This window comes from Homo sapiens, chromosome 1 (genome assembly GCF_000001405.40).
Source record: "Homo sapiens chromosome 1, GRCh38.p14 Primary Assembly".
In the NCBI taxonomy this organism is placed as follows: Eukaryota; Metazoa; Chordata; class Mammalia; order Primates; family Hominidae; genus Homo; species Homo sapiens.
Window position 1 is genome coordinate 223,482,243 of NC_000001.11, and position 71,155 is coordinate 223,553,397.

Here is a 71,155-nt window from a genome sequence, read left to right on the forward strand (position 1 = left end):
GTGCAAACAACCAAAGTGTCCATCAAGAGCTGAATGGATAAACAAAATGTGGTCTATCCATACAATGGAATATTACTCAGGCTTGAAAAGGAAGAAGATTCTGATACATGCTACAACATGAATGAACCTTGAGGACATTATGCTAAATGAAATAAGCCAGTTTCAAAAGGATAAAAACTATATGATTCTACTTACATGAGGTACATAGAACAGTGAAATTCACAGAGACAGAAAGTTGAATGGTGGTTTCCAGGGGCAAAAAAAAAAACAAGGGAAGATTCACACTCCCTTGCAGGTTTCTCTCCACAGACCTCACCAGGTGTCAAAAAAAGAGTTCTCCAGGGGATTCCAATGTCTGCCAAGCTGTAAAGCCATCGGCCTTTTGGGTAGTTATCTTCATTTCTTCTTTGGGGAGAAGCTTGATTTTCTGTAAGCTGCAGAAGATAGCTCAAACCAGCAGCTCAGCCAGTTAAGGGGACGGAGGCTGCTGGTCTGCATCCTTCCAATGGTCTTTCGTCTCCCTTTTTCTCCTAACTTAAAGCTTTCATGATGGAGAAGTCTTCCCTGTTGTCTGCAATTTTCCTTCTCTCAAAACAACCTTCTGAATCCTCTTTTGGGGTGGGGTTTCAGATGTTGTGAAACCATCACATGCTTATGAACTAGCAGACATACAGCACCGGAAGTTGAGAGGGTGGACTGCTATTAGACTGCCTGGGCTGAGTCCTGAGGGCACCTCTTGCTTGCTTGAATGACTTCGGGCAAGTTACTTCACCTCTCCAAGATGTCATCGGGGCTCATCAAAGTACCCGCCCCATGAGGTCTCCTTGTGAGAACAACATGAGAAAAGCCTGTGCAAAATGCTTGCCTGCCACGTAGAAAAAAAGCTTCCATAAATGTTGGTTCATATTGTGAGCTTTCAAATCAACCAAGTGTGAATAATTTCTACTTCATTCCATTGGCTATGGCAGGGGAATACAAAGATTTGTCAGAGCCATTTCCAGCCTACAGGAGTTTACAGCTATCTGACTTTACAGCTACGAGTGCCGTGAGAGAGCTACAAACCCAATGCTGCAGGTGTTCAAAGTCAGAGATTTAATAACCACGGAGCCGGGAATTAGGGAAAGCCTAATGGTGAATGGATTTAAGCTGACCCCGGTGGAATATGAAGTACAAAGCTGACTTCCCTGCAACTCTGTCTGGTGACATCCTTTTCTTTTTCCAAAGAGATACTCAAGACTCAGAGAGATTCAAAACCACCCAAGGGTCACAGGTGGTTTATCAAAACCCCCACCCCACCCCCCAAATACACACCAAAAAGCTAGGTTTAATAATCCATGACTCAGAACCTGGAAGGCTCTCTGCAGGGCTGAGGGGCCTCGCCGGCTGTCTATGACTGCTGCCCGCCTAGCAGGCACTGACCCAGGCCCCAGGCTCCAGGACAGTGTGCTGTCAGCCAGAGGCAGCTGTCAGCCAGACTGCTCCCCTCCTCTCAGCCTGGCAGGGGTACTCAGGGTAGTTCTCTCTGTTGGGGACCCTAAGCATGAAACAGTATTGGAGGAGGCTGTGCTGAGAAACCCACTGAGGGAGGAAGGCTGACGGTCTGTGTTCTTCTAGTGGTCTCTCTTCACCCTTTGTTCTCCTAGCATAAAGCTTTCACGATGGAGATGCCTTCCCCATCATCTGCAGTTTTTCTTCGCTCAAAACAAGCTTCTGAGACATCTTTCCGGGGAGCTTTGGTCATTAGAGCTTGGGAGAGGGAGGCCCTTCTCTTCCGGTGTCCTCACAGGGTCTCTGTCATTTAGATTCTTGTTGAACAACTGGGCTTTGGAGGGGGTTGGAGGAGACAGTGAGTGATGGTGCTGGGGCCCAGGGCCATTCCAAGCAGAAGAAAGGCACTAGCAGGGGCATGAGGCAGGACAGCCCAGGGCATGTGTGGACATCTGGGAAGAGTCTGTCTATATTCTGACTAGGAAGTGTACATGTGAAGGAGTGAGAGGTTAGACTTGAAAGATGAGGGTAGGTGTGGGCCAGACTGCAGAGGGTTGTCCTTACTGCAGTGGATCACGGGGAACCATGGAAGCTTCCAGAACAAGAAGTGAGCTGAGACAACAACTGTGACATATAGTTTGTTGAGTGAATGAATGAATGAATGTCTGAGGAAGACACGACAGTGGCAGGAGGGGAGAGTCCCCTACAACAAGCCCCACAGCCCTGCTGCATATGCTTAGGTAACCAGTGTGAACTGCTCTGCAAATTCAGACCTCAAGTAAAGTCATATCTATTCTATTTTTTACAAATGAAAAATAAAGCCAGCTCAGACCTACATGCCAGAGGAATGAGAAGTCCAAAATCTCTCTCCTGGTACTCCCTGTATCCCTCCCTGCTTTTTGCTGTCAGCTGCCGTTGACGCTGGTCCTCTGAGTCTAAGACAGTGCTGACTGCTGCCCAGGTACAGGCTTCCTTGATCTCCAAGGGAGGAGTGTGCCCACATAGTGCTCCGTGGCTCCCTCAGTTCTCAGGGCTCTGGTACTCACCTCCTTCAGGCCCACACCCAGGCATCCCCCTAAGGACAGCAGTCCTAGGAGCCTCCACGGAGTCTCTCAGGCCTCCACCTCTGTGCCTTCATGTCCTGCCTTCCCTAAACACCCATCACACAGGAAGTGGGGCAACTTTCCTCTTCCAGCCTTGGGACACAGAGGACAACAGCTTTCCTGGAAATGTGGTCACCCTAAGTATTGCCAGGGGTCCAACAGCCTCCGAATGCAAAGGGTCTAAAGACACCTTTTTCTCCAAAGATGAAGTCACTCTCCCTCTTCAACACAGAGATCCAGATCCTCTCCTGGGAACCCAACACCCCCATCCCTTTTCAGGTGTGAAAGAGGCTCCGTTTAGTGCCTCAAAAAGGACTTACTCCACTAAGAAAAACCAAGGAAATGCCAAGATCTCTTTTTGGGAGCAGAAAAAGAAGAAAAAGGGAGAAGGGAGGAATATTGAGGATCTCCCACTATGTTTATATTGTAACATTTTTCATCCTATATTATAATTTCTGCTATTTTACTTGGAATTTTCCTTAAAATTAGATATCCTTTATATAGTAAAATCTCTAGCATATAGCATTTGTTTATTAGTTACTGAGGAGGAAGGAGAGGAAACAAAGAAGCTAGAAGATGGAAACTGAGATTTCATCTTTTGCATGGCAGGTGCCCTAAGCCTCCAACAGCCTTATAAGGAAAGTATTGTTATTATTATGATTTCACTGATTTAAAAAATTGAAGACATAAATGAGACGAGTAAGTGAATAAATGGCAATGCCATTTCTGTCTTCCTTTCCACCATGCAAACATGGCTTACTTTCCTGAATCATAAAACATTTTTCAAGACGTCAGAGAGCCAAAAAAAGTATATTAAAAACAGATTAAAGCAGTATGGTTTCTGAACCATTCAGTAAAGGATGAAAATAGCTTTGTTATCCAGAGACTGTCTTCATAAAGTCATTATTATCATGAGTTAGAACCTGTATTAACTCAGAAATTAAAATAGTGCTGTGTGCGGCAAATTCTGAAGACACACTCCATGATTTTCAGAGCACCTATTATTATTCTCCTGAACTTTAGCTGGATCTGAATGATTTACCATAAGAGGATCCTGTTTAAATGTTCTACTTCACAAAGAAAAAGTAATAAAATTGGATGATTCTGAAAACCTTATTTTTATATTAATTAGGAATGAAGTACAAACTCTAGAATAATCAGTCCAATGCTGGCATTTAGAAAGAAAAAGAAGTCCTCACACGTACTCCCCAGGTTTCCCAGGGGACAGTTCTGGGACCTCAAGCAGACTTGGAACAGTCCCTGTGGAAGAAAGTCATTTACAGGCTTGATTCTAATTGATCCCAACAGCAGCAGCTGTAACCATATACTTTTAATCAAATCTAAAGGCAAACTTAGGACAAAATATGTGTTCTTCTACTAAAACACACAGTGCATTTTTCTGAACTATATGATTACATTTTCTGGAAAGGACTTGGGGAATTATTCTTGTTCTAACCTCCGAGAGATATTGCCCTCTGTATTTGGCAGTCTCTGTGTCTGTTTCTGATCTTCTGTTCTGGGGCACCTCACTCTGACGGGTCCCTTTAGGGCTGGAGTTTGCCACATGGTCACAATCTTCAGCCGTGGGGTGGAGACTCTTTGACAGGTGATCCCTTGTCTGCTGAGCTCTGCCCAGCCCTGTGAGGAGAAAGGCAGCTAGCCTGCACAGCCTGGTGCTCCAAAGATGGATCCTCTCAGAACAAAGGGGAGCAGGTGTAGGGACAGATGCCACCTGTAGCAACAGCTTTCATCCAGAAGGGGTCCCCAAGCTAATCCAGTGCTTGGTACATTTGCATTCTCCCATTAATATCACAGGCACAATACTTTAGGTGAGAAAGAGAAGACCACAAATGAACAGAGATCCTTCCATATTTGCTTCACGGAAGCCCTCCCCTGAGCTACCTGAGGGTAGGTATAATACCTTATCTCTCACTCACAACACCTGCAATAACAGGTACATGACAGATGATGAAAGGGGCTGTATTAGTCTATTTTCACACTGCTATAAAGAACTGCCAAAGACTGGGTAATTTATAAAGGAAAGAGGTTTAATTGACTCAGTGCCACATGGCTGGGGAGGTCTCAGGAAACTTACAATCATGGCAGAAGGCAAAGGGGAAGCAAGGCACCTTCTTCACAAGGTGGCAGGAAGAAGTGCCGAGCAGAGGGAGAAGAGCCCCTTATAAAACCATCAGATCTAGGGAGAACTCACTATCATGAGAACAGCATGGGGGAAACAACTGCCCTCGTGATTCACTTACTCCTCCTGGTCCCACCCTTCACATGTGGGTTTTATGGGGATTACAATTCAAGATGAGATTTGGGTGGGGACACAAAGCCAAACCATATCATTGATGAATAAAGGAAGGAAAGGAGGGAGGGAAGAAAGGAGAGAGGGAGGGAGAGACAGAGGGAAGGAAAGGAATCCCAAGAATGAAAAGTTCAAGTTATGAGAAAGGGCTTCTTTAAAACCAGAGATCAAATACAACCCTAGGGGAGCAATGAATGGAGCTATTTCCATTCTCAATGAACTCTCATTCAGGGAGGAGCCCACACATGCTAAAATATCATCCGCCAGGGTAAGAGTTCGCATTTTCATAAAGGATCATGTAATTAAGTTGATTCACTGGTGGTTTGTAAAAACCCTCATCCTTGCCACCCCTCACTCTCTACACACGCACCAAAAATCTAGGTTTAATAATCCATGTCTCTGGTCCTGGAAGGCTCTCTGTGGGGCTGAGGGGCCTGGCTAGCTGCCTGTGGCTCCAGCCCACCTAGCAGGCACCTTCCCAGGCCCCAGGCTCCAGGAGAGTGTGCTGTCAGCCAGAGACATCTGTCACAGTCAGACCGCTCCCTTCCTCCCAGCCTGGGGGACCACACAGGGTAGTTCTCTCTGTTGGGGACCTTAAGCATGAAACAGAATTGGAAGAGACTGTCCTGGGAAACCACAGGGCGGGGGAGGCTGATGGTCTGTGTTCTTCACCCTTTGTTCTCCCAGCATAAAGCTTTCACGATGGAGACGCCTTCCCCGTGGTCTGCAGTTTTCCTCCTCTCAAAACAAGCTTCTGAAACATCTTTTGGGGGAACTTTGGTAATAGAGCTTGGGAAAGAGAGGCTCTTCTCTTCCAGTTGTCCTCACAGTGTCTGTGTTATTTAGGTTTCTATTGAACAAATGGGCTTCAGGAGTGTTTGGAGGAGGGCACTTAGCAATTTGAAGTGGCCCAGGAATGTCAAGCATCCAGATGCACCTGGAATATTAGGAGTTTAAATCAAGTACTGGCAAATTGCAGCTTGCCGGCCAATCCAGCCCTTGGCCTGTTTTTGTATGAGCAGCAAGCTAAGATGGTTTTTATATTTTCAAAGGATTCCAAAACAAAGAAGAAGGTACAACGGAGATACACGTGGCGTGCATATCCTAAAATCGTTACTCTGGCCCTTCATAGAATAAGCTTGCAAGCCCCTGGTAAATAGAAATGCGATAGATCAAAAAATGTGCACCATGCACAAGAAAAGGTAAAGCCCCAGAAGGATCCCTGAGGGCCGACATTCATGCCCAGTTGAGAATGATGCCACCTCAGCAGGCTCTGGAGCATGTGGTTGGTTAAGGCAATGAGAGCAGAAGCCTCCCAGGACTGAAATGAATTGAGATTTTACAATGTGGAAGGTGTGATGGTTAATGTTTTGCATCACCTTGGCGGCCCTCACATAGTTGGCCGAACACATCTGCATGTTGTCAGGAAGGCATTTTTAGGTGAGATCAGTAGGCTTTGAGCAAAGCAGATTGGCCTCTGGGTGGGTCTCATTCAATCCAATGAAGCCCTTAAGAGAACAAAGATTGACCTCTCCCGGGGAAGAATAAATACCACCAGCACATTGTCTTATGGCTGCAACATCAATTCTTCCCTGGGTCTCCAGCCTGCAGACCCACGCTGCAAATTTTGGACTTACCAGCTGCCTCTACTATCACGGAAGCCATTCCTTAAAGCAAATCACCTGAGATGGGGAGTTTGAGACCAGCCTGACCAACATGGAGAAACCCCGTTTCTACTAAAAATACAAAATTAGCCAGGTGTGGTGGCACATGCCCGTAATCCCAGCTACTCGGGGGGCTGAGGCAGGAGAATCGCTTGAACCCAGGAGGCAGCGGTTGTGGTGAGCCAAGATCACACCATTCTACTCCAACCTGGTCAACAAGAGCAAAACTCCATCTCAAAAAAAAAAAAAAACAAAAAAACAAAACAAAACAGTAAATCTCCCCTCCTATCAACATCTTATTGACTCTGTTTCTCCAGAGAACTCTAACTACTACAAAGGGCTGAACAATAAACAAATCTTTGCAAAACTTGCTCTCTGGCTAGAAGTAAGGCCTACTATGGCTTGTTCCTGCAATGCCACCGGACATCTGGGTAAATAAAAAGCCAACATGTCTGCATATTAGACTAGACTCTGCTGTCTCTATTTTTTCACAAGCCGCCCATGGGGCGGAGGACACACAGCAAACAGGCTCCTGGTAACTGCAGCACTCTCTCTCCAGGGGCTTCTTCCATTTTTTGTACACATCTCCAAGGCTTTGAAAGAGTGCTCAGGGCATGGCTCAAATCTAAGTGTTCTGAGGTTGGCAGCAGGGTCCTGGCTCTGTTCACTGTCTCTCCTCCTATGTAGGAAGCATGCAGTGATGTAAAGCCCACAGGCTGGGAGCTGCCTGGCTCAGGCTCCTGGGAAGCGGGCTCTGAGATAGAGCTTAGCGGGCAGGGAGGTTATTGGGCAGTGTTGTTGGACCATCTTCGTTGGGTGAGTGAGTCTGGCTATTCCAGGAAGGGAACATGGTCTGGCTGGGACTCTCTTTGGCTGAGGGCAATTCCCAGAAAGGACTCAGCTGCGAGCCAGCAGGAGGCAACATTCCCAGTGACTGGGAGATGAGATCCTCAGTCCAGGGTGGGGCATCTGAAGGGTGCTCCCCAACATTCACTACAGTGGGCTTCGGCAAATCACTTCCCAAGCAGGGCGCCAGCTTCCTTGTCTGCAGCCCCCATTCCCCCAGGCTTCATCCGCCTATGGAGACGAACAAGGTCCCTCCAACAGAAATGGCCTGAGTTTGCAACAAATCCTTCCCAAAACGAATGTAACTCACATGTGGGCAGGCTTCACACTGGTGTCTATCAATGTCATATCTGTAGCACTGACCAATATCACTATTTGATCAGCAGAGATTCCAGTGTTTTCTCGGGAGGTGTAGAGTCGAGTCATTGCCTCTAGAAGACCCAGGCAGGGTGGGCAGGGGAGTAGAAGGGCTCACAGATAAGAAAGCTGCTGCCTCTGTCTTCTGTCCAAAACTCCTATACTCAGATGCCCATGGGAGTCTAACCAGGCCTATGTGTGCCCAGTGACCAGGCAGTTTCAGACTGCCTCCAGTCTGCCAACCTCACCACCTCCTGCCCCACCTCTGGCCTGCAGACAAGTTCTGTCCCCTTCTCATGACCAGCTCCTTCAGAAGGAGTATTGGTTAAGGAGGGACAGCTCTCACCTTGATGCCCCAGCCCTTGGCCTCCTGGCTCCAGGCACCATGGGAGGGCGCAGTAAGGATAGCCAGGCCAGCCTCCCACCGTACCTGGAATGTGGGCCACAGTTCCCTCCAGCACCACGCCTTGCTGCCTAGACTGCTCCACTCATCAGATCTTTGCCTCACTCACTGCCACCTCCCCACAGGAGTCATATGTGTTCTTTCCAAACCATCTGACTTGGGGAAACCCAGGCCATCATCTGTGCCTAAACCCCAGTTGGGAGCTGGCTTTAATTATTTCCTACTAGACTCCTGGGCTGCCATCAAACCAAAGAATAATGCGTGTGGACATCATCTCACCGCTCAGCCCCTGCCAGGAGAGTTGAGAAACTCCCCTCGCTCCATGACTATTTTGGAGGCTGCCCGCTCAGAGACGATCTAAGAGAACTATGAGAGCCTGGCTCCAATGACATCAAAGAAACTGGGGGCTTTTCATGTGAGTTTGACAAAGGGGTCAAAGAAATGCTTTTTAAAAGCACATGTTAAAGTCTCCCCACCTCCACTTGTAAATGGCCACAGTGCCACTGGTCACACCCTCAATATACCCAGGATTGAGACTGCTGCTATTTGGCTCAGAAGAGCTGGGTTCCTCCTCTGGCTCTTCCCTTTTTGCAGGATGTACTCATCCTAACGGGGCCTAAACTTTCCCATTTGCAAAATGGAGATAGGCCAGCCTTGACTATCTGAGTGTAAACTTGGACATCAAGTGAAGGGACATCTGTGAAAAGAATGGGTCAACTATAAATGACAAAAATGTGGGGTCTCCTTTTCCCACATCCTGGTCTATCAGCCAGGGCCATGCTGTGATGTCATTAGTGCAGGCTGCTTATTCTCTGTTCCTCAGCCTAGGCCTGTGCCTCTTGGCCAGAGGCAAAGATGTGTATCAGAATCACCTGGAAGCTTTTTCACAGCACACGCTCCCCCGAGTGAAGGCTCTGAGATACCCTGGTAGGGGATAGGGGGAGGATGTGGGTTTTTAAAAAGTTCCCTAAACAGTTCCATCATGAAACCTCCACCTCTATGCCCAGCTTTCTCAAGCTCAACTGCCCAAGGAACCCAACGAGAAACAACAGCCCCCAAATTTCCAACACCTTTAGCTAATTCAAAGTCTACACCCAGCAAAATTTCATCAAACCTTCCTGGAGAGTAAATGTCACCAGGCATGACATCCTTCTCTCTCTCTTTTCTGGATGTAGCATCTCTATTACACAGCACACTTGCTCCCCTTCCGAGGCTGATTGTCCCGTCTGGAGCCAGTTCCTGCTGGAGAGGCCTGTGGTGCGGCAAATGGTTTCTAAAGGTCCCTTCCAGCTCTGAATTTTTTTTTTTTTTTAGATGGAGTTTTGCTCTTGTTGCCCAGGCTGGAGTGCAATGGTGTGATCCTAACTCATTGCCACCTCTACCTCCTGGGTTCAAGCGATTCTCCTGCCTCAGCCTCCTGAGTAGCTGGGATTACAGGCATGTGCCACCACGCCCGGCTAATTTTGTATTTTTAGTAGACAGAGGGTTTCTCCATGTTGGTCAGGCTGGTCTCAAACTCCCGACCTCAGGTGATCCACCCGCCTCGGCCTCACAGAGTGCTGGGATTACAGGCGTGAGCCACTGCGACTGGCCCCAGCTCTGAAATTTAATGAAACCCATCTTTTCTAAAGCCATTCTACAAAGTGACAGTGGCTTCCTGTGGGAGGTAAAGAGACTCCCTGGAAGTCATTAACATTTCTGAATCTTATGGGGTGCTAGGAAAGCAGTTTGGAAGGGGGCCAAACCAAATTTGGAGCCCAGGGAGGCTCGCTTTGGGGCGATCCTGGCAAGCCCACATTCCGAGAAAGTGTACCTCAGCGATGAGGCCACCGCTGGCTCTCAGCCTGGAGCTCCTGGCCTGGGGCAGGGAGAGAGAAGGGGCCTAAGAGTGGCTGGCACTTACTGAGCATGTCTTATGCCCCAGGCCAAGCCTGTCCGTGATCCGGTTCATCTATTCTTCACAACAACCTATGCAGTAGGTCCTTTGTGAAACCACTTGCAGGTAAGGAAGTTACTAAAGCTCTGAGACAGTAAGTGACTGGGCTGACGGCCAGAAAGAGTCAGGACGAGGATGCACCCCTAGCTGTCAAACTCCTATCTTCTGCAACCAGACAGAGGTGGGGCAAGATTCTAGGAGAAAAACCGAGCAGAAGGAGGGGTTGTCAGGAGTTGTCGTTCAATGGGTATGAAGTTATAATTATACAAGACGAGTAAGTTCCAGGGGTCTGCTGTACAGTATAGCACCTATAGTTAACAGTAAGGTAGAGTATCTCCCCTTATTTGTGGGGAATATGTTCTGAGACACTCAGTGGGTCCCTGAAATTGCAAATAGTACTGAACCCTATATATATATTATGTTTTCTGCTATACATCTGTATGTATTACAAAGTTTAGTTTGTAAGTTAGGCACAGTAAGAGATTAACAAAAATAATAACAAAATAGAACAAGTATAACAATATGCCAGCATCACTACTCTTGCACTTTGGGGACTTTATGAAGTAAAATGAGGGTTGTTTGAACACAAGCACTGTGATACCAAGACAGGCGATCTCACAACCGAGACAGCTACTAAGTGACTAAAGGGTGGATGGTGTAGACAGCGTACAAAGCAATGATTTGTGTCCCAGGTGGGACGGAGCAGATGATAAGAGACATCATCATGCTACTCAGAAGGATGATGAAAGGGTGCACAATTTAAAATGTATGAACTGTTTATCTCTGGAATTTTCCATTTAATATTTTCAGACTACAGTTGACCGTGGGTAACTGAAACCACAGAAAGCAATATGGCAGATAAGGAGGGACTGCCGTATTTTGCACCTAAAAATGCATTACAAAAGGGGATCTCGGGCTGGGTGTGGTGGCTCACACCTATAATCCCAGCACTTTGGGAGGCCGAGGCAGGCGGATCATGAGGTCAGGAGATCGAGACCATCCTGGCTAACACGGTGAAACCCTGTCTCTACTAAAAATACAAAAAAATTAGCAGGGCGTGGTGGCGGGCGCCTGTAGTCCCAGCTACTCGGGAGGCTGAGGCAGGAGAATGGCATGAACCCAGGAGGCGGAGCTTGCAGTGAGCCAAGATTGCACCACTGCACTCCAGCCTGGGCGACAGAGCAAGACTCCATCTCAAAAAAAAAAAAAAAACAACAACAACAACAACAGAAAAGGGGATCTCATGACAAGGGCTCTTAGCACACACTGAAAAAAAAGGAACCCAGGGAAACTTCTGGAGGTAATAGCTATGTTTATTATCTTGATTGTGGCATGGGTAGCATAAGTGTGTACATATACACTCCCCAAATTGTATACATTAATTATGTGTAGTTTTTTTGTATATCCATTGTACCTCCATAAAGCTAAGGGGTGACTAAATGGCCTGCCAGACATGGAGCTCTCAGCAGGCCCTTCCTTTAGCTCAGCGCGTAGGGAGTTAGGGACGTATATGTGCATTGAGGAGGAGAGGAGTAAAGATCTCTTCCTGGAGGGCGATGCTTCACATCGTTGGATTTCCAGATAGGGTCTCATGCTGCCACCCAGGCTGGAGTGCAATGGTGCCATCATAGCTGTCTGAAGCCTCCAACTCTTGGACTCAAGCAATCCTCCTGCCTCAGCCTCCTAAGTGGGACTACAGGCGTGCACCCATTATGCCTGACTAATTCTTGTATTTTTTGTAGAGATGAGGTCTCGCCATGTTGCTCAGGTTGGTCTCGAACTCCTGGGCACAAGTGATCTTTCTGCCTCGGCCTCCCAAAGTGCTGAGCACCTGGCCAATACTTCCCATCTTACCAGACTTTGGATTGCATGGTGTAGTCTCAGGAGGCTGCCCGAGTGTGACCCTGTCTCCTTCTCCTGGACCTTCTCTCTTTATCTCTTTCTCAGCGTGTGTGCAGCCTGAAGCGCCACACCATTTAGAGCTCAGCAGAGCTGTCTTCTCTGGTCTTGGTGTTCTATCCGTCCTACTTTTCTAGGATTCCAGGCAGATAACATCCTCATTTGAACTGAAAACACCCTGGGCACTGGGGCTCTTCAAGAGCCTTGCAGGCCTGAGTCTTGGCGCTATGGCCCAAAATAAGAAGGCGTGAGAAAGCCTGAACCTCTACCCTTCTTCCACACACTGGCCTGCTCAGGGAAAGCAGAATATTTCCATTTATTTTTCCTTTTCTTGTTTTTTTAAACACTTATGTCTTATAATAGCTGGTATTCTTCAATGTTGACTCTCATCATTATAAAGCCCTTATTCCCTAAATGTTTGCTCAACATTTTTTGTAGAGCAAAGGACGGGGAGCTACAGGCCTCTGCAAACAGACGCTTCTCAAAGGCAAGGGAGGAATGTGCTCAAGGAAATCTAAATCCAGAGGGTCGTGGTCCCAGAGCCCTTGGCTGAGCCCTGCAAGTTTCTCCGGGCAGCCAGAGGGCTGCAGCTCATTGCGGAGGCTGCAACATTGCTGCCTTCAGAACCCACTAATTGACAAGCCACTGGGGCCTGCAAAGCCCATGGAGGCTATTAGAGAAAAGGTCATCCCACCTCCCACCCAGAAGTACCACATGGGACGTGCCTGCAAGCAGCAATAACAGTAGGATGGTTCCAGTGATCCATATCCCAGTGAGGCCTCTGTGCTCAGGCCTCAGCACGCCGGAAGGTTCTTTGGGGAGCTCTGAGACCAGGGCTGGCTCAGGTGTATCTCAGATGGTGCCCCAAGCCAGGGATCTCCAGCGACTTCTTGGCTGTCGGAACTGTGGCCTCTCCTGTGACCACTTCTCTTTGCATTAACTCCCTATATTCATGAACTCCTTGTGGTTTTCAAGACGCTCTCACTCACATATTTTATTTGATCCTCACATTTCCCTGGGGGAAGGCAGATATGGGTGCCATTTTGCAGGTGAGTAAACTGAGGCACTGAAAGCTTAATGGCTCACCTAAGGCCATTTGGCTTCTAAAGAGAAACCGGGGACTAGAAGCTAGGCCTTGGCGCTGCGTCCCAGTGTCTTCCCCGCTGCACTGAGTGCCTCCCTGCCACCCCAGGATTTATGGCCTTTGTCCCTTTCAGTGAATGGCCCCATTTACCAGCCCCCAAGCCAGAAAACTGGGGGTCACCACCACTCCTCCCTCCTCACCCATTCTACCCTAAATGTCTCTGCAGTCCACCCCCTGCACTCTGTCCCTACAGCCACTGCCTAAATTCAGGTCCTTATTTCTCACGTAAAGTAATGCAGCACCCTCCTCACCATCCTCCACCTGACAGTCAGAACACAGACTTGGGTAGGTTTCTTCCTGAGCAATCCTTCAGTGATTCCCCACAGCCCTCAGGAGAAAGCCTACATCCAGAATAGCCTTCGAGGCCTCCCATGAGCGGCCTGCTTCTTTCTCCTCCATCACCCAGCCATGCAACTGTTGATCCTATCCATTCCCTGTGCTCAACAGGCACCCACCCACTACCCACCCTGCCCTCAAAATCTCACTGGACAGCTCCTGGTCAGCCTTCAATATGGGCCTTGGCCTCACCTCCTCTGGGAAGCCATCCCAGACTCCTCCAGCCTCAGGTAGGGGCTCCCACTGCCCCAGGGGTCTCCTCCCGTGATGAGGCTGCTTGTGCTGTGATATCACTGTGGATGGTCATTCCTGTCTCTCCTACTGGACCGTGAGTTCCACTGTGGGGGCTCTAACCTCTGTATCACCTGGGCCTGGCTTAGGACATGCGTTTAGAGGCACTAAGTAGGTCCAAGGACTTCCATTGGATTACTGAGATGCGGACTCTGTTTAGTGTTAGGATGTTAGAATCCTTCCCCAAATCTTCATTCTGTCTGGGTCTGACTTGGCTTCCTCGAAAAAGTGCTGATGCTGGCCGGGCGCGGTGGCTCACGCCTGTAATCCCAGCACTTTGGGAGGCCGAGGCAGGCGGATCACGAGGTCAGGAGATCGAGACCATCCTGGCTAACACGGTGAAACCCCGTCTCTACTAAAAATACAAAAAATTAGCCGGGCGTGGTAGCGGGCGCCTGTAGTCCCAGCTACTCGGGAGGCTGAGGCAGGAGAATGACGTGAACCTGGGAGGCGGAGCTTGCAGTGAGCCGAGATCGCGCCACTGCACTCCAGCCTGGGCGACAGAGCGAGACTCGGTCTCAAAAAAAAAAAAAAAAAAAAAAAGTGCTGATGCTGAAGTCAGCCAGGCTTCCCGGCCCCCAGCAGCCTCGCCCTCACCCACACCCCACCCACCTACCAGGAATGGACAAAAACAATGCTCCAGGGACCAGGTGCCACCCTGAGAACAGCCCTGAAGATACACCCCAGGCAATGGCTAGTAAAAGAACACTCAGCTGCTTGGGGACGGGGCTAGAGATAAGGAATGACAATGTCAGCCCAAGCTGACCACCCAGGACCAAGGAAGTGATAAAGGAGTTACAAAGAAATTATTGAGGCAGGTAGTGAGGGTAAGGAAGTCCTCAGTAAGGTTTTTCTTTTAATGAAAAGCAGCCCCCAAATCATTTTCTTTTCTAACAAAGAGCAGCCAGTATAATCGAGCTGCAGACACAGACAAGCAAGTTAGAAGCTTGCACCCATGAATGCCGGCAGTTGTGCCAGTAGGAAAGGGGCTACCTGAGGCTAGCTCCATCGTCCCTTCTCTTTGCCAGCCACATGTACAATGAGGAGCAGACAACATGGCGCCAGCCAAGTGGAAAGACCATTTGCATAATAAGATTAGGGTGGGGTGGCCAGCTTCACCACAGGATATGTAAAGTCACACCTGGTCCAACCAATCTGTGGGCCCCATGTAAATCAGACACTGCTTCCTCAAGCCTGTCTATAAAATCCGGTGCACTCTTCTGCCAGCCAGAAGTCCCATTCCTGCGCCCCTCTCTCTTGCAAGAGACGACGTCTCTTGGCATGAGAAGACAAACCTCAGATATTGCCCCAGACAATGATGCTGCTTCAGAAGTGGGGCCAAGTTGGGAGGCCAAAATGAAGCCAAGTTGAGAGCTATGGACCATCTGTTTGAGGATCTCCCTCCACTCTGCAGGGTTGAGGCTGCCTGGCTGGGGTCCACATTTCCAAGTCCCCTTTGCGTCTCAGAGAAAGCAGTGACCGGGTTCTGAACTATGGAATGAAGGTAGAAGTGGTGTTCCTCACTTCCTTGTTTGGCCCTTAGAGCTTCCTGCACAGTCCTCCACGCTCTAATTTGCCTCACCTGCCAGCTGGATATTAATACCCAGGGCTTCCATGGGGGTGTGCTGGGAGGAGGGCAGACCCCTGACTGTAGGACACCACCTCCTCCCCTACCGCTAATTGGACTTTCATGTGAACAAAAAAGAAACTCGTATTGTGTTAGGCCCTGGGGATTTGCGGGTTTATCCGCTACTAATGCAGTGCAAAAAGCTGGAGCCAGGCAAGACAGAAGGACTCCCAGAATCAGCCACAGCTCCTTGAATGAAGCCTCCTGTCTCTAGCAGTGTAGGAGCTGGTGACTGGGGTGAGCCTGGGGTAAGACTGGGGTAAGCTGGTGACTGGGGTGAGACAGGGAGGGTCAGGATCCCGCCTCTAACATTTACAGAAAGTATGTCCTAGGGCCAGGTACTTGCCCTCCCTGGGCCTCAGTCTTCCTCTATAATGCGGAGATAGTATTAGATCATATCTCAGAAGAATGTTCTAAAAGATGCCAGTGAAGGCCCACCAAGACACCCTTTCTCAGTCTGGGCTGCTAACAGCCCTCAGCTGCACCCTTCTCTGGAAAATTGCCTTTGCCCCCTTAAGCCGACTCACCTAGGGATTCCTAAGAAGCTAAACCCCCAGCCCTACACCCTGCCCACCCACCCCACCCTCCCACCCACTGACTGATAAGAGGAACCAAAGCCCTTGCCTCAAGGCAGGGCAACCCCGAGGTATCACCCAGGCTGCAGGTTGCCCGGTCGGGTGGGGCTGAGGCGAGACTCCAGACGGGGCTCCTCTGTGCCTGGCCTCCTCACGAGTTCTTTCTGGCTTCCCTCACTTTCATGTCAATTTCTCCTGTTAGCATTCACTCACTCACTCACTCACTCACTCACTCACTCACTCACTCACTCACTCACTCACTCAGCAGGCCACCTGCATGAGAATCTTCATCTCAAATCTGCTTCTAAAAAAGCCAACCTAAGACAATTGTGAAGATTAGATGCAATTACATGGGTCAACCAGTGCCTGGCATATGGAAGGTGCTTAGTAAAAGTGAGCTAGTACGGTTATCATTCCTCCAAGAGGCAAGGCTGAATGGAGACCCTAGTGGCCTCAGGCTGTAACGGTATTAACTACACCACCCCTGGGAGAGTTCACTCTCAACATTCATTTGTAATGAATGAATGTAAACCCTCAGCAAGGAGGAAAGAAAAATGTGAAACCTGGGTGTCCATGGACACAACTGGTCTCATGAATAAGCCATCAAGTATGAGTGGTTTAAGGGACTCCAAAGCTCACAACTTTCTAAAGTCACAGCTTGCCCCAAGCCCCCTGCTCTCTTCTGACAAGGTTCCTGAAATGCCTTTAGTGTTGTTAAGACTGGGGTAAGCCGGTAACTGGGATGAGACAGGCAGGGTCAGGATCCTGCCTCTACCACTTACAGAAAGTATGTCCGAGGGCCAGCCACTTGTTCTCCCTGGGCCTCATGTTGAAATGATAGAGGTGGGGCCTCATGGGAGGTGCTTGGACTCTTCGTTCTATGTCTTGGTGCCCTCTTCTCAATAATGAGTGAGTTATCACTCTATTAGTTTAGGCAAGAGCTAGTTGTTTAAAGAGCCTGGCACCTCCTCCCTGCTCTTGCTCCCTCTCTCACCATATGCCACACCTGCTCCCCCTTTGTCTTCACCATGAGTAAAAGCTTTCTGAGGCTTCACCAGAAGCCAAGCAGATGCTGAAGCCATGCCTGTGCAGCCTGCAGAACTGTGAGCCAAATAAAACTATCTTGTTTAAAAATTACCCAGCCTTAGGTATTCCTTTATAGCAACACAAACAGACTAATACAACCCCTACTCAAGATTGGTTCTTTGGAGTTTTGGACATGGCTTTAGAATGAAATGAACCTGGGTTCCACTCTGGGCTCTGCCATCCACAAGAGAAGTGTCAAAATCAAGCTCACATCTTAAGCAGAACAGGGCTTGGTACCAAGGAGTCTCCAGGTAGTACGGGTGGTCTGTACCCTGACCCAGGCTCACACTGTGCTTAAGTACTTTTGCACCATTAAAAGAAGTAGCCACAAATTCATAGTGACAGAAAGTACCACAGTGGTTGCCAGGGGCTGGAGGGAGGGGAAACAGGGAATTGGGGTTTAATGGGTTTCACTTTAGTAAAAATGAAAAAGTTCTGGAAATGAAGGGAGGTCATGATTGGACAACAATGTGAATATAATCAGTACAAGTGAACTGTACGCTTAAAAATGGTTAAGATGGTCAATTTTGTGTTATGTGTATTTTACTATGATTAAAGAGAGGGAAAAAAAAAAAAGAACATAATCTGCCAAAGACAAGGTGGCTGTGATGTGTGACTGTACAGTGGCCCAAAAGGGCATGGCTCAAGGAGCCCTCAAGAGTAGCATCTGAAGCAGCCACTGGGACCAGGCTTGCCACCCTTTCAGAGGGGTGTGAGGTGCAGGGCAAAGGGTCTGTAAAGGCTGGCAGGGAAGTGGGAAGCAGTGGAGAGCCAGGACCAGCCCTGGGCACCCAGAGGGGTTAGGGACCCTGCCACCCCTCCCAGGTTTCCAAACAAGGCCTGTGCCTGCCTGGGCTCTGACAGTCAGCCAACAAACAGGCATTTCCAGGTCTGCACCAGGCCCCGGGGATACAAAGAGGAGTGAGAGTTCCTGCCCTCCCTGGATCCTGCGGGGAAGGCTGACAGATACACCAATCCTGTGTCACGGGAACTGGGGATTGGGGGGAATGATGGGCAGGGGGCATCAGGGTTATCTGAGAAAGCTTCCCAGAGGAGGCGGTCCCTGGCTGAATTGAAGAAATTGCTGGGAGCTTCTCAACAAGAGCATTAGAAGGGAGTTGGGGGCACGAAGTGGGTGCTCATGTCAGGAGAAAAATCCACAAAGGCCTCTCATATGCACTCTGCGCCCTCCTCTCATTTTTCCAGGGTCCTGCTCCCAGCTGTGCAAGCTGCAAGGAAGAACGAGCCCCCTCCTCCAAGGCCTCGACGGTCCACTCAGTCACCCACTTAAGAATTCACCAAATAAGTAATGACTAAGTCTGACTGGGAGAAAATGAAAGCTCTCTTGGAGGGGAAAACAAGTTACTCATGCAACCAAGAGCATATCCTTGGCACCCTCCATGAGTGGAGCCACGGCAGGAGGGGCAGACAGGAACAAACGGTGGCCATGAATCATGCTGTGTGCGAGCTCCTTTGTTTCTAAGGCATGTGGTTTCCAGAGAAACCAGGGAACACTGCCTTCAGGTAAACACGCCCACCACCCATGCTTCTTGGAACAGGCTCTGTCCTCCAGGAGCCCCATTAAAGAGGCCTAGCTGCTTACATTTGTCAGTTGTACTTCCACAGGGGGGATTTCAAGTGCTAGCTGGCCAAGTCATCCAACGGGTGGCAATGGACCTTCTGTTGGCCGGGAGCATCCTACCCCGTGCCAGGTCCCTGGTCCCACTCTGCCCACCACCCTCTCACCCCCAGAAGAAGACTCCTCTGGTTGATGAGTTTGGCAGAAGAGTCTTGGTTTGGTCAGTTCAGCCCTTCTGCTCATGCTGACTCTCCCTCCTCCTCCTCTCCCTCCTCCGCTTCCTCCTCCCCCTTCTCCTCCTTCCCCTCCTCCCCCTCCTCCTTTTCCTTTCCCTCCTCCCTCTCCTCCTCCTCCTTTCCCTCCTACTCCTCCTTCTCCTCCTCCTCTTCCTTCATCTTGCCCTTTCCGATTCACTGTCATCAAGCTTGACTTCCCCAGTAGAGAGTTTTACAGCCATGATAACACAGTCCATCTTCTGGAGCTTAAGGCACTTTTACATATTATCTCATTTGTCTTGGCAGCATCTCTGTAAGGTGAAGACTTGATGCAAATAGTAAAATGGTGAGGGCAGGCTGAGGGGCAAGAGCTATAAAGAGACTTTAGTGGGGTTCAGTGCCAAAGTAGGGAAGGACTGGGGGGTCATGGGACTGATGCTCCCAGAGGACCTACTTAGCCGGGACACGGAGCTCCATGACCCCTTCCAATGAGCCTAGAAATGGGCTGCTTTAAAAACAGGAAACGTGGCCAGACGCGGTGGCTCACGCCTGTAATCCCAGCATTTTGGGAGGCCGAGGCGGGTGGATGACCAGAGATCAGAAGTCCAAGACAAGTCTGGCCAACATGGCGAAACCCCGTCTCTGCTAAAAATACAAAAATTAGCTAGGCATGGTGGTGCGTGCCTATAATCCCAGCTACTAGTGGGGGCTGAGACAGGAGGATGGCTTGAACCTGGGAGATGGAGGTTGCAGTGAGCCAAGATCGTGCCACTGTACTCCAGCCTGGGCAACAGACTGAGACTCCATCTCAAAAAAAAAAAAAAAAAAAAAAACCAAAAATGTGCTGTGGAATCAATGTGAAGGAGGGAATTAACTCTGCCTGGGGCATGCGCTCTGAAATGACAATGTGACATTTTTGCTTCACCTCAAAAGATTAGTAGTATGTTTCTAGAAAGACAGGAATGTGCTGGACAGAGAGGCGCCAATGTGCCTGCTTTTTTGGGCACCTGGTGCTTGATGGGGGCCGTGGCCAGTGAGAGGCCTGGCAGTCAGAAGACGTGCTTGAATGTCAGTCTGCAGGAGAGAGGAGCTGAGGGAGGATTTGAAAAGCAGGGAGGTGGGACCGCAGGTGTGCTTTCTGCTAAGTGATGTGCCAGGAGCCAGCGCTGCCCTGGCCCAGGGAAGAGACAAAGAGGGCCTGCATTAGGTCAGGCTCCTGGGAATGAAGATGAGATTCTTCACAGTTCGATGCTGTGAGCATATCACAGGGTTTAGGACATGGCCCTGCCCACAAGGAGCTTGTAACCTGGGGAAATATGAGCTGTAGACCGTGACCCGTTCAAAGGCAATCAACTTAGAGGGGGTATCCCTGAGTCCAACTGAAATAAAATTTCAGAGAAAGGAAAGATCAAGTATGGGTAAGATAAGTCTAAGAAGTCACATGAGGGAGAGAGGTGAGTGTTAACCAAGGGGGGAAGGAAGGCATTTCTTTCTTTCTTTATTTTATTGAAGGATGCCAAGTTGAAAGGAAAGCATTTAGGCGGACGAAAAGGAGGAAGGGCTTTCAGGGGAATGGGGAAGGGGCTGGAGTGAAGGCCCAGAGTTGGGATCAAGTGAGATCTCTTCTGTCAGCATCACATGTGTCCACAGATGGCCCCTTTTTCCTATCAGCCTGCCCTCTATCACCCCATCTTAACCCACACACCTCCCTCTGTTGATATTTGGTAGAAAATAATGAAAGCCATTTTGTGTGTATGTGTGTGTAATATATACATATTTTAGAGACAGGATCTTGCTCTGTCACCCAGGCTATAGTGTAGTGGCACTATCAAGGCTCGCTGCAGCCTTAACCTCCCAGGCTCAAGCAATCATCCTGATTCAGCCTCCCAAGTAACTGAGACTACAGGCATATGCCACCATGCCCAGCTAATTTTGTTCTTTTTTTTTTTCCTTAGAAACAAAGTCTCACTTTGCCACCCGGGCTAGTCTTGAACTCCTGGTCTCAAGTGATCCTCCTGCCTCCACCTCTGAAAGTGCTGGGATTGCAGGTGTAATTAAGCACTGTGCCTGGCCTGAAAGTCATTATACCACTCATTTTTATTAAAAAAAGTCTACTGTGGTTCCTTTCTCGGTGAAGGAATATGTGACTCATTGGGCATAGAGGGGGCCCAGGTCCCTCAGGAGGAAGATGGAAATTTTGAAAGCCCCCAAACACAAACTTCTACCTGCCTAGTTCTTTCTATCAGCAAATTTAAGCCCCAGCCTTATTTCTCATGCCTGGAACTGCTTGAGAGACACCAGCTGGCCCAGGGCACCTCAGAGAGCTTGCAACATATTAGTCCTCAACAATTAGTTGTTGAAAGAATGAATGAATGAATGAATGAATGAATGAATGAATGAATCAGAGCCCTTTCTCTCCCTTCCCCTGCCCATCACAGGCAACTCGCGGTGGTTCTGCCTCCCAGCTGGAGGGTGGGGTAGGGTGCATAATATTTTTATAGATAACAAAATGGGCTGGGTGTGGTGGCTCACGCCTGTAATCCCAGCACTTCGGAAAGCCAAGGTGGACAGATTCCTTGAGCTCAGGAGTTTGACACCAGCCTGGGCAACATGACAAAAACCCATCTCTACAAAAAATACAAACATTAGCCTCGTGTGGTGGTGCACGCCTATAGTCCCAGCTACTCAGGAGGCTAAGGTGGGAGGATCGCTTGAGCCCTGGAGGCAGAGGTTGCAGTGAGCTGAGATTGTGCCACTGCACGCCAGCCTGGGTGACAGAGCAAGACCTTGTCCCAAAAAAACAAAAACAAACCAAAAAACCCCCCACAAAGTGATGCTGGTAATAGCCACCCTCAACTCAGACTAAATGGAAATGACTCTGTGTCTCGGGCCATGGTTTCCTTATTGATAAAGTGGAGGTAATTATGTCTACATACTACTTGGGTTAATGTAAAAGTCAAATGTGAAAATAGATAAGAAAATGACTTATAAATTAAAGGGCACACCCCACATTAGAGGGATTTCCATCTTGGTCTATGCCTGGTACAAGGCCCTATTCATCTGCAGAATTAAAAAGTATCTGCGGATGCAGTATAAACCATCCTTTGCTTCACAGAACATGCTTCAGGTGATAGATACAGTTACTGCCCTGTCTCCAGAGACCTTGTCTTACTTCTGTGTCCCCAAGATTTTAAACAAGCAGTTAATGAATGCACCTGAACGAATGAAAATAATGAAAGCCATTCTATCTACTCAGCTTTGGCCAAATGCTCTTCTAGGTGCCTTACTTACATCATATCTCACTTCCTCAACAGCCCTGTGCGTAGGGGTGTCCATGTTTTACAGCTGAGGAAATGGAAGTTCTGAGAGGTTGTTAATAATATTGACAATAATAATATCCATGATTGCTAACTTTCACTGACCATTGATTATGTGCCAGGCACTGTCTAAACAGTGCAACACATCATCCCATTTAACCACCACAACAACCCTCTGAGGTCGTGCTAACAGAATTCCCATTTTAAAGATGAGGAAACTAAGACACAGTCAAGTAATGCATCAAGTTCACACAGCAAGTAAGTGACTGAAGGAGAGGATGAATGGGCACTAAGAAAGCATGTGTGATCAGCAGAAATAGGAAGTCCTTTCAATCCCCATCTTGCACAGTCCGATCCCTGAAGCAGAGGTCTGTGGCCCTGAGTGGGCCTGGGCCCCAGTGCCTTCTCCAACTCATCTGGAGGAGGAAATCACTGTGATTGCTCATGCGTCATGTCCTCCCACTGTGGGCACAACCCCCAATGCAGAGCTGTAGCCCTTTAGATGACGAAGGGCTCTGGGAACGGCTCCAGGGGAGGAGAGTTAATTAGTTCACAGCAAATAGAGCAGGAGCCTGATTACTCCCACTGCAGGAAGTTGATGACTAGTGATAAAGGCTGAGCAAGCCCCAGAAAGTTCTGTCCTTCTGCACCTGCACAGGTAGGAGGCTAGGGTCTCTCATTCCCCCAGGGGCCAGAACCACCACCCAGACAGGGCTTAAAGGAGCCTCCCTTGAAGTTGCTCCTGAACCACCCCACCCACCATTCACTGGATTACATGGCGACCATCAGCCATCTTCATATGGGTTCCTACCTCACCCTCAGGAGTCGGTAGAGGACAGAAGGCTGAGTTGGCCCTCAAGGCCCTGGGCTTCTTGTCTTCAATCCTTTTTTTTTTTTTTTTCTCTAAATAGAGACAGGGTCTCACTCTTTTGCCCAGGCTGGAGTGCCATGGCGCAATAACAGCTCACTGCAGCCTCGAACTCCTGGGCTCAAGGGACCCCCTGCCCCCGCCACCCTGCCTCAGCCTCCCAAGTAGCTAGGACTACAGGTATGCAGTATCATGCCAGGCTATTTTTTGTTTGTTTGTTTTTAATTTTTGTAGAGACAGGGTCTCGCTGTTTTGCACAGGTTGGTCTCAAATTCCTGGCCTCAAGTGATCTTCCCACCTCAGCCTCCCAAAGCACTGGGGTTATAGGTGTGAGCCACCACACCCACTCTCCATGATTCATTGACTTGATACTATGAGAGACCTATTTGCCCTTTCTAAGGTCTCAGGACACCCCATCTATGGAAGGCACCAGGGAGGGCCTAGGTTTGGAGGAAGACAGTCTAGGCTCAAATCTTGGCTTTTCATTTACTAGCTGTGTGAGGTTGGCCAGATTTCTTAACCTCTGAGCACAGGTTAAGTTTTCTTATTTAAAAAAAAAAAAAAAAAGGGCCAGGCGCAGTGGCTCACACCTGTAATCCCAGCACTTTCAAAGGCCAAGGCAGGTGGATCATGAGGTTAGGAAGTAGAGACCATCCTGGCCAACATGGTGAAACCTCGTCACTAATAAAAATACAAAAAATTAGCTGGGTGTGGTGGTGCGTGCCTGTAATCCCAGCTACTCAGGAGGCTGAGGCGCAAGAATCGCTTGAACTCAGGAGGTTGAGTTAGCAGTAAGCCGAGACCACGCCACTGCACTCCAGCCTGTCGTTGCAGTAAGCCGAGACTGCACCACTGCACTCCAGCCTGTCGACAGAGCAAGACTCCGTCTCAAAAAAAAAAAAAAATAGAAGAGTAAAACTAATGTTGAAAGAACTCAGTAAGACAGTATATATAAAACAACTATCCAACACAATATTACTCAAAAAAATTTTTCCCTTCTCTATTTATAAAATAGGATTAATCTTGCCTGCCTCTTCCTACCTCCCAGGGCCTGGGTGCCAGTGAACAGAGGTATGTATCCAGTATGAAAGTGCTCTGTGACCCATTATTTATAGGGAGTACAGCTTCCCTGCCATGCTTCAGGGAAGGTACAAGGTGGACCTCTCAGCGCTGGCTGGCCTCTCGCGTGTGTGAATGACTGAGGGCCCTGTGTGATGATTTCACTAGTCAGCTCCAAAGCAGGGAAGACAGTGAGATCTCCAGCCTTACACTCCCGTCTCTCCCTGACTGTCAGGGAGGCACCTCCAGCTCTTGGCAAACCTCAAGAGAGGTGAGAGTCCTGCCCCTGTGCCGTTGCAGGGAAGAACCTGGCCCCGGGAAGGCAGCCCAGAAGACCAGGATGTCAGCCCCTAGAGATGATAAGCTAGGCTGGAGCAGAGAGGGGAAGCCTCTCTGAAGACCAGTCACGTAAGCCAGAGATGGTCAGAGACTGGGAGGCTCTGGGCCTGTGGGAAGAGGCTGCAAGCCAGCCCAGGACTCTTGGCAGGTTTCCTGGCAGGTAAGAGACCATGCAGGGGCCAGCTCACCTGGGCTCCTGGGATCCCCACCTGCTGCAGTACCAGGGGACCTGGGGGGCAGGGACAAGTCCCTGGGAGGCTGGGGAACACAAGGCAGGCTCCAGGCTCAGCGGTGGTGGTACAGTCCGAGACGGCACCGTCCCAAGACAGGGTCCCAAGTGTGAAGACAGAGCTGTGCTGGGAAGAAGATGGAGGATGGGGATCGATGGGTTGGAAGGAGGCTTGTCATGGAGTTCCAAGCAGGCACCAAAAACCAGAGGGCTCGAGGCCAGAGCAGGACCAAGGTCAGACAACTGCCTGTGTCCTGCTCCTCTCTCTTTCTGACAAGCCGGACTACAACCTTGGGCAAAGGCACTCACCCTTCCCTCTCAGCACCATTTCCTCATTACAGGGCCCGAGAAAATAGTAATTATCTGCTTCAGTTTCAGAAAGTCTTTAAATAATTAACATTTGTGGAACGGCTTTGAACTCCTCGGATATGAGCTGCTGTGAAAATATTATTATTGTTTAAAAAAATAATACGTCTCAAATCATGAGCCGTTGCTAAAGGGTCTGTTATCCTTGGGGGTAGCTGTTTGCAAACTGATTAATTAGAACTCAATTTTTCAGACTTTTTAATTTAGATGTTAATAAATTCAATAATTTTATCCATTTATTGTACTAGATAAGATCCTTTGGGAATAACTTCTCATTTACAATAGTGACCTGGGCGAGAAGACTCAGAAACTGTTATATAAATGCCTGAGATAGGAAATGATGGAGATTGCACTATGAATAAGCAATCTTGCAGGGCTCCAAATTATCAGACCCACTACCCGACCCAAATACCACCACTAACTTGAATTAATATTCCTACAAGAAACATAATGCTTGCATAGTCTGATTTTCTGTTTAATTTCTCGACCCAACCATACTGACTTTTGCATTTCATTGACTTTGCCTCAATCTTTATCCAAAGGAAGAAATGTACAGAAGCAGAGGGAAAATGATTTCAGTTGTGTCTGTCTCCCCTTCCCCTTTGTCTCTGTCTCCTGCTCCCAGGCTGAGAAGCACGCCATCTGGAAGGAGAGACAGCCCCCAGCCACCAGGGGCCTTGGGTACCGGCACAGGAGGCAGGGAAGAGACCAGCCTACTGCCATGTGAAGGAGGGCACCCTTTCTCTGCATGGAGATGTCTGGAGATGGTGCCTGGGAGCTAGGGATGGTCAGAGATTTGGGGAAAGAGAGGGCTTCTGCCACATCCAGGAGGGTTAGCTCACAGCCCACTTTAAACTCCAGCCCAGAAACTCTCTGGAGTTGTCTCCGTCTTAGGCCCAGCCAGCAACACAGATCTGCATGGGGGATTTTATCATGGGGTGTCATCTTTCTCAAAGAGCTCAACTCCAGGGCCTTCTGGGTTTCTAGGACTATTTAGAGAGGACCCCTTCCCTCCTCTGAACGTGTTTGTCCAGCCTCAAAACCTCCGCATGGAGCTAAAGGCTGGGGCTTCCATTCAGGGTTCCCCACCCCTCTCCTCTGCTCCAGCCCTCTCCTCCCTCCTGTCACCTGGCCTCTGCTTTCATTCCCTTCCTCAGCCCATTCTAATCTGCAGGCTCTCCTAAGCCAAGTTTGGTTTCTCATTCCAAGTATACCCTAACTCCCTAAGCAACAGTAAAGATATGCCCATCTGCTCTCAGTTACCTGTGCCGAGATGGGAGGCAGTAGTCAGGACTCACACCAAAACCATAGGCCTTGCTCTCTGGAATGTGTTGGCAATGGTTTTATAATCTCCATTCACAGCTGCCTTTGTTAGGTCACTATTAAAATGAACTTCATTCTGCGAGCACGGCCCTGGTATGAGGTAGGTGTTTTGTGGGGATACATGGGGGCCAAGTGGCACACCCTCGAACTGAGTACCCTGTCACACGTGGGTCATGGAGCCAGCTCTACCCAGCTGTGTTCTTCCTCAGGTCTAGTTTTCCTGGGGAGGAACAAATAGCACCAACAGACCCAGGATCCAGTTGGATGCAGAAATTGTCTCTTGAAAGTGAGCAGTATACTCAGACCATCTGCTGAGAAGAGAGGTGAGAAAATAAATCCCCTTGGACTTAGACACAAGAAAGAGCAGCGAACATGTTTGGAGCAGACGGCTCGGGATCTCAGTCACATGGCAGCTTCCCTCAGCTGAGTGCACAGAGCCTGCTAACTCGTGTCATAGAATGAACCCAGTAGTATCTGCACCCTGGGTCACCCCCTACCTCGGGCCCCCACCTGTCACATCTGGGTCTCCGCCCCAGCCTCTCTGCTCCCTGTCTCACCTTCAATTCAGTCTCTGTTCCACTCTCACGGTGAGCATTCCAAAAGGCAGATCCCACCTTTCCAGGGTACCTTTCTAAGGCTCTAGTTTCTTCCAGATAAGATATAAACTCTCCAGTCATCTGGTGCCAGGGCCCCTCAGGCATTCCCTCCAGCCATTCTGAAGAAAGTTCATCCCCCCAAACACTCATCCCTGTCCACACTGCTCCTTCCCTGCCCCCTGCCTGGCTAATTCCTTCTCACCCTTTCAGATTCCCCAGGCAACCTTCCCTCCCCGCTCTTGAGTTTAGGCTCACTTCCACCCCTCAGGACTCACTGAAAGCCCCACGAGGGCCACTTCATAGCTCTCACACTCTCTTCATCTGCCTCTCCCTCTGCAGGGTGAGCTCCATGAGGGCAGGGGCTGTGTCCTGTTCTCAGCTGATCTCCAGAATCCGAGTCCCCAGAATCCAGTGTAGGAACTCCTGGGAAAAGCTCAATAGTTCATTTGCTTTCTTATCCTCATCACCAAAGCACGCAGAAGACTCACTGGGCCAAAGTAACCATAGCAGCCCATGGGAGAGTTGGTACAGCAAGTGCTTAAGCTGTGGGGCTCTAGACCCTGGGCTTGAAGCCTGACCCTGCTGCCCTTCAGCCACGTGACTGTGGCCAAGTTACTTAAGCCAATATTAGTACCTACTACAATGGGTTGGTAATGCATGGATTAAGTGAATTAATGTATGTAAATTGCTGAGAACAGGGTCTGACACACAGGAAGTGCCATGCACGTGTTTGCTAATATTGTTAGCAGGATGCTAACCCTTTGAGGGCAGGGACTGTGCTCTTCATTCCCAGATGTACACACAGTTCCTAGCATATAGTAGCAAAATTGTCTACTGGAAAGCTTGGGAGGGAAACAAAATTGGATTCATATCCTGGCTGTGTGCTATTGGGTAGGCTACGTGTTAACAGTGAAGCTGTCTCATTATCTGAAAAGCGTGCAGGTTGATGTGAGGTTGATATGGTTTAAATATTTGTCCCCTCCAAATTTCATGTTGAAATGTAATCCTTAATGTTAGATGGGGCCTGGGGGGAGGTATCATGGCCTTTGGGTCATGGGGGCAGATCCCCCATGAGTGGCTCCATGCTGTCCCCATGATAATGAGTGAGTTCTTGGTCTGAGTTCACATGAGATCTAGTTGTATTAGTCCGTTTTCACACTGCTCTAAAGATACTACCTGAGACTGGATAATTTATAAGGAAAAGAGGTTTAATTGACTCACAGTTCCACATGGCTGGGAAGGCCTCAGGAAACTTACAATCATGGCAGAAGGGGAAGGAGAAACAAGCACCTTCTTCACAAGGCGGCGGGGGGTGGAATGCCAAACACTTTAAAACGATCAGATCTCCTGAGAACTCACTCACTATCACAAGAACGGCATGGGGGAAATTGCCCCCATGATCCAATCACCTCCCGTCAGGTCCCTCCCTCAACACATGGGGGTAACAATTCAGATTACAGTTCGAGATGAGATTTGGGTGGGGACACAGCCAAACCATGTCACTGGTTGTTTAAAAGTGTGTGTGTGGCATGTTGCCCCCACTTCTTGCACCCTCTCTCACCATGTGATGTGCCTTCTCCCACTTCCTCTTCTGCTATGAGTAAAAGCTCCCTGAGGCCTCACCAGAAGCTGAGCAGATGCTGGCACCATGCTCCCTGTACAGCCTGCAGAACCATGAGCCAATTAAATTTCTTTTCTTTATAAATTACTCAGCCTCAGGTATTCCTTTATAGCGACACAAAATGGACTAATGTAGAGGTTTAGAATGCTGTTTGTAAAGCCCTAATTAGCACAGTGCCTGGCCCCTAGTGAACACTGGATAAATGGTGGCTGTAATCTTCATTAGTATTGCAGAATGAATGAGGTGACAGTGAGCAGCAGACCTCTGGGGCTGGATTTACTGATTACATGAGTAAATCTTCAGGAAAACTGCACTCCCATGGGCAGGTCCAACTACATAAAATTTGGAGACTGGTACAAAATGAAAATGTGGGACCCTGTTGTCTAAAAACTATTCAGAATCCCAAGTCAGCAACACCAGAGCATTAAACCAAGCCCAGAGCTTCCTCTGTTCACAGGTCATGAACTCATGAGGTCAGCCTGCCCGTGGGACCTTCCCAGCAATAGTTTCAGTGGGATAGGCTGAGGCCCTCTCATTTTGCAGGCCAGAGTCCCAGCCCAGAGCATTCAGGTGTCTCACATCACTTTTCTTCTGGCTCACTCAGCAGGGTGAGGCTAGGAACTCTTGGTGCCAAGTCTAGTGTCCCAGTGTCCCCAGTGACTATCAGTCCCCAGTGGCAGCCCCAGCACTCCCTCCTGCTTGGCTGAGAACCCAGATCACAGAAAGGGGATGATTTATCTTTAAGTTTGGATTTAAAATTTTAAATGGTACTGAAGTCAATCGAATGACTGGCCCCAAATCTGTACTCCCCTCTTACAGTATTAGCCATCCATGCTTGGCATGGCTTTAGGGTGAGCAGGGTGCACCTTACCACATCTTGCCTCTTGGCTTGCCTGTGTTACTTACTTAGGCCAATGGGAGTGGTTGGGCTTGCCATCTTGTATGCCTGTCTTTCACCATGGAAAGAACATGCCCTGGGTGTCCACCACCACAAAGAGGATGAGAGATGCATGGACTTGTACCCAACCCACAGTCTACACTCAAGCCCAGCTAAACTGGAGCAGCCGAACCCAGCCAACCTGCAGACAGAGGAGTCAGAAATAAATGCTTTATTGTTTTAGGTTGCTAAGTTTTCAGTAGTTTGTTAAGCAAAATTACTATGGCAATAGCTGGCTGATAAGTGTCTTATAACCCAAAGGATCTATGACTCACTGGGTGCAGTGGCTCACACCTGTAATCTCAGCACTTTGGGAGGCTGAGGCAGGAGGATCGCGTGAACTCAGAAGTTCGCGACCAGCCTGGGCAACATGGTGAGATCCCATCTCTACAAAAAATAAAAAAGCCAAGTGTGATGATGCGCACTGGTATCCCAGGTACTCAGGTGGCTGAGGCAGGAGGATTGCTTGAGCCCAGGAGGTCAAGGCCGTGGTGAGCCATGATTGCACCACTGCTCTCTAGCCTGGGGGAAAGAGAAAGGCCCTGTCTCAAAAACCAACAACAACAAACTATGACTCAATTGACTCCCTCTGAAGCTAAGGAGACTTTTTGTCTCATATGCATTTTCATGGCTTTTCTGGAGACACCCTAAAGCTGGAGGTCTCATGCCATCAGATCCCTTGATGTAAATGAAAGCATATCCATTGGATTTATTCTTCACTCTTTCCCCAGCCTCTTAGGCATCAGCAATTACTCCAGCTCCCTGCAGCTGAGATCTGTTTGCCCCTCCAGGGGACCCCCTTGGACAGGACCTAAGATGAAACCACACTGACCTTCTCTCACACAGAGCCCAAGGTTCCACATCATTTGACCTGGCGGACCCCTGGAGTACAGGCCGATCCCGGTGCAGCAAAAACTTGTGCTTCAAGGAGACTCAGACCCTGGTCAAATGTGTCCCCCAAACTGCAGGGAAACCATATTGAACTTTCCGGATGATCTGTTTCAAATTTTTCCATCTTGACTTGAGGAGAAGAAGGATGTACTTCCCATGCCTTATCATATAGGAAAATAGAACCCACTTGTTTTGTTTAATTTTTAGACACAGAGTCTATCTCTGTCACCCAGGCTGAAGTGCAGTGGCACAATCATGGCTCACTACAGCCTCGAATTCCTGGGCTCATCTCTGCCTCCCTAGTAGCTGGGACTACAGGCACACACCCAGCTTGTCACTTTAATTTATAAAGATGAAACAGTAGAACTTTCTCAGGTTGGCAATACTCCATGGATATTGTCATGCATCGATGCCAGAAGACTAATGCATCCTGACCTTGGGAAGAGGAGAACAGAAGCTCTGCATTTGGAATATTTCTGGATTCTTCTGTTGATCAATTTTAATCTGTATCCTTTTCCTGTAATAAATCATAACTGGGTGTCTAACAGCTTTCCATGAGTTCTGTGGGGACTTCTAGAAAATAATTTCAGGAGTTTTTGGAACCTCCTGAATTTGCGATTGGTGTCAGAGTGAGGGCAGTCAGGCAGGCTGTCCCCTCTAACTTTGCAATTGGGAGTCAAAAAACTTCAGAAACTGCTGCTGATGTTTACAGCTGCTCAGCAGCCCTGAGGCAAAAGAGTGGCTGGGAAAAAAATACACTGGAAGAACTCATGCTGGCCAGAGTTAATACACCTGCCACTATGCTGGAAGAGGAAGAATGGCTCAGCCTCCACTCCGGCTTCCTAATCTAGCTTCAAGGCACTTGTTGGCAGAATTAAACCATACTCAACACTCTGCAAACAAGGGAATCCGGGAACAGGCTTCTGAACAGGAGAGAGGCGGAGGAGGTGAACCAATCCCCCACGGGGCTCACCAGGACTCTCTCTGAAAATCCACTTCCTAATTTTCAACTCCAAAGCCTTTGAGGTCCTCACTAAGGATGAGGGGTTTGAGATGTATGTGATGGGATTGTGGAGAGCTCCATGGTAAATTCTGCAAAAAATCTCCCTCTTCCTTTGAATGATGTATTATCCAGGAGTTTCAGCCACAAGCACCATTTTATCATCTCATTACACCAATCACAGCTAAGGCTACAATAAACACTTGGAATAATAAGGTGCAGACACAATTACATGCTTTACCCTTCTCTGGTCTTTGAGAATAATAAACATGGTCACAGAGCCTGGTATTCAGATGAGGCTTTCCTGAGGACCCTTATTTCCAAAATCTGAAATTACCAGAAGGGTAAATTAAAGAATGAATACTCATTTGGTAAAAAGGATACCTTGTTTACAAAATAATTTTACTTTAATGGTAGGGATTTCCAGCTATTTACCACTTGTCAAACCAGAAGAAAGAAACTCCAAAGTGTTAGGAGCTATTGTTAAAGATCAATTAAGACTGTAGAAACCACATCTCAGAAACATTTATGAAATTAATTGAGAATTATAATTTGTATCACACACTGTTTCTATGAATGCATCTCTTTTCTAAAATAAGACCCAGCTGTAAATTATGGGGACAACATGGGTTGGTAAATGCTCTTCAGATGCCTGATGGGTGCATTTCCTGTCTCCCCTGGGTGTTAATCTCCTGCGTGGGAAGACTCTGTTTTCTGTGTGTATCACCTAGGATGCTTTTGGCTGCGAGTACAGAATATTTCAACTGAAATGGCTTAAACAATAAGGACATTTATTATCTCACAGGTCGAGCTGTCTGGAAACAGGAAGTTCTAGGCTTGGTTAATTCTGTGTGATGAAGTTGTCAGGCACCTGCTGCCTCCCCTCTTTGCACTCTGCCATCCTCAGTGTCATCTGGTCCCCTCAAGGTAGCTGGATGGCCGCTGACCACTGGTTCTCACACAAGCCCATCAGAAGGAAGGGAGGACAGCCTCTCTTTTACATTTCTTTTGTTGCCAGAGAGAAAATCCTCCCTAGTAGTTCTCTAGAAGGCTTCCCTTGCTGGTTCCTTAGTCAACGTTGGGTTTGACATGCACTCCACAGCTTTGAGAAAGCCTGGAAAGTGAAATGGCATTTGCAGCTGCTTCTATCTTGAGAGTGACGTTCTCAGCCACAAAGGAAGAAGGAGATTTAGAAACACTGTTGGTTCAGAAACCAAACATATCTGCCACAACACCCAGACCCTGCCCTCTTCTAAAGCCATAGGCCAAGGCTCTGGCACAGCAGGTGCTCAGCAAACACAAGCTAAGAAATAAAACATCCAAGAGCCAGTGCAAACCAGTGCTCACTCAATCAATCTCAATTTCCTAATGGGTATTTCCAATTTTGATATAGAAGCCTCCTACACAGGCACCAAGAGCCAGTCCCCCTTTGCCCACCTCTTGTCCAGGAGGTGGCTGGTCAGGCAAACCCATACCACAAGTAAGGGAGCCTTTTCCAGGTTTTGTTGTTATCTTGTTCTCAAGTCATTCAAGAGACTGACTTTCCTGGCAGTGGAAACCTGAAGACCCTTGCAGGAGAAGAGCCACTGCCAGGAGCAAAGCTGTCCCCACACAGATGAGAGCCTTTGCTAGTCTTGACCTCGGATCTGGAAATAGAAGGGTCTTGTTCATGTTCCCAAGGAAATTGAGGAGAACACTCTTGAGTTAAAACAGGTGCTTCACACAGGGCCCTTTAGAGGAGCTAAAACCAAATGGCTTTCAAGAGAAGAGAACAGTAGTTCAGAGACAAACTTTATCAGACGTTTGGATAGCCCCATCCCCAGCAGGGACCTGTGGGCCAGGACACTCCCTTTTCCTCAAGATGTAGCTGGGGACTCACTGAAATGTCACAGCCTCTTCAACTTGCAGTTGTGACAAAAACTCACTGATCTCAGTGGCCCCGTGGCCTCTTACCAGCATTCTGTCTGTACACTCAGCTTCTTCCAGGAAACCAGAGAAAAGGTAAAGGCTTCACTAGAGATCACATCAAGCACGGAAATCAGAAAGGGGCTTTGCCACAGATAATTTTGAGGTGAATGCCGGGTGCCTCCCAGGAAGCCACATGCCACTGGAGCCGGAAGAAATACAAAAGATACTCATTTAATACCTGAGGAAACTGAAGCCCCAGAGGGAGACACACAGGTATTTTGGCTCATTGGAGAAGCTAATGAGCCCACTCTCCACTCCTAATTAGTTGTATCATATTGGACAAGTTGATAACCACTTTGAATATTGGTTTCTTCATCTGTAAAATGGAGTTAATAACGTTGGCTGCACAGGGCTGCTGTGAGCATCAGACAAGATGAGGCGTGCAGGGGTGGTGCATCTTGGAACGGGAAGTCTCTGCCCAGCTTCCCTCCCCCGCCACCTCCCCACACTGCCTCGGGGCTCCTGGGGGCTGCAGCTGGCTGGGCATCCTCACTGTGTGGACACTATCCTCTCTCTCCACCCAACTCAGAGGCTGTCAGCTCAGGCAGACCAGGCAGGCAGGGGACCCCCTCCCGGGATTCCCCACACGGGAGTGTGGCCACCCTGGCCAGTGGGGCTGAGCCCTCTGAGGATGCACAGCTCCTCCCTCTCCTGCTTGCTCAGAGCCATCTGTTCTTTGTCCCCATAGAGAGGCCAAGTCCCAGAGCCACGGGGAAGATGGCAACTGCTGCTGTAAGGGCTGGGGCTCATGCCTCCTACCACTTCCTTCCAATCCCACCCTGGCCTGCCCTCATGGGGGCCCCTGGGCCTGTTCCCAGGCTCAACCACGTGTCAGGAGCAAAGCTGGCCCTCAAGGACCAGGGACACCCTCCCTACCTCCCTCATGCCTACTCCTGGGAGGGGCTGGACAGGACCCATTGTTGTCTGGGTTCTGGGTAGTCAGTGAGTATCTAAATGAGAACAATAGCCCCATAGACCATTCTGGAAGAATGTCTTCAGGAAAATCATTGTTCATAGGGACCAGCCGTTCTGCCCCACAGCTCTCCTGGACTCTGGGCACAGGTGGGGAGGGCCTTGGGGTGTCCTAAGCACTATGCCCTGACCAAACACCAGCTACCTGACTTCTGGGCCCTTCCATTCCCTGCAAATCCCTCATTTGAATTGGAAATGACTCCTGCAGAGAAAGCTTCCAGCACAAATAGAGATACCCAGAGCCTGTGGGCAGCCCTGGGGTGGCAACCCACATTCCTACTTGCAACTTCTGGTGGGACGTAAGCACGAAGCATTATGCCTCAGGATGCTCTAAAGCTTGATGTGGAGACATGGCCTGCCTGACAAGGGATTGGTAAGGAATAACTGAATAGCAATTGTATTTTTAAAGCACTTTGCAAAGTGCCACATAAATAACTCCTCGTGTAAGTGATTGTCACATATATAAAATGCTATCGATGGCAGAAAAAATTATCTCTGGCGGCAGAGACACACATATCTATGCCAGGAAAGCAGGTCTCTGGTAGGGAGGCACCTGTGGTGTACTGAGAAATAAATGTCAGCAGAGACCTGTCCCTGTTCTTGATCTCCCCATTGCCACATGCAGACCACAGGAGATGTGTTTATGTGTGTGTGTTTTTTTTTTTTTTTTTTGAGACGGAGTTTTGCTCAGTCACCTAGGCTGGAGTGCAGTGGCGTGATCTCTGCTCACTGAAAGCTCCGCCTCCCGGGTTCACGCCATTCTCCTTCCTCAGCCTCCCAAGTAGCTGGGACTACAGGCACCCGCCACCATGCCCAGCTAATTTTTTGTATTTTTAGTAGAGATGGAGTTTCACTGTGTTAGCCAGGGTGGTCTCGATCTCCTGAGCTCGTGATCTGCCCGCCTCGGCCTCCCAAAGTGCTGGGATTACAGGCATGAGCCACCACGCCCGGCCATTTATGTGTTTTTTAAATCACCAGCAATGAAATCCACTTAAAATATTGCAACAGCCCTGATGTGGGGAACTTATGGTGACATAGATCGCACTGATTACTGCCTTTGATTCTTTGAAGAGTGTGAGAGACTAAAGCAGAACTATTATTTTTCAATCTTATCTGTGTTTGCTAGTTTTCTTACTCACTCCACATCTATAGAGGCTTCTAAAGGGGAGTAATCCTTCCACTAATAGCATGGCATTTGTATTCATTAGACAATTTATTTAACACAAGGCAGCTTTTAAAGGCCAAACAAGGCCAAGCACCTTGGCTCACACCTGTAATCCCAGCACTTTGGGAGGCCAAAGCAGGTGGATCACTGGAGCTCAGGAGTTTGAGACCTAAAGACTCCTCCAGAAAGCTCCTAGAACTGATAAAAGAATTCAGCAAAGTTTCTGGATGCAAGATTAATGTACACAAATCAGTAGCTCTTCTACACACCAACGGCGACCAAGCGGAGAATCAAATCAAGAATTCAATCCTTTACAATAGCTGTGAAAATAAAATAAAATAAAATACTTAGGAATATACCTAACCAAGGAGTCAAAAGACCTCTACAAGAAAAACTACAAAACACTGCTGAAAGAAATCATAGATGACACAAACAAATGGAAATATATCCCGTGCTCATGGATGGGTAGAATCAATATTGTGAAAATGACCATACTGCCAAAAGCAATCTACAAATTCAATGCAATTCCCATCAAAATACCACCATTGTTCTTCACAGAATTAGAAAATACAATTCTAAAATTCACATAGAACCAAAAAAGATCCTGCTTAGCCAAAGCAAGACTAAGCAAAAAGAACAAATCTGGAGGTATCACACTACCTGTTTTCAAACTATCTTATAAGGCCATAGTCACCAAAACAGCATGGTACTGGTATAAAAATAGGTGCGTAGACCAATGGAACAGAATAGAGAATCCAGAAATAAACCCAAATACTTATAGCCAACTGATCTTTGACAAAGCAAACAAAAACACAAAGTGGGGAAAGGACACCCTTTTCAACAAATGGGGCTGGCATAATTGGCTAGCCACGTGTAGGAGACTGAAACTGGATCCTCATATCTCACCTTACACAAAAATCAACTCAAAATGGATTAAGGACTTAAGCCCAAGACCTGAAACTATAAAAATTCTAGAAGATAACATTGGAAAACCCTTCCAGACATTGACTTAGGCAAGGATTTCATGACCAAGAACTCAAAAGCAAATGCAATAAAAACAAAGATAAACAGCTGGGACCTAATTAAACTAAAGAGCTTTTGCAAGGCAAAAGGAACAGTCAGCAGAGTAAATAGACAACCCACAGAGTGGGAGAAAATCTTTATAATCTATACATCTGACAAAGGAATAATATCCAGAATCTACAACGAACTCAAATAAATCAGTAAGAAAAAAACAAACAATCCCATCAAAAAGTGGGCTAAGGACATGAATAGACAATTATCAAAAGAAGATATACAAATGGCCAACAAACATATGAAAAATGCTCAACATCACTAATGATCGGGGAAATGCAAATCAAAACCACCATGAAATACCACCTTACTCCTGCAAGAATGGCCATAAAAAAAAATCAAAAAACAGTAGATGTTGGCATGGAATTCGAGTCCTGCCTGGGCAACATGGTGAAACCCCATCTCTACAAAAAACAAACCAAAAAAATTAGCTGGGCATGGTGGTGCATGCCCAAGTAGTTCCAGCTACTTGGGAGGCTGAGGTGGGAGGACCAACTGAGCCCAGGGAGGTTGAGGTTGCAGTGAACCATGATTGCACCACTGCACCCTAACCTGGGTGACAGAGTGAGTCACCGTCTCAAAAAAAAAAAAAGGTAGTGGATTGAACACATGGATCTAATATTCTTCCTTCACTAAACCCAACTAAAACTACAGTAGAGGATTTTTTCCAAATTAAAAAAAAAAAAAAAAAGGAAGCTGGAAAAAAGATGGACAGGTGGTAACTACCTTCTAAGCAGTCGTAAGGAAAACGAATCTGGCCATCCTCAGGCCATATCTCATAGGGACCCAAAAACAGTTATTTCCCATCCTGCTACCCTAGACACTGTCCCTTTGGATGACCACTGCCCAAGAGTCACTTGAGGGCAGCTTCTCCCTGTGGATGTGGCTCACTCTGTCCGGTGTCTCCCATGAGAAAGCCGGGAGACCCTTTACTCTACTCTTTCCAGGTGCTCCCAAAGCCATGACAACTCAAGAGGTCAACAACTCAAGACGACACCCCGTTCCTTTCCATCCTCATTGAGCCATCTCTGGGAGAGAGAAGGCCCTCCACTTCTTGGCATCACACTCCCAGTGCCTTTGCCACACTGTCCCTCCTAAGGGCAACTCTCTGTTTCCACCACTGGGCCAAGGAAGGGGACAAGTGCGAGGCCAGCACCTTCTTTCCCAGAACCAACATCCAGCCTGACACCCTGAAGTCCCCTTCCTCCATGTGTACCTTTAGAAGAAGGAACTTGTGCAAAAGCCTGCTGTGAAGCACCCCCACCTCCCAGAAGACCAGAGCTCAGGCCCAGGCTCCCCTTCACTGAGCACTATTGGCCCCAATATGAGCCCCTACTCCTTATGCAAGCTGTATTTTTTTTTTCTTTTTGGAGATAGGGCCTCACTCTGTCACAAGGTTGACTGTAGTGGTGCTATCATAGCTCACTGTAGCCTCAACCTCCTGGAACCAAGCAATTCTCTTACCCCAGCCTCCCAAGAAGCTGGGACTACAGACATGTGCCACCACACCCAGCTACGTTTTAAATTTTTATGGAGATGGGATCTTACTATGTTGCCCAGCCTGGTCTCAAATTCCTAGCCTCAAGCGATCTTCCTGCCTCAGCCTCCCGAGTCTCTAGGATTACAGACACGAGTCACCATGCCCATCATAAGTCATATTTTTAAAATCTTCTACAGGTGTTAGGGAATTGAGGAATAGATTGTGTCTAGCTTGTTTGCATTTACAATGATTATATTTGGTGAATTAGATGTAAAAGAGCCCCTCCTTACACAATATTTTTTAAATGTAATAGAATTCACTTTAAGATGTTTTAAATTTTCATTTCTAGTGGAGCTCTAGGCAATTGAATTCTTCAGCAGTCTACCATCTCTTAGTTTTTATCAGGTTCTGAGAAAAATGAAAAAAAAAATCAGAGTAGAAGATGTCATCAACATTACCATGACAAAGAAAGTTTTATTTTTCTGGACTAAGTGCCTTCTAATGTCAAAAAGAGAAAGAAAATGTTATTTTTAAAGAACAAAAACATTTCTAGGCTGAGCGCAGTGGCTCATGCCTGTAATCCCAACACTTTGGGAGGCTGAGGGGGGCGGATCACGAGGTCAAGAGACTGAGACCTTCCTGGCCAAAATGGTGAAACCCCATCTCTACTAAAAATACAAAAATTAGCTGGGCGTGGTGGCACATGCCTGTAGTCCCAGCTACTCGGGAGGCTGAGGGAGGAGAATCACTTGAACCCGGGAGGCAGAGGTTGCAGTGAGCTGAGATTGTGCCACTGCACTCCAGCCTGGTGACAGAGCCAGACTCCGTCTCAAAAAAAAAAAAAAAAAAAGAAAAAGAAATCTAAATTTTTTGTATGTGATGTTTGCTTTTAATACTAAAACCAAGAAGAACTGATGCTTATGGAGTGTGTGCCCAGTGCTTGTCCCTGAACTCAGTGCTGGATGTGCATTAATTCATTCAAATCTCACAGTAACTTAGGCCAGCAGGAGCCACTACTAACTACCCCATTTTACAGATGAAGAAACTGAGGGTTGATGAGATTAAGTAACTCATCCAAGGTCCCATGGCTAGTAAATGGGTATCCAAAATTTGTCTGACTCATAGCCTGAGTTTTAGCCACTACACATCCTGACCTCTTTCTTTTTCATTTTTGTTCGAGACAAGGTCTGGCTCTGTTGCTCAGGCTGGAGTGCAGTGGCGCTATCTCAGCTCACTGCAAGCTCTGCCTCCTGGGCTCAAGTAATCCTCCCATTTCAGCCTCCCGAGTAGCTGGGACTACATGCACATACCACCACATCCAGTTCATTTTTGTGGGGTTTTTTGGTTGTTGTTGTTTTGTTTTGTTTTGTTTTTTTGTAGAGACGGGGTTTCACCATGTTGCCCAGGATAGTCTCGAACTCCTGTGCTCAAGAGATCCACCCACCTTGGCCTCCCAAAGTTCCTGGATTACAGGCATGAGCCACCATGCTCAGTCGTATCCTGACTTTTCTGGAATTTTGTCTACAATTTCTCTATTTATGCTGCCTCTAATACTTCATTTTTTCCAGGCTTAAGGAAACTGAACTTCCGCCCAGACAAAGAAAGACTTTTCTGTCCTTTCAGATACTCCTTTATTTCTTGAGTCAAAGTGCAAACTTCCAGAAATCGGTTTCTCTGCCAAGGTATGTCAGAGTCCTAAGCACCCGAGCCTTGTTGCTGAATGGCATCAGGATCAAAGGCCTGTGACAGTCTAACTATCCTTGTTGTGCTTTCTCGAGAGGCCTATTCTAACACCTTTTTGTTTGTCCAACAGTGAGACTGAGAAGCACTTTCTAAACTTTAATTAGGCTGCTCTCCTGGGATTCTGTGCTCAGAGAGTCCTTCCCTGGCCTACAGCAGACAGGCTGCCCCTCTGGGCTTAGTTGGTGCCCTGGGTCCCCCAGAACACCCTTTTCTCATCCTTTCTGGGCACACAGAAACCTCCCAGATCATCCATGCCCAGTAGTTACCAAATGGGGCCCTAGCGGACCCCCCTACTTTGAGCCCCCCACCCTTTTAAGTACTCCACGTACCGCAGATGAAGCTGCCACAGTTGCCAGCACGTCAGCACAGGAACCGCCGCAGTCTGTCCCCCTTCCCCACACATCCCACTTTGACTCTCCATGTCGCCAGCTCCCGTTAAACTGGGCTCTTCACATCACTCCTGGGTTCTGCCTTTTCCATCTGACTACGTGGTGACCATCTATTCAGCTCAGGCCCTGGCCCCCTCAGACTCCGTTTCCACTGTTTGCTCATTGTCTCCCCTGCACCCCGGCCTCACAGGGTACCCCCACAGCTGTGCAGCCATCCACAGGCCCTTCCCATCTAGAGAGGGAAGCCGACAATGGAATCCCATTGGGGAGAGCCAGAAGGAGCATCCATAAAGTGCTAGACACTTGGCAATTGTCACTTAATCCTCACAACAACTTGTAATTTATTTATCCTCCACTTTATTCCAGAAATGGGTTAAGAAGCCTTATGAGACTACATAAAAGACCAACTTAGCATGAATTAAAAGCAGAAGCAAAAGAAGAAAGAGAAATAACAGGGCACATAAACCAAAATTAAAGAGCAAAATGTGCTACATAAATTCTTCGCTGTGTGTGGCTGTAACTTTGTCTCTGATATCCCCTTGCAGCCAAGAAGGGAAGGGGAGCCTGAGCGGTGCCGGAAGGCAGGTATTACCATTTCTGCTTTACAGGTGAAGAAGTAGGCCAGAGGTTGAGGGGTTTGCCCAGGGTCGCACAGCTGAGAGGTGGCAGATGAGACTTAAATCTAGGCCTACCCAGACAGAAGGCACTGTTTTTTGGGTTTTGTTTGTTTGTTTTGGTAGAGGCAGATCTTGCTATGTTGTCCAGGCTGGTCTCGAGCTCCTGGCTTCAAGCAATCCTCCCTCCTCAGCCTCCTAAAGTGCTAGGATTCCAGGCATGCACCACTGCACCCAGTCTCCAAAGGCACCTTCTAAGTCTTGTATTCATATTTAGGCTCTCCTGAGATCTGTCCCAGGGGCGCATCTCCAGTGTTCTTCTAGGACCAGAACTTTCTCCTGAATGAGAGGTATCCATCAGCTGCCATGGCTCTTCTCCAGCCACTGTGGCATCACCTGGACAATGCAATGGGCTTGTCTCTCCTGGGATTGTGGACAGTGGCAGTGGCTGTGAGGGAAGTGGGCTGTTATGGCGGCTCTGTCCTAGTCAGAGCAGAAACCAATCAACCTTTGGTTAAGGCAGGGCCAAGGGAGGGAGAGATAAAGGGGAGGTCCTTCAAGACATCCACACTTCTGTGTAACGGCCCTGCTCCCTGCTCCATCCAAAGGCAGCATACAACTAATAGACTTGTCATCTCGGGCGATAACATTAGCCTCATCATTACCATTTTACTAAATAAGTCATTTCAAATTAATTACCTTGCACTCTTTCAAATTAGCTCTGGTTGACTCCTCCATTCCTACTGATTATCACATTGGCAGAATTCATTAGTCCTGTAGATAAACTGAAGTGGTTGTGTGTGCACTGGGTATATAGATGAGCTCTTCCTCCCTGACACATGTGCCAGGGAGCCCAAGTGCATCCAGGAGGCTCCAGTCTGCAGTTGGGCAGCATGGCCGTGGGCCCATTGGTGACATCTCCCAAGTCTGGGACCCGTCAACTCTAGTCATTACCCTCGAAGGTTGCAGCATCCTATGAACAGCCTTGTCACTAGTTGGCTTTGTCCTTTGCCTCCCTCTTGGGTTCCATGAGAAAATCATGTGAATGAACATATCAATTGCTTTCTTCTCTATTTGAGGGTCTCAAAGAAGAGCCGGAGATCTGAGGGAAGGGGATAAGGGGAGGCACGCATCTTGAGCACCTCACTTTAACCTCTCTAAGCCTCAACTTCCTCAGCGGTCAGTGGGAATGATGGTATCTACCTCATAGGATTATTGTGAGGACTACCATTTGCAGTGTTGATAGCTAATTAAAAGAAAAAAAAAAAAAAACAGAGATAGGGTCTCACTATGTTGCCCAGACTTGTCTTAACTCCTGGGCTCACACTTGAGTTGAGCCCAGCGACCTGCTCATTTTAGCCTCCCAAAGTGCTGGGATTACAGGCATGATCCACCATGCCTGACCAGTAGCTACATTTTAATGGCATATTTACCATATTCTGGACACTGTTCTGAACACATAGACCAATTTACTTAATCTTGACTATAACTCTGTGAGGTAGGTACAATAATTATTCCCATCTTCATATGAGAAAACTTAGGGACAGGAAGGTCAAAAATAGCCAGTTGGCCCATGGCCACACAGCCAGTGAGTGGCAGAGATAGACTCTGAAGCTAGAAGGTCACCTTTACAACCCTGCTCCTAGCAGTTAAGCTTTGTGGATTAAATGAGATAATGCATAAAACATTTAGTAGACATTCTGGCACTTAGGAAAACTCAATAATCGTTAGCTATTATTGTGGTTAATTATGCATAATAAAAATAGTAGGATGGAGACAAAGGCCAAACAGGGGTAAAAACACAAAAGTTTTTGATTGGAAGAGACCTTGATGATGCAGGGCAGGTGAGCCTCATTTTTGGGCTTAGCCCAGGAGGGCTCTTGGCTTCTCTCAGGAAAGCATTCAAGAGCAAGCCGGCAGTAGAAGACAGCAGGTTGACTGGAGAAGCAGCAGTGTATAGTGGCTGCTCCCTGTGGAGTGGGGTTAACCCATAGGGAGTGCACTTAGAGTAGCAGCACATGGACTGTTGGCTGGCAATGTTTAAAGTTACTTCTTGATTACATGCTAAATATGTGGTGAACTATTCATGAGTTTTCCAGGAAAGGGGTGGAAAGTTTTCCAGAGTCCTCCCCCTTTTAGACCATGTGCAATAACTTCCAGAAGTTGCCATGGCATTTGTAAACGGTCCTAGTGCTGGTGGGAGTTTCCTCCAGCATGCTAATGCATTATAATTAGCATATAATGAGCAGTGAGGAGAACCAGAGGTCGCTTTCATCACCGTCTTGATTCTGGATAGTCTCAGCTGCCTTCTTCACTGCATTCTGTTTTATCAGCAGGGGTCTTTGTGACCTGAGCCTTGAGAAACAAGTTCTGCCAAATCCCTATCTCATTACACCCTAGGCTCCTAGCTTTACGGGCTTCCCACTTTTGCCCAAGACATCCCTGTTGAAAGAGGTCATAGTCTTGAATCCCATTTCAGAAGGTGCTCCCTTCATAGACACTAGTAATTTTCCCAAACACAGATTATTAGTTTTGGAGAGCTAGAAAGGATGCTGAATGACCATCTAACCCAACTCCCCTCACATTACAGATGAGGAAACTGAGGCCTGGAAAAGTCACTGAGCAAGTGAGAAGAGAGCCCGGCAGGGAGCCTGAGTTCCCTGACAGTTCAGAGTTTTTTCTCCACAGCATGCTAGAAATCCTACACTCTTATTTGCATGTTGCTTTCCATAAATTTGCATGTTGGTCTCCAAAGACTCAGTATGTGAAACAAAATAAAAGAATGTGGGCACTGAATTTAAACTTAATAATCAACACTCTTGAAATGCAGAACAGAGCCCCGGGCTTCAAGGAAGGGAAGACAGGAGTTGGGATGCAGCCTCTCTCGGTGCACAGGTAGGCAGGTCTTTATGATGGAGGGAGCCAATCACCTCGGTGGCCAGCATGACCCAGGAGCTGCTACAGGAGCCACCAGAGGAAGCCCTCCACAAAGCCCACCCAGAACTAGAACACAGGTCCATGACACAAGTTCTCTGAGAGCAGCCTTCATGGGCACTGAGGCCCAGAGAGGTGAAGGGACTTCCCTAAGTTGAACAGTCAACTTAGGGAACTTAGAGGTGAAGGGACTTCCCTAAGTTGAACAGTCAACAACAGAGCCTGGACCACGATCCACACCTCCTAACTCCCAGCTCTACAAATTGTTGCCATCTTCAGGTTGAAGCTACCTCAAGGCTCTACTGAAGCACACTCTCCTCCCTAGCTGGACAGGAGGAGCCTCAGGATAGCCACTAAGCCTCCCGTATTGGCTCAAATCTGTTTCTCCTTGGAAAACCCAGAGGCCAGGAGCAGACAATCTCAAGGACAGTAGGTGCTGGGGCTGTAAGGACACATCCTGGGTGGTCCCCGGGAGCATGTCGCTGGGGCACATAGGCCCTAATCCTGGTCTGCTTGGTCTGGCGTGATAGGAAGTGAGGCAGGGGGAGGGAGAGAAGTAAAAATACCCACTGAAGCACAAATGGGGAAAAAAGCCAATGAAGCAGCCACAGCCCTGGCTGGGGGAAGAACAGCCAGGACTGGGGCTCTGGGAGTAGGCAGCTCTCTCCTCTGGGGCCCCAGTAGGAGCAGAGATGACAGAGGAACACAAGGCTGGGCTGTGCCCTTCCCCAGCTGGCAAAAGAGATCCAGGGAAGCTGACCTCAGAGATGTGCTAAAGAGAGGCTGGACTGGGGACGTGGGGACACCAAGAACTCAGTAGAGGCTCTTCTCCTTCTTGAAAACAAAAACTGAGGTCACAGTCAGCCTGGAAGATGCACCCTTCAGTCTGCAGTGGCTTGGCTTTGCAGATACTTGGCTGAATACAAGGAACTTACTGATTAATTCCATGCAAAGCCTTGCCCGTTGCAGACTTCAGGGAAATGGTTCCTTCTCCAGAGAGGGTAAGAGACAGGATAGAAAAACCATCTTTCCAGAAGGGACTGAAGTTGTGCCTGGGGTGGGCAGATGGGACTTCACTGGCTCAAGTCCAGGGCCCTGCAGGCCCTTCCTCTCTGGTCCAGGGCCCTGGTCTTCTCTCTCTTCCAGACTGGGAGGCTCAGACTGCACAGGACATAATTGGGGTTTTAGCATGTTGGAAAGAAGTAAAGAAACTCTTCCTTTTCCCTTCTGTAGTGGGTGTGGGAGGTATAAGGAGGAAATAATTTTTTCTCTACCCTTAAAACTCTGTAACAAAAGACAGATTAACAGGAAAAAAACAAACACAAGTTTATTAACATGTGTACCTGGTAGATAACCAGGGAAAACAGGAAATCTCCAAGAGGTGGCTTTGAATTCAGATTTAAATATCATCTTCAGCTGACACAAAGAAAGAAGGATATGGAGGGGGCAGTGATGGGGGGGAGGTAACCAGGAAATCAGGGTAAACAAGGCTGAAGTATGTTATGCAGATTTAATGTGGTACCTTCTCCATTGATAAGAGTCTCTAGTGATTTAATAGAATGTTTTTCTTTCTGCAACAGAGAGGGAGACACCCTTACAAATGGAGATTTTCTTTATAGATATAAATTTTTCTTACAAAAGAATAACTTTTACTCTGTTTTCAGGGCTTTTCCTGTGGCTGCTGAATCTTAAAATAATCCTCGTGCCAGAGGCATATTTTGGGATGGCATATTCTGCTCTGCTACAAAGGGGATGTTGGCAGTGTGGGTAGATAATTTTTAGAGGATGAAGAAGGAGGAAAGGAGGGCACAGGTTGAAGAAGTAGCCCCAGCAAAGGTGTGGGCACATGTCTTAGTCCATTTTGTGCTGCTATAACAAAATACTGGGTAATTTGTGAAGAAGAGAGATGTATTTCTTATGGTTCTGGAGGCTGAGAAGTCCAAGATCAAGCATCTGCATCTGGTTAGAACCTTCTTGCCATGTTGTGTCATAACATGGCAGAAGACATCACATGGTGAGAGAGTGTGCCAGAAAGGGCAAGAGGAGACTTACCTCATTTTTGTAACAAACTCACTCCCAAGATAATGACAATCTGTAAGCAGATAGGGAGGGTCTTCAGGGACCATAGAAATCCATCTAGTTTGAGCAATCCACCTGCTTTACAGCTTCCTATCTTATAGTCTGATGTTTTCAAGCCCTGTGTGGAATGTGGTCTCCTAGTCAGCTGAAACCAGCTCCTGACAGAGACCAGCAACTTCCAGATGGATCAGAGTAAACTTTCTTCATTGCCATACTAAATTCTACACCTCAGGAGGATGTATAGCTTCATTATCATAACATATGGCCTAGTGCCAGCGTGATGACTCACTGCACCTACGCCAGTGAGACCCTCCTCTACATACGATGATGCATCTTCTCCCCTGTCCATTGCCCCATTAAACCCTCCTGTCACTTTCCCTTGGGAGCACTGCTTTGGAGAATCCTCTTCCTACCTGTGACAAACAATTAAATTCCTATTGATCAAAACCTGCATTCTCGTGGAGAGTCATTTGGTACTTGCCAGGCAAATGGACCCCAGTTTTTTGAGTAACAAATCCATTCATGAGGGCTCTGCCATTAACACCTCCCATTAGGATCCACCTCCCAACACTGTTGCATTGGGGATTAAGTTTCCAACACATGAATTTGGGGGGACACATTCAAACCATAGCAGCACATTGGTGACTTTTGTTAATACCAAGTTTTAATGCTGGGAGATTAAAACATAGCAATGAAGCTGAAGAACAGTCTGGAAAAATGGCTTGGGACCCATTCAAGAGGGGTCTTGAGCACTCTCCTAAGGAGTCTGATGTTCATTCTGTTGGCAACAGGACACCACTGAAGGTTTTGAGAAGAGAAGAAATGATGCACCTTGAAATGAAGCTGTAGGCAGTAACTTCTAACATGGGAGACAGAGAAGCAAGAGTTTGAAAAGAGAAGGATTTGTTAGGAGGCCTCTGCACATGAGCAGGTCAGGAGAGACAGAGCAACAGCCTGAATTCCAGTCGTGGGGAGGATAGAGGAAACCAGAACAAAATAAAAAGAGAACTGACAAGAATCAGCGACGGATTAGCCATGAAGATGAGGAAGAGGAAGAATTAAAAAAAGAATGAGTTTTGTAGCCCAGATAGCTGTGTGATAACATTAAGTGGCATCAAGGACCTGGAGAGAAAAAAGAGGTATAAAGGAAGAAGAGTGAGTTCAGTTGGGAACATGGAGAACTCAGATATCCTGAAGACAACCTCGTGGAAATCCCCAGAAGACAGATGGAAACTCAAGACCAAGTCAGAGATATTTGGGCTCAAGAAGAGGTGGGGATTTGCGAGTTAACAGTATCAGGGAGCCTGAGAAGGAGACTGAGACGGAAACCCAAGGGAATGCAGAGCTGATGACAGAGAGCACAGACAAGTCCTTGATAGCTAAAGATGATGAAGCCACCCATAGGTAATCAGAGTCAAAAAGAAGAAATCTAGGAGGGATGGGACAATGAGAAAGTGGAGCCCCAGAGTATACAAAGTTGCTTCAACTCCCAGGGCCTTGTGGGAAATAAGAATTTCTATTTTTGTGAGAGCCATAGGAGTGTTGAGAAAAACAACATGTGAATATTCTGAGTTATTCAGGAAAGATCAGATGCTCATGCCTGTAATCCCAGCACTTTGGGAGGCCAAGGCAGGTGGATCACTTGAGGTCAGGAGTTCGAGACCAGCTTGGCCAACATGGTGAAAGCCCATCGCTACTTTTAAAAAAATGCAAAAAATTAGCCGGGTGAGGTGTCACGCACCTGTAATCCCAGCTACTCGGGAGGCTGAGGCACAAGAATTTCTTGAAACTGGGAGACAGAGTTTCCAGTGCAGAGAGAGATTGCTCCTCTGCACTCCAGCCTGGGTGACAGAGTGAAACCCTGTCTCAAAAAAAAAAAAAAAAAGATGCATTCAATGTGATATGACTATAGACTCTTCTGAGTTATTCAGAAAGATTTATATATCTCAGATTATTATGACTTTGCTCTCTTCAGATTAATCCTCTCTTAATGAAATAAAACAAAATCTTTTTTCATCACTTTATAATCATAGATATGTGAAAGGAAAATAAATCTTGGGACCCCAAAATCACTAAGCCAAAGGGAAAAGTCAAGCTGGGAAGGGCAAACCTGCCTCTCATTCTCTTCTTTAAAAAGATAGCTACTAAGATAAAAAAGCTATATACCTACCTCACAAGGAATTTCCTTGTGGACAAAGGAAAGACGGAACTCAAAATCATCCCTCTGCTCACTGAGGTAAGTGCATATCTGATTGCCTCCTTTTGAAAAGCTAATCAGAAACTCAAAAGAATGCAACTGTTCATCTTTTATCTACCTATATGACCTGGAAGCTCCTCTACTCACTTCAAGTTGTTCTGCCTTTCTGGACCAAACCAATGTTCATCTTACATATATTGATTGATGCCTCATGTCTCCCTAAAATGTATGAAACCAAGCTGTGCCCCGACCACCTTGGGCACATGTCATCAGGATCTCCTGAGGCTGTACCATGGGCATCCATCCTTAACTTTGGCAAAATAAACTTTCTAAATTGACTTAGACCTGTATCACATATTTGGGGTTCACAGATGGTTGAAATATTATAAAGAAATAAAAACTTCCATTAATGTCACTTCCATCCTTCATTGGCTCCAGCCAAAAACATTGTCATCATTGTCAACTCCTCCCTCTGTTTCTACTGCATATTTAACAGAAGCACAGAGCTTATAAACTCTCTTTGCAAAATGTGTCCAGAATCCGATTCTTCCTCATGACCTCTGCTGCAGCCAGACTGGCCCATGCCTCTGTCCCCTCTTACCTGTGTGTGGCCACAGCCTCCTGGCAGTTTCACTGCTGCTCCTAAAATCACCTCTCCACTCAACAGCCAGAAAGGTCCTGATAAAATGCAGGCAGGGCCCTGTCACTCTTTAGTTCAAACTGTCAGTGACTTTTGTCTTAGTCTGTTTGTTCTGCTATAACAAAATACCTGAGATGCTATTTTATAAATAATGGAAATTTACTTCTCACAGTTCTGGAGGCTGGGAAATCCAAGATTAAGGCCCTGGACAGGTTTGTTGTCTTGTCAGGGCCCTCTTGCTGTGTCCTCACATAGAAGGGCAGAAAGGACACCTAAGCTAGTTCCTTCCAGTCATCTTATAGGCACTAATCCATTCGTGAAGGCAGAGCCCTCATCACTTAATTACTTTCCAAAAAGGCCCTATCTCTTAATACTATCACAATGGGGAGTAAGTTTCAACATGAATTTTAGAGGGGACACCATCATTCAAACCACAGCAACTTCCCATCTCACTAAAGTAAAATCCAAAGTTGTTCCAATGGCCTAAAGGCCGGACATAACCCAGCTTCTGCTCTCTCCCTCCATCTCTCTCCCAGCTATTTCTAAACTTTTCATGTCTGTGTTCCTGTGCTTCCTTTCCCTACCTGCTCTCCTCCTGAATATCCACCCAGCCCATTCCTCCACGTTTTTCAGGTCTTTACTCAAAGGCCATATCCTCAGAGAGGTCTTTTCAGACCTTTCAATTTACAATTGAATGCTTACCCCTTCTATACACACACACCTCCTTTCCTTATCCTCTCCCCACCCTCTGCTTTATTTCTCTTCTAATAAGATGCTGTCGATACTACATAATTTACCCATTTATTTGATTATTTTCTGTTTCCCTAAACTAGGATGTTACCTAAAGACAAGGATAGTTGTGTTTTGTTCACCGGTGTGTTCCAAGGACTAGAAAAGTGCCTGACACCTTGTGGGTGCTCAAACATCTATGTGGAATGACTGACTGCAGCCTACGGGATGATGCCACCTTCTATGTGGGCTGTGATGAGTTGCCCCTCATTCCATGCCAGGGTCTGCCAGTAGATGGCGCGAGCAGCAGTTGAATCCACTTTGCAGTTTCTCCTGTGTTTGTAGAATCAGCCTTCTCCTCATGGCATAGCTTCGTCCTCCCCAAGACACCAACTCATCAGAGGTCTGAGTTTCAGCTCGACAGGGTCTCTTTTTAAAGTCTTAATAATTCCAACCTCATCCCTTTGTTCACTCAGCCCCACAGACAGTGGCTTCCTCCTGCAGTTGCTAACGCCATGACACCGTGAAGTGCTTTTTTTTTTTGAGACAGAGTTTTGTTCTGTCACCCAGGCTGGAGTGTAGTGGTGCGACCTTGGCTCACTACAACCTCTACCTCCCGGGTTTAAGTGATCCTCCTGCCTCAGCCTCCTGAGACAGGCGCATGCCACCACATCTGACTAATTTTTGTATTTTTAGTAGAGATGGGGTTCACCATGTTGGCCAGGCTGGTCTCGAGCTCCTGGCCTCAAGTGATCTGCTTGCCTTGGCTTTCCAAAGTGCTGGGATTACAAGCATGTGCCATTGCACCCAGCCTGCGGTACTCTTTTTATCCATTCAGTTACTAGTTATAATGTTATACTTTCTTGACAATTTGTTGCATTAAATTCTTTCTGTCCAAATAACTGGTGCAGTTTTAGTCTCCCAATGTATGGACACGGCAGATACAAGACACCACTCAGGATAACCACCTGTGCCTACAGCCTTCCCGCCTGGCCTCATACCTGTAACCCAGGTGCAGAGGGTGGGCAAGGGCTCCCTGGCCCTCCCAATCCAGCTTCCATTGAAGGCAACTCCTGTTTCACACTCTCCTCTGTTCCACAGACCCTCTTCTGAACCCTGACATGAAGCTCGTGCTTCTCTGTACCCTCACCACTCCCTACAACTGTCCCCACCATTGCTCCTATCATCTCATTTTGAAGCTGCTTGTTTTTACACTTGTCCCCCTCTACAGACTGGTGACACACCCAAAGGCACGGCCATATATTATTCATATCTGTAACCCTACTGCCTTGCATACTTCACCCTTGCCCCACTCATAGTAGCTGCTCAGTAATATTTAATGAGCCTAATAAACATTTGACAACCCAGATATTTCTTTTTTTTATTTTATTATTATTATACTTTAAGTTTTAGGGTACATGTGCACAATGTGCAGGTTAGTTACATATGTATACATGTACCATGCTGGTGTGCTGCACCCATTAACTCATCATTTAGCATTAGGTATATCTAATGCTATCCCTCCCCCCTCCCCCCAACCCACAACAGTCCCCAGAGTGTGATGTTCCCATTCCTGTGTCCATGTGTTCTCATTGTTCAATTCCCACCTATGAGTGAGAACATGCGGTGTTTGGTTTTTTGTCCTTGCGATAGTTTACTGAGAATGATGATTTCCAATTTCATCCATGTCCCTACAAAGGACATGAACTCATCATTTTTTATGGCTGCATAGTATTCTGTGGTGTATATGTGCCACATTTTCTTAATCCAGTCTATCATTGTTGGAGATTTGGGACAACCCACATATTTCAACAGGATGTGAAAGCCACTCATTTTAATGAACAGTCCAACCTGATATAAATACAAAAAAAAATCCATGTGTCAGTAAAAAAAAAAAGAAAGAAAGAAAAAAAGAAAAAGAGAGAGACAGAAAGAAACTAGAGTCTTTGCTTTAATCACTCCCATGTAAAACCAAACCTTCAGATAAAAAGAAATATGGCCAGTCTCCAGTGAGTCTCTTTCCTCATAATGTTGGGCTTTAATTATATTTTCATGAAGTCTGCATGTTATTATTTATATTTCTATGTCGATATTTGCACAGTTGTCGGAGTTTTTGAGGAAGCCTTTTCTCTCTGAGCCCAGAGATGGCTGCACATCTCTTGGAAGGGATGCTGAGGTCCCAAGACAGCCAACCTCCCTCCTGAGACTAGAAAGCATTATCAGCCAGGCTTTTCTTCACAATCTCAATCTGTTCACCTCTCTCTCTCTCTCTCTCTCTTTCTCTCTCTTTCTGTCTCTCTTCTTCCCTCTCTTCCTTTCCCCTCTCTTCCTCCCTCCTCTCCTTTCTGGTAGAGCATCTAATAGAATCATTTGTGCAATAGATAACAATCCTGTTATAGCTGCTGGTGCTTCCCCTGTGTAATTAGGAAGTGCATTGTTGTGTAATTCAGAAATTAATTAGTAGTAAATGTTTCAAGAATGCAGGTGGAAGTGGGAGCCGACTGTGCTCCATCAGCCGTGCATCTGGATTGCTTTCCAACTCCAGGGAAACATCTCCGGGCTCACCCAGGGACATCCACCATAGAGGACACCACCTGGCCTTTGTGGTTCTGAGGGTTGGCACTCCCTTCTTCACCCTCAGCGGTGAGGATATAGCTACAAAGGCCACAAGCCGGCTGCATATCAAGGTGCTCTGACCCACTGCTAGGCAGCAGCCATAGAAGGTGTCTCTTGCTGCCCAAAGAGCTCTCAGGGCCTTTCCAGCCCAGGGAATGGATGGGGTAGATGTTACCATGCAACCTGAATCTTGGGGAGTCCAGAGATTTTTCTCTATCTGGGGAGTAGCCTGAAATTATTTCTCTCTGATATAGAAAGGAAAATTACACATTGGTAACATAGACAGGATCATGGAACAGAAGACAGGACTAAGCAAGGAAGACGACTGCTTCCTGGCCCAGGCTATCCTTTTGGGGCTGCAGTGATGGCCTCAAAGACAAGGTGAAGCTCAACCTCCTCCAGAAGATTGTGGGCTTCCCCATGCAGGCTCCAGTTTATCCTATCCTCTTGCCTTCTCTCATGCTGTTCCCTCTGTCTGGAATACCTTTCCCTCTCCTTTACCAGGGCCTCGCACAGTACCTAGACTATAGCTGATGCTTAATAAATATTTACTGGATGAATGAGTGAAATTCTACCTGTCAAATTTCTACTCATCTTGCATGAAGCCTGCCTTGTTTCCTGAGTCAGCATTAACCTCTCTCTCCTCTTGGCTGGCTTGATTTTTCTGTACATCTCCTACAGCACTTACGTTATGCTGTTTCAAATTACTACTACCTGTATATGGGCCTGTCTCCTCCATTCAATGGCAAGCTTACTGGTGGCAAGGACTTGTTCATCTTTGCATCTCTTCTCAGCAACTCCCCGTGCAAACACTGAGCCTGACATGTAGTTGGTGCTTAAGAAATGTTTATTGACTGAATTACTGAGTAGAATTAAAGACAGTGACTCCATCCCCTGAAAGACTGCCCGCTCCCCTTGGGATGGTGGGGGTTCCCATTTCAGGTAGCCAGGAGAAGCTGAAGGGCCAAACAGGAGCAGTCCATGCCTGCTGGGTAAATCCACTGTGCAAATCCACTCATTAGTATCCATGAAGTTCTGGAACAGACTCCCCGGCAATCCCTTCCAGAGCATACACAGGATAATTTTGACTGCGGGATGATTTTTGGCTTGAATTTCATCACCAGATCATGCCTCTCATCTCCTAATCCTCTCTTCCTTGTTGAACTGAATTCAATTCAACACGCCTAAATTGAAGGCTTATAATACACACAGAACCGCAGAACCTTCTAAAATCCCGGCGAGTTTCCATCTGCTTTCCTCTGTTTTTACTAACAGAGCTATTCCCTTCCATGGAAACTGAGAAGCTGATTCTCTTTGGCAATGCCCTTCCCCTGAGCCTGGCATCCTCAGAGGCTCAGATAGGCCAGGATTAGCACAGCCCTGCCCCCACTGGCCAACAGGAACACTTGATAATACAACTCTGAGAATATCTCTGAACCTCAGGATCCTCTATCTTATATTGAAAATTGATCAGGACCAAAGGGAAGCCCAGCAGACAAGGCTCAATAGATGCTAACAAGACCTGAACTCTGCTTCTAACAATAACTAGAAAAGCAATAATAATCACCGATATTTATGGCGAGTCTCCTGGGGAATGGGCACTTTCTGCATGCCTTTGTACAGTGTCTCACTGATTCTGACAACAATCCTATAAGGTATATATCTATTACTATCTCATTTTACCAATAAGGAAACTGAGACACAGGGAAAGTAAGATGACAGTTGAGGAAATCCGTAGACATCTTTTTGAAGGGGGGCGGAAGCAGCAATCAAATGTTTTAATAGTGAATGAATGAATGAAATGAAATTTCAGCCCAGGGGAGCCCTTTCAGGGAGTGTAAACTTTCTCTTTTCTTCTCTTCTCTCCACCAGTGAGCTGCTTCTTTAATGGGCAGGATAATTCACTAAGGACTCCAGCTTCCTTCCCTCTGCGGTCAGGTGAGCGGGTGGTCAAGCTGTGTGCTCTCTGGCCTCAGGGGACAACTGTGACCAAGAGAGGCAGCCTGAGGAGAATGCCTTTGGGATTTTTCTTCTCTCAAAGCTGAAGCTCTGGGAGGGAGTCAAGAGTGATCGGGGAGGAAAGATTCAGAGGAAGGGGGGATTCCTAAAGGCCAGGAAAAAGAGGCCCACAGCAGAGACTCGTTCCCACACCCAGGCAGCGGCTCCCAGCCCAGTTAGTGTTGGAGTCCACGGGGCTGGAGCAGGAGATGTCACCTCCAAGGACAGGCAGGCTTCGACAGCAACCAGGGTGGAGTGAAAATTAGACATCCTTTTCCCATTTTGCTGTCCCTGTAAATCATTCTGTGTAGCCCTGGGGAGAGGGAGGAAGCTGGGTAGAATGGGAATTCCGTGTGAGATTTAATTAGACTGAGAAACAAGTAAAGCACATTTCATATTGCCAGAGCCCTTTTTTAAAAGTACAATTATTTGTTAATCACTCAATGGCATGGAGAAAGTGGAAGACTGCTCTAGATTAAAAGGTGCAAGCTAGGGGTCTTCTTTGAGTCCTCATCCAAATAAACCAACTGTAAGAGTATATTTTGAAGCCAATCAAGGAAATTTGAATATAGATTGGTTATTAGATATGATTAAAGAATTCTTGTGAATTCTGTTTGGTTGGAGAATGGTGCTGTGGTTGTGTCATAAAATGTCCTTTCCTAGACATCCATAATGGAGGGTAAAATGTCATGGTATCTGTGATTTACTTCAGCAAAAAATGACAAAATAGGTATGATAAAATATTAAAATCTTTTTTTTTGAGATGGAGTCTCACTCTGTCCTAATTCATAATGATGGGGCTTCAATATACTGTTCTTTTACTTTTACTTATATTAGATTTATGTAATATAAGTAATATCTGGGCCAGATGCAGTGGCTCACACCTGTAATCCTAGCACTTTGAGAAGCCAAGGAAGGAGGATCACTTGAGGCCAAGAGTTGGAAACTAGCCTGGGTAACATAGCAAGACCGTGTCTTTACAAACAATTTCTTAAATAGTCGGGTGTGATGGCACATGCCTGTAGTCAGTCCCAGCTACTTGGGAGGCTGAGATGGGAGGATCACTTGAGCCCAGAAGGTCTAAGCTGCAGTGAGCTGAGATCGCATCACTGCACTCCAGCTCTGGGCAACAGAGCAAGACCTTGTCTCAAATAAATAAATAATATCTAAATACATAAATAAATATATAAATTTGTATATAATTTGATAAGTACATAATAAACAAAAAAATTTATATAGAAATAAACATGTTAAATATAAAGACATAAATATAATAGAAATGTTTTCACAAAGAAAAATGTCAACAGATGGTGGTTAATGAAAGGATCTTCCCTCATTCCTCCAGCCCCTGGCTCTGCTCCAGAGCATAACGAGGGAGTGAGAGACGCATCGGCAGCCTTCAGCAGACCTTAAGGAACTCAGTGGCCAGAACTATGCCTCTGCCTTATTTCCATCCCCCATAAGGTCCTACACTTAACTAGTGAACCCTTCCAAAATTGTGAAGAGCCAACATCTGTCTTCACAGCTTGCAAACTCCAAATGATCACCCTGTCCCCCATTAGTGAGCCCTCTTCTCCATGCAACTGCCACTAGTAAGTGACTAACGTTGTCTTTTCCAAAGACCAAAACCAAATGGATAAGCTCGGACATGAAGTGCCGCACATCAGACCGGATTACAGGCAGAGGATATCCAGGATGCTTCACTTCATCCTTGTTGTCTTAGTCCGTTCTGGCTGCTGCAACAAAATACTGTAAACTGGGTGCCTTATAAACAACAGAAATTTATTTCTCATAGTTTCGAAGGCTGAGAAGTCCAAGATCAAAGCACTGGCAGATCTGGTGTCTGTGAGGGCCCCCTTCCTGGTTCATAGAGGGCCATCTTCTCACTGTGTCCTGGAAGGGTAGAAGGGACTAGGAAGCTCTCCTGTGCCTTCTAGAAGGGCACTAATCCCATTCATGAGGACTCCACTCTCATGACTTAATCACCTCCCAAAGACCCCCCCTCCAGACATCCTCACAGTGGGGGTTAGAATTTAATGTATGAATTCAGGACTGGGGGCACAAATCTTCAGGCCATAGCACTTATTGTAACACACAGATGGCCTCCATAGTCACACCACTTATAACCAACGCCAGGCATGGTAGCTCATACCTGTAATCTCAGCACTTTGGGAGGCTGAGGTGGGCAGATTGCTTGAGTCCCAGAGTTCAAGACCAGCCTGGGTAATGTGGTGAAACCCCATCTCTACCAAAAATACAAAAAATTAGCTGGATGTGGTGGTGCATGGCTGTAGTCCCAGCTACTCAGGAGGCTGAGGCAGGAGAATCGCTTGAGCCCAGGAGGTAGAGACTGCAGTGAGCTGAGATCACACCACTGCACTACAGCCTGGGTGACAAAGCGAGAGCCTGTCTCAAAAAAAAAAAAAAGAGAGAGAGAAAGTGAAAAGGTGGCAGAGGGTTCCACCTCTAAGTGGATTCTTTCTGATGCTATCTTTTCTGAAGTGGAGAGGTCAGTGGGCATCTTGGTTATTTACCATCAATGATGTCAACTCTCAAGGTCAGCCAACCTCATACATAAATTGAAGGAAAGGGTTAACATATGGATGGAAGACATGGTTGGGAGACTGAGAGGAGAGCAGAGAAGAGGTAGCCTAGCTTATGGTGGAACTGCCACATCCCAGAGCCAGAGCTAGAAGCAATGACAGGGGTTGGGGCTCAGAGGGAATGAGAACACCCAAGGCTGCAGAGATGCTGGACATCGAAGAAGCTGGCAGGCTGAGCCTGCCCCAACTCAGAATAACAGCTGGTATGAGAGAGAAGCCAGCCAATGAGCCAGACAGAGACCACCCAGGTGGGCCGGGAGCCTGTCTGCCAGTTGTGATGGGCCCTTGTGCATAACCCCGCAGAGCCGGGCTGCTGAGACACGGCTGTTGCCAGGACCTTGGCCAGGAAGAGCCTCCTGTTGCCTGCGGATGGGCTGTCTGCCTGGCTCTCCCAGCCCTGCTCCAAGCTGCTTCTGTGATTGTGCATAATTACAAAAAGCCCTGCCTGGGCAGGTGGATGTGAGGAGAAAGCTAATCCATGACTCTCGGCAGGAAACTGGAGCTCACTGAAGATGGTCTTGTTGTGGTGGAATTACCTAGAATATTTAGGACGCCCCAAACACCTCTCACCAAAATGTCAGCTTCCGTGTTCCAGAAGGTCTCAGATGAGTCTGGGACTTGCATGGTGTCTTGTGTTTCTTCCTATTTACTAGTAAGGAAACAAACTGTGCCTTTAAGAGGTGACACGAATTGATTCTGAAGGCTAGGGAGGGTGGGAGGGCAACAGAGGAAGAGGAAGACCCCCGTGACTCCAGGCTGACTTCACCACACCCCTACTCCCACTGGGGGAATCAGAGATCCATGGGGTTCTCTGCACAAATCAAAGACCCCATGACATGGGAGGCACCACGGCTTTCTCTGCTCCTGGCGTTGTCAGGGTGGGGAGAAGACTGGGGAGGGACCGGCTCAGCAGGAGACCCTGCAGGGGCCACATCTCCTCCTAGAGCTCCACAGCCTTTCAACCCCCAGCACCTCCCTGCCAACAGAGACCCAGCTTTGATGAATCTGCACCTCAATGGCAGTCCCCACTGGGGCTTCTGCTGCCAGGGGCTACTGTGTCATCTGTGAGGGACCAGTGCAAACACATCCTCTCTGCTGGGAAAGCACAGAGAGGCGCCTGCTCTACAGTCTACAGAGCCTCCTCTTCTGCAAAGGGAAAGACAGAGTTCACATTCATTAAGCATCTACTTTGCACCAGGCATTGTTCTAGGCTTTGAGGGAACAAAGAAAACTCCATCTCTGCATCCACAGACTATCCATCTGGAGCGGGGAAGACAAGCAAGTCAACATGTTAATGCAATAAAGTGTGGTGCCGGCTCCCAGAGGGGAAGTGCAGGGCGCTGTGGGAGCAGTGGATTCCAGGAGACACTGAGCTCTCCTGAGATGCAGCCACATCTAGGGGGAAGGACAAGGCCATGACTAAAAGCATCATCTCCCACTGCCTTCATCTTGGGGGAGAAGGAAGCAAAGGGCACACTCTCAGGTGTTTGAGAGGGAAAATGTAGTGCTAGGATCTTTAACCTGCTTCTTGGGCTGTATTGGTAAGGAGTCCTCAGAACAGTCCTTACCTCGGACCCAGGACCCTGAAAGCAAAGGATGTTTTGTAATGAGATAGTATTTTATTTATTACCAGACTATTCCCTCAAGTAGTTGAACCCTGCGGGGCTTCAAAATGAAACTACCTGTTTCAAGTTGATTATAACATAGCACTTTCTATTTAGGGAGAATTGGTTTTGGTCCTCTACAGTGAATAGAGTGAAGACTTGTACCTGGTCGGCATGTCAATGAGCATGAGAATCACACCAGCTGGGCACAGGAGCAGGCTGCATGGCCTCTCCAGGCAGCCGGAGTGTGGCCGTGCACACACCTGCTGAGTCCTGCTGACAAAGCTTCTCCCTCTTATCCCTGACTGGACGAGGAAGGACCCCTTTTCTTCTGGGACCCGCAGGCTGCTAAAACAACTATACCTCTTTCTCTCCCATCAGATTAACAGAGCCCTCCCTGCAGTGGTGCGATGGCAGAGCCCCTCCCTGAGCAGTGAGAGCCCAGAGCTTTTACGTCCTGTCTTCAGTTAAGGGCCTGCCCCTTCCTCCCGACTGGGTCTTGGGAGACTGAAAGGCAGCATTGAAGCCAACTGGTGCTTGCCGTACTTAAGAGTCATATTCCTATAAGGAACATTCATCTAGATCTACTTCCGGAAAGAGAAAATTAATCCATAATCAATCAGACTGATCCAGGGCCAAAGCATGTGTGTGTGTGTGTGTGTGTGTGTGTGTTCTCCTTGATATTTCATGTCTGCATAGAACAACCAGCTATGCAGACATAGAGTTTGCTTTGAACAACCAGCCCTGTCCCCATTCCTCCCTTAGGGACACCATGGCTGTGCCATCTATTTTCTTACTAACAACAGAGATGCCAGCATTCAGCTGTGAGCAAAACTAACCTGAACTGCCTTTCCCCTCTAGCTATTTGCCAGGTAAGAATTCTCCTCAGTACAGTCCAGCAGTCTCCCATGTCTGCAAATAAGGAAGAAAGCCCTGTTCTCCCAGCATCCCATCCCTGCCCCCTTCCTGGGCTCCTTTCCTGAAGGTGGCCTCCGGATGCATCTCGGTCCACAGAAGACTTCTCCTCTGAGAAATTAACCTACACTTTGTATCTTTCAGCAGTTTTGAGTTGTGCCATTTCCCGAGAACATCTTCTTTCCCAAAGCATAAAAAGCCCAGGATACAGCCCAGATAGCATATCACGAGAGAAAGGTGGAAACCATTCTGGCTCACAACTTTAATTGATTGCTTTCCCTCCACTGGGCCCACCGGGTCGGCTTACATAGCTCATAGCTCAGTGCTGCTGAAATAGACCCAGGGCAAGAAAGGTATGAACAACCAGTGAATGCCACTGGAGCATAAATGTTCACAAAATTGTAGAGAAGGGGTGACAAGAAGCAAGCAGTGGGGCAGGGAGTGTCACTGATGTCCGAAACCCCGGGTCAGACCAACACGCAGCACAGCCACTGCAAAGGAAAGGGACAAGATTGAGTCTTGGCTTCTCAGGGGCTGGTGTGCTTTCACCATTGATGCTCTCCTGCCTCACATGGGTGCGATCTTTTTATCTCCATTCTCCAGTAAGTGCCTTGCTCAAACATGGGAAGCAAGGAAGGCTTTCACTATATCACTAACTCCTGAACCAGGGTACTACAGAAATGTGACTCAGAAAAAGCTCTAGACCCAAAGGGAGCTCCAAAAATAGGTATGTGCATGTATATTCATACACACACACACACATACATATATACACAATAGTGTATACTATTATATACACACATATATATACACTATATATGTGTGTGTATATATATATCCCTATAGATTCCTATATATGTGTACATATCTTTTCCTATATATGTATTTGTTTCTATATGTGTATATATATATATTCCTATATGTGCATATTTGTGTGTGTATATATGTATATTTTATGCACCCACACAACCACACTCCATTTTAGGTTCCACACTATTGTCCAGGTATCTGTGGGAATCCACAGGTCTATTTCTAGGAAGGCCTTTCCTGGGCTACAGGAAAGAGGTCAATAGCATTCCCACTTTAGAGAAGAAAAGAAAGTGGGTAAGCACAGACAATGGGGCACAGCCAGTAATAACCTGGCCCTCTAGTTCCACCGCCTCAGAATCAAGTCAAAGGCCAATGCCTCCCCCTGCCTGGACCCTTGGAGACATCTCCACACTTCCTGCTGTCCCCTCTGGCCAGTAAAGGCCTCTGTCGTACAGGGGTGCAGTGTCCACGGGGGAAGTACTCTGATTTTTTCTGCAAAAACATTATGTGACTTGTACACAGTAAAAACACTTGTTCATTTTGCATCTTCATTCTACCCACTGCAATTTCATTTTTGTTTCCTACATCCTTCCATAGGTCCATATAAGACAGCTGGTCCTAGAAGCCAGACACTTTATATTGTGCCCACTACCCACAACTCCATCCAAATTAACAAGGGCTTGCATCTCCGAAATTATCTGAAATGTAGCTGTAGCTTTATCTTTACGATCATAATAATAATAAACAAAAATGTTTGGAAAACTGTATAACAGTTGCCTTCCTCCCTGCTGGGTGCCTGCCACAGAACATGCATGGTATTCACATGGAACTAAGACAGCCAACAGGAATAAGCATCACTTGGCAGCTACATGGTCCAAGAATTTCAGAGTACCATCAGCCAGCAATTCATCAAACCTCAGGACATTCACCTCGGCCAGAGAGAGCTGAACCATGCCATCCTTGTCTTCGTCCAGAAGGCTGAATAGTTCTAAAACACCAGAGAAGGAAATGAAATTAGATAAGGCTGTTCCTGGACTTTGGAACAATCAGAGAGCTGCCTCTGTCTACCCCATCCCCACCTGCGGAACTCTCCTTTCCCCTACCACCCCCTCCCCTCCAGCCCCCACCTAGGCCCAGGGGCCTCAAAAAGCTAGATCCAGGGCACACAATGAGCTTTTGGGGGATCAGATGCCCCCCTGCCGAAACAGACAAACCCCGTTGCCAGCAGAGATGGTCCCTTTGGTATCTCCATCCTCAGAAGCTTTATATCAGAAACGTGCAATTACTTTATCAAGGTCAAACAGATTGTGGTTGTCTTGCTTGTGGGTAATCCAGTCCCTTAGCTTTGTCTCTGGCTAACTGACCTTGACCCACTAGAACGTAACACCTACCAAACCTCAGTGGAAGGAAAAATCCCTTCCTAATAAGATATCTAATCTCAAGGCCCAAGATGGCAGAAAAACGCCTATTGCCTTCAGAGGGCACCCCCCATCCCTTCATTGGAAGGTGGCACATGTTCTCAATATGATCCCTATTGAAAAACAAATATAAATAGACACTAAACACCATCTAAGAACAGTTACTGTGACTCATTCATCTTGGCCTAGTGACTGCACACTGTAGATGCGCAATAGTCTGGATGGCAGCTTTGTTAAGTCTCCAAAAAAGGCATCCTCCGTCCTGGATCTGGCCAGCCTGGACTTCCTCAGCCCCTTCAGGTCCAGCTGCCCCTCGCCCCCAAGGTGCCAGCATTCCAGAAGCCCTGTCTATCATTTTCTGGGTCCCTGGCCTCCTAAAGGCAATGTCTGGTTCTGCCCCTTGGCCCTGCCCCTGCCCCACCTTGCACCTTGGGATTAATAGGATGGGGCTGGAGGACAGAGTGACTCACTGAAGAGGGTCTCCAGGCGGATCATACAAGCCACGAAGCTGTCAAAGTTGATGCCAAGCTTGCTGCACGCATACCGCAGGGCAATGGTCTGCTGCACCTGGCTGTTGAGGGTGAAACCTGAGGGCAGAGGGAGCCTGGGTCACAGGTAGAGTGGAGGACTCAGCACTGTCTCCCATAAACACTCAAGGAGCTGACATCCCAGGGGCCCCTCTGTGGTTCTGTATCAATCTGCAAACCAGGCCTGACTCTGCCTTCTCCAGGGGATCCCAGAAGGTGTCCTGCCATCCATCCCTCTCCTTGTAGCTACTCCTCACCAAGATCAGCCTAATTCCAGGTCCAGCGCTAGTACCAGCACCAACTCAGCCATGGGTCACATCAGCAAGCAAAAGCAGAGAAGGTGAGGGGGCTGCCTGTCTGGCCAGTTCCTGTCTGTCTCCTTCATAGCCCCTTCCTCTGTAATTGCTGTCACCTTCCCAGTAACAGGCAGAGATCTTGGAAAAATTCTAAAATATTATGCTATATGGAATCGAGCAATATTCTCCCCTTCCTGGACAGGGAAGGTACTCAACAAAGCTCTGTTGTTGCCTTGATATCCCATATAAGAAAGCTACAAATGATGATCATTAGCAATCATCATCATGAGAATAAATATTTACAATGTGCACACCTGGATCCCAAGACCCTGTCTACAGGATGTGTCCTCACCTGCCTTCCTGAGGGCTGTCCTCATCTCGTGGGCATCGATGGTGCCCGAGTGGTTATAATCAGTTTCCCAATAGATCTCCTAAAGCAGGAAAGAAATCCCAAGTAGAAAACAACCATTCACGGCCCCTGCCAGAACCATCTCCCTCCACCACACTGCTTTCTCAAAAGGCCAGGGACACTTTCAAAAGGAGACCCTATTGACTCCTCCCAAGAAGGTTTCAGAGCAAGCATAAGAGCTTGGCCAGTGCTGGCCCCTTTGCTGTCTGAACAGCAGGGCTTTCAGGGCAGTGGTTGGCATGAGAGTCTCTCATTGCCTTCTTGTTCCTTCATGACCAATGTGCCCAGGACTCAATAGTTTTGACCATGATTAAGGATGTGGTCAGAATACAATGGACCAGGAATGAGTGTAAGGGAGGATTAGAACAGAGGAGAGGATGCCCAGAAGGAAAAGAGAGTTACCAGATACTTCTGAATCTTCAGCCAGAGCGTCTTGAATTCCACCGCCCCCAAAGTGCCCGTTCCATTGCTCTAGGCACATTAAAGACCAACATGATTGAGTCCAAATTCTACATGCCTTATAGATTTCTTTCTCTTGTGAGCTTGCATGAGTGCCTTAAGGCCTTAGTGAACCTTCCATGTCTGTGGCAAGCAGAGCAGTGGGGGTGACGGTGTGTAACAGGTTCAAATAAAGATTAAAAAGTCAAACGTGCACCAAGGCTCTCCTCTGAGGCCAGGCACAGAGCTAGGAACAAAGGGCAAGTCATGAGCTGGCCAATCTGCAATATCGTGAATACCCTAATCATCCTGGTTTATTTACAGGGTGGAGCTGTATGATCTGTAAATTCGCTTCTACATTTACATTTCTGTGATTGATCATTCAGCTAATTAGAGTTTGTTGGAATGTCAAAATGTTATGGGAAAAGACATCAGGAGCCAGGAACCATGGGACTGGGAGTCTAAGCCACAGAATCTGCTCATAGGCCACTATACAACCAAACAGGAGGATATTATGAGGGATTTTCTGTGTCCAACTTACATTCACTCCACAACTTTTTTTTTTTTTTTTTTTTTTGAGACGGAGTCTCTCTGTCGCCCAGGCTGGAGTACAGTGGTGTGATCTCAGCTCACTACAACCACTGCCTCCAGGGTTCAAGCAATTCTCCATGTCAGTCTCCCAAGTAGCAGGGATTACAGGCACCCGCCACCATACTCCACTAATTTTTTTTTTTTTTTTTTTTTTTTAGTAGAGATGGTTTCACCATGTTGGCCAGTCTGGTCTTGAACTCCTGACCTCAAATGATCTGCCTGCCTCAGCCTCCCAAAGTGCCACGACTATTTTTTTTTAACGCTGTGCTAGTCAATAGGGATTTAGTTTTGAATGCACTTATGCTCCTAAAGTTAAGTTTTTTAGAGACTCTACAATTTTCTCACCAGTCACAACTAATCAATAAACAGTGCGTATGTTACAGCACCAATGTTAAAATTTTGAAACAGCCCCAGCTACTCAGGAGGCTGAGGCAGGGGGATTGCTTGAGCCCAGGAGTTTGAGGCTGCAGTGAGCTCAGATTATGCCTGTGAATAGCCACTGCACTCCAGCCTGGGCAACATAATAAGACCCCATCTCTGAATAAATAATTAGAATTCTAAAACAGACTATCACTTTAATTAGCCAAACAAAAAGTCCTGTAAGCCTCATACTTTAAGAAAGTCTGTGTTCTTGGATCTATAATCCGCACTGAGTGTTGAATGCATCATAGCCTTCAAATCCTTACTAATAATTCAACCAACACATCTCAGAACAGTAGTATGCAAAGGAAGCTAACACTCGGGGCTAGGTACTCTACATACTTGTATCTCATTTCATCCTAACAATAGCCACACAAGCTAGACATAATTATCCCATTTTCCAGGAGAAACTGAAGTTCAGAGCATTTAGTAACTTCCTCAAATTTATACACCTCAATAAGTGGTAGAGCCAGAATTTGGACCCCTGTCTGTTTCAAAACCTTTGTCCCAGAACACCAGTGGTCTTCAATTCCAGATAAAATTGCTTGCAGAGACCACACCTATGGAATCAGGATCTCCAGGAATCAGGGGTTTTTGTTTGTTTTGTGGTTGTTGTTGTTGTTGTTGTTGTTGTTGTTGTTGTTGTTGTTGTTTGAGACAGAGTCTCACTCTCTCACCCAGGCTGGAGTGTAGCAGTGTGATCTTCACTCACCGCAACCTCTATCTCCCAGGCTCAAGCGATTCTCGTGCTTCAGCCTCCCCAGTAGCTGGGATTACAGACATGTGCCATCACGCCTGGCTAATTTTTGTATTTTTAGTAGAGACAGGATTTCACTGTGTTCCAGACTGGTCTCGAACTCCTGGCCTTAAGTGATCTGCCCACCAGTGCCACCCAAAGTGCTGGGATGACAGGCATCAGCCCCTGCGCCCCGTCAATTTTTAAAATTTTTTTTCTAGCACTTTGTAGGACATGTGAAAGACTGTATTTTTAAACTGTATTTTTAACACCCCATGGGTGATAAAGTACTGATACATGCTATAGTAATTGAAACATCATGTTCAGTAAAAAAAGTCAATTACAAAGGACCACATATTGTATAATTTCATTATATGAAATGTCCACAATAGACAAATTTGTAGAGACAGAAAGTAAATTAGTGGTTGCCTAGGGATGGTCGTGGAGGTTGGGGGAAATGGAGAGCGACTGGTAATAGGAGTACAGGGTTTCTTTTTAGGGTGATGACAATGTTCTAAATTATGTGATGATGGTTGCTTAACTCTGAATACACAAAAGCCATTGCCTGATATACTTTAAATGAGTACGCTGTATGGTGTGTAAATGATATCTCAATAGAGTTGTTATTTTTTTAAGGATTCCATGGGTATTTCTGCTGATTCAGAACCACTGCCCCACACTACCTAAACTGTGGAACAGAAACTCCTGAAGAGTGGCAGAGAGTCACACTCCTCTTTGAACCGTGAGAGACACAAATACCATTGGGAATAAAGAGTGGGTAGATTACAAGGCAACTCTCAAATCTAAACTGAAGTCAACAGATGGGGTTTGATGAGAATGATTCAGAAACCAGGGAACTATTTGCAGTAAAGTGAATCAATACTTAACAGTTCCTTGCAGTCCACAAATTAAATTGTCAAGCATGGAGAAAAGACACGAGGGCTAAAGAGCCCCAGCCTCATGCAGGGAGTGGCCGACTGAAGCTCAGAGGCCAAAAGATAGCACCAGCCCTCCATGGTGGATCAGCCACGCAGAGGTGGGCACACATGCTCTGTCATCCAGGACCACTCTGCATGACAACCATGCAAAGGAAAATCCTTCCTCCCGTCCCGCAGTTAATGAAAGAACCCACAGTAAAGATCATCATGGATGAACAGACAGAGCTCATCATGGATGAGGCCCCAAGGAACTGAGAAAAACCCTCCAAGGCTCCAATTTTTAAAGAAATCACCTTCACCATCAGCACTGTGATAAATGGCAACCTGGACCCACTGTGGGCAAAGCTCTAAGGAAGTGATGTTACACCACTCACCCTCTGTGCCTTCACACCTAGAAGGTTCCTTCCACCTAGAATGCCCTGACCTTCTCCATTCCTCCCAAAAACTACTGCCCATTTGCTATAGACTGAGTGTTTTTGTCCTCCAAAATTTGTATGCTGAAACCCAATCCTCATGTGAGGATATTAGGAGATGGGCCTTTGGGAGGTAATTAGGTCATGAGGGTGGAACCCTCAGAAATGAAATTAGTGCCCTTATAAAAGGAACCCCAGGAAACTCCCTCACCCCATCTACCATGTGAAGTTATAGCAAGAAGATGCCATCTATGAACTAGGAAACTGGCCCTTATCCACCACAAAATCTACCAGCACCTTGATCTTGGCCTTCTCAGCCTCCAGAAGAGTAAGAAATAAATTTCTGTTGTTTATAAGCCACCCAGTTTATGGTCTCCTGTTACAGCAGCCAGAACAGCCTAACACACCATACTTCAATATCAAGTGAGGGTTAAACTAGATCAGGGAGAACAAATAGATTTTATCTTGTGTGATAACTCTAAACTATCAGTAGTAGCTGTCCACAAGCCATGTTAAGATTCTGAAGCAAAGATCAGATAGTGATGGGGAGAGCTTGGGAAGCAGGGAACGGTAGAGGGTGGGGGTGGGGACGGGTAGAATTGAAGGGGAGGAGGAAGATGAAGAGATGAACAGAGTGTGGAGGGAGCAGGTGCGCAAATGCCCCATGCTTGCTACCTCCAGATTACATGATTTTAAATAAGTCACCTAAACACTGCACACCTCGGTTTCTTCACCTGTGAAACGGAGATAATCTCAAGCTTTCTGAGACACATCCATGATATGATACATTTTCCTTTGAGGCTTCAAGTACAATCCTTGACATATGCTCCATGCCTGCTCTCTCCCCTTCTCATTTTTTACCCGTCCCTTCCTTCTAACTGGAAAAGGTGGAGGAGTCTTTAAAAACCGGACGAAAGTAAAAAAAAAAAAATAATGCAACATTTAAAGGATACATCCAACAGACTGATCATTTCCCTGCAAGTGTTGATGTTGAATCCATCGAATTTTATGTCTGTTCCTAAAGATTTAAATAGAAAAGGGGAGTGGGAATCGGATCATTTGAAGGTGAGGGAAAGAACCTCCACGGTAGAAGACCTCCAAAGATACCATCCAAGGGTGTGGAACCGAACTTGGTCTCTGCCAAAAGGGGAGAGCATCATGGCAGGCTTGTGGGCAGATACGCCTGAGCCTCCTGGTGCCGTGGGAGATAGAACAGACAAGCACCAGCATCCAAGTACAGCATCTGAACCTTGGCTTGGCTCCCCACAAGCCACAGACTTCAGCAAATTAATATCTTTGAGCTTTAATTTCCTCCTCCATCAAATGGGAATAATCATGATAGTAACAATGACCATACTTGCCCCAAAGACTGGCTGGGTATTAACTGAGATAATGAAAGTGAAGTTTTAGCCCAGGCTTGATATATGATAAGTTCTTAATAAAACAGCTAACTTTATATGGCTAGGTATTGTTATAAGCACTGCACATCTACTCTTCAAAATCACTCCGTGTGGTAGATGCTATCATTATACCCACTTTATAGATCAGGAATCTGAGTCCCAGAGAGGTTATATGATTTGCTCAAGGTCACAACCAGTAGGGGGCAAAGCTAGGAGTTAAATGCAGGCCAGCCAGCTCCACAGCCTGAGCTTGTAATCACAACACACAGCCACTCAATGACAGCAGCTATCCTTCCTTACTAAATTGCAGGCATGTCACTGGAGCTCCATCCCTGGCCTCCACCCTCACCTTCCATATACCTGGGAGCCAAGACAGGTGCCAAAGACCCTGCAACCCCTTCTCTTTCTCTCCACTCTTCAACAACTGCAGGAGCAAGAGTGGTGTGGAGAGGAGACGGGCCTGTGCTCCGAGCCCTGGGGATCCATCTGCTCAGCCCTGGGTTCGTCCCTGGGAAGGGTATGACTTGGCTCCTGGGCCAAGCCCCTGCTTCCTGCATTCTCAAGCCCTGTCCTGCTGCAGTGAGTGAATGAGAGCCCATCACTCACTGGAAGACTTAACCTGGCCCATCCCTGGACCCGGAAAGAAACCAGCTCCCTGTGTCCTCCTGTGGGCTGGGGCTCAGAGGGGAGATGCAAATCTTTCCTCCTGACAGCTCTGAGGCTTGCAAAAATCTGAAGATGGGGAACTGAGGACAGTCTAGGAGAGTCAGAATCATCCCTTCCTTCCTCCTTCCCTCAAGATGAGCTACAGAACTAGATCTTTCATCTGCAGAGGTTTCCACAGTATCCAAGTTATTAATTTTGTGAAAAAAATTCACTTAAGTCAATCCCAGCCCAGCTCTTTTTCTCCTGGGACTCAGCCTGCAATTTCACTTGACACTATGGAGCTTTGTTCCTTCAGGTGCTGGCTGCTTGCCAGCACCAGCCCCGCCTTCACCTCCACCCTCGCCTCCCCGTCTTCTGCCTCTCCTTCTTCCCCTCTTGTCTTGCTGGACTGAATCAGGGCTCCTGGGGTCAGACACCAATGCCCTTTCTCCCACCTGTGGTGCTGCCAGCCCAATGCCTGCCTACCCATCCCTCACCCTGCCCCAGCATCTCCTACGGACTTTCTGAAAGACCCCAAGAAGGAACTTACTCTTGGAAAACGCCTCATTCAAAAGTATCTTGAGTGCATTGGCAGTAATCTCAGAATCCTAGAAAGAGGAACCCAAATGCAAATCATGTCAGGCCCTGACAAGTTGTTTCAAGACAGTAAATTAATGCAGTGCTTCCTCACAGTCAGACACCAGGCCCACTGGCCCTGTGAGGTTTATTTGTTTTTGTTTTTTGTTTTTTTTTGAGACAGTCTTACTCTGTCACTCAAGCTGGAGTGTAGTGCCGCAATCTCTGCTCACTGCAACCTCCATTTCCCAGGCTCAAGCAATTCTCCTGCCTCAGCCTCCTAAGTAGCTGGGACTACAGATGCGTGCCACCACGCCTGGCTAATTTTTGTATTTTTAGTAGAGACGGGGTTTCACCATGTTGGCCAGGATGATCTTGAACTCCTGACATCGTGATCTGCCCACCTCAGCCTCCCAGAGTGCTAGGATTACAGGCATGAGCCACCGTGCCCGGCTGGCCCTGTGATTTTAAAAGCAGGTGGCATCTTTAAAAACTCAAATTATCCTCTTCTTTTGGGGATCCCAGCAGCCTGGCCAGAGGTGTGTTAGTGCCATGAGTGTGGTACACACCGTGGCAGAAGGCTGCCATGCCAGGGTCCTGCTGCCTTTCACAGGGCTCGCTTGAACAGGGATAAAGTAACAGGAACAGCAGTGATAGGATTGAACCAGATGTGCCAGAGCCAGTGTGGAAGATCCTTAAATCCTCAGCACAATTCCACAGCCATTTTCAAGTTAAGGAAGTCGTGATTTTGTAAACTGCTGAACACTGTATACATGCAACATCATTTGTCATTTTCATGTGACGTAATTGCTTGTGGTTTGTAGCTACCAAGAGGCAGAGCTAGACTTGGAAACCTAAGGTTGGTTCACCCCAAAGTGCCGGCTTTCCCCACCACACCTACAGGAGTTGGTATTTCACATAGGAGCCCATCTCAAACTGGGGGCAGAGATTGAGAGAATAGCATATTCTGTGTGCATCTGGGATAAACACTGAGCCAGAGGGAAGAGTCATCCCTTAACTCTCAGATGGAGAGCAGATCTCAGGCAGGATGACCAAGGAAATGCAGAGAAGGCGTGCTGGGCTGATGTCTGGGTCCCAGTCTCAACTCAGCCCCTTATTCATCATGTGACTTTAGCCGAGTCACTTTCCATCTTCCCATCCTCCGCTAGCCAGGCCCTGGCAATTCTACTGGAAATGAGAGAGGCAAGAGCTGCACAAAGCAGTGTCTCCTCTGAGGACAACTGGCCTCACCCCAGCACAGAGTGGTCAGTCCCAATAATAAGACCTGAGGACCTGGGCCAGGCACGGTGGCTCACACCTGTAATCCCAGCACTTTGGGAGGCCGAGGTGGGTGGATCACCTAAGGTCAGGAGTTCGAGACCAGCCTGGCCAATATGGCGAAACCCTGTCTCTACTAAAAATGCAAAAATTATCCAGGCGTTGTGGCTGGCATCTGCAGTCCCAGCTACTCGGGAGGCTGAGGCACGAGAATCGCTTGAACCCGGGAAGCAGAGGTTGCAGTGAGCCGTGCACCACTGCACTCCAGCCTGGGTCACAGAGCAACAGTCCATCTCAAAAAAAAAAAAAAAAAAAAAAGACTTGAGGCCCCTTTAAAAAGCCTCTGGGGCTAGAAGACTACCCCCATTAGCCTGCCAGGAAAGAAATGGGATGTCAAGAGTCTACATTTGGACCTTGACCCCGTCGTTCATGAGGCCTTGTACCCTCAGCCAGCTCCTTAACCTCTCTGTGCAGGCCACTTTACAAGCCGAGCAAGGAGAGTGACCAATACTGCCCCATGCAGCCAGAGAGAAAGGTAAGATAAAGTGCATGAAGAACTATGCAAATATGAGCTTTTCCTTTCATCATTCTTGGTGTTCTTAATAAAATATGGCCCTTGGCAGCTAAGGAAACAGGTTTTGTTAGCAAAAATACTGGCCTGTAAATCCATCTAAAACATAAATTGGCTCATCTTTGCAAGGGTTTTATTCAATGGCTATGCAAAGGAACTGTTCCCAGGTTTTATTTCCTGCAAGGGATTCTGATATCTTTTCTTCTATTTTATCCTTAAGTCTAGAAAGTCACCCTGAGTTTCCCGGGGTGGTGGGGGGAGACCATTGTTTTTTCCTCTTCCGGGCCCTTTTCACACACTTTATTATCCTCCAAAGAGTAACACATTCGCTGTATTTATGGGGCCGGTTTTGACATTTCAAGTCCTGGTTATGCTTTGACTTGTGGCCCCCACCGGGCTGCTACCAAAGTGAACGGAAGCCAGGGCAGGGGAGAAGGATCAGGGGTCGCTTCTTTCTCTGCTCCAAGTGCCCAAGTTGCATTCATGTCGGGCAAAGCTTGGATTCCTCAGGCTGCTGGTCTCCCAGAGGGCGGGCAGGGCTGCAGGACGGTGACAGGGAACAG

The 71,155-nt window shown here is 47.3% G+C and overlaps 1 protein-coding gene and 1 long non-coding RNA gene across 4 annotated transcripts in view, besides 3 other annotated features; one reads left to right on the plus strand and one right to left on the minus strand.

Annotated features, from left to right (window-relative positions):
- Nucleotides 4,886–5,386: an enhancer, noted in NCBI's record as "H3K4me1 hESC enhancer chr1:223660470-223660970 (GRCh37/hg19 assembly coordinates)". NCBI's record gives its function as "activates a minimal SCP1, AML or CMV promoter by ChIP-STARR-seq in primed H9 embryonic stem cells {active_cell/tissue: H9 hESC(primed)}" and the evidence as "EXISTENCE:reporter gene assay evidence [ECO:0000049][PMID:30033119]".
- LOC105373034 (uncharacterized) lies at nucleotides 24,059–26,329 on the plus strand. The gene is made up of 3 exons (XR_922648.3): nucleotides 24,059–24,116; nucleotides 24,405–24,603; nucleotides 25,664–26,329. It is a non-coding gene; the product is annotated as an uncharacterized LOC105373034 (long non-coding RNA).
- A 33,044-nt stretch (nucleotides 26,330–59,373) lies between these two features.
- CAPN8 (calpain 8) overlaps nucleotides 59,374–71,155 on the minus strand; it is a 124,086-nt gene continuing 112,304 nt past the window's right edge. For all 3 annotated transcript variants that reach the window (NM_001143962.2, XM_017001265.2, XM_017001266.2), the window contains 7 exons: nucleotides 68,718–68,775; nucleotides 67,076–67,140; nucleotides 62,989–63,057; nucleotides 62,530–62,608; nucleotides 61,825–61,941; nucleotides 60,866–60,924; nucleotides 59,374–59,617 (listed from right to left, as the gene is read on the minus strand). In NM_001143962.2, coding sequence (NP_001137434.1) covers nucleotides 59,594–59,617; nucleotides 60,866–60,924; nucleotides 61,825–61,941; nucleotides 62,530–62,608; nucleotides 62,989–63,057; nucleotides 67,076–67,140; nucleotides 68,718–68,775 — 471 coding nt within the window. In that variant the 3' untranslated portion in view covers nucleotides 59,374–59,593. The remainder of the gene's footprint in view (nucleotides 59,618–60,865; nucleotides 60,925–61,824; nucleotides 61,942–62,529; nucleotides 62,609–62,988; nucleotides 63,058–67,075; nucleotides 67,141–68,717; nucleotides 68,776–71,155) is intronic.
- Nucleotides 68,514–68,563: an enhancer, noted in NCBI's record as "active region_2589". NCBI's record gives its function as "activates an Ori minimal core promoter by ATAC-STARR-seq in GM12878 lymphoblastoid cells {active_cell/tissue: GM12878}" and the evidence as "EXISTENCE:reporter gene assay evidence [ECO:0000049][PMID:35858748]".
- Nucleotides 68,964–69,023: an enhancer, noted in NCBI's record as "active region_2590". NCBI's record gives its function as "activates an Ori minimal core promoter by ATAC-STARR-seq in GM12878 lymphoblastoid cells {active_cell/tissue: GM12878}" and the evidence as "EXISTENCE:reporter gene assay evidence [ECO:0000049][PMID:35858748]".